Here is a 72,089-nt window from a genome sequence, read left to right on the forward strand (position 1 = left end):
AGCAAGAACAGCTTGTTGTAAGACGAAGCCTGGAGTAAGGCTAGTATATAGAATGCGTGGCATGGGGCCTTTGCTTGGATTGGGACTTTCTAGAAGCCAGTGCAAAAGGGTTTTATCATGACCTAGTCATCTCCATTCATCAAATAGAGGGTGATACTTTTTAAATTCTCTACACTGAAGTCAAATTCAGTTGCTTAGAAGACAGTGGTTCCTGAAATGTGGGATATGCGGAATACTTACACAGTGTGGGGTGCTGGGTGCTGTGTGTGCTTTCCTTACATGCTTGTGAGACTCGCAGGAGACCGGAGGCTGGAGACTTGCAGGAGCCTCTGCTGCTCTCTAGAGCCCTTTCTTGTCAGCTTTCTCAAACACTCTCTCCAGAGAACCCTGGAGCCTGAGCTCCTCCACCCCAAACTCTGTCTGCCCAATGCGAAGGGATCACCAGGCTCCACCCCATTCCCCCTCTGTGTGAGGAAACCTCTTCCCAGGCAATGAGCTGGCATTCACGGGCTCATGTTTTATGTTTCCCTTCTCTCAGGGATCCCCGTGGCTTACCGCCTGATTGTCCAATGTCCTGAAAACCTTTGTTGCATATATTTTGTCAGTGTCCTTAATTATTTCATGTGGAACGATAAATCTGGTCGCCAGTACTCCATCTTGACCTGGAGTCCTTTGCTTCTTGGCAACCCAACACTTCAGAGTCCTAGCCTGTATGCACCAACCTGTGATCAGAACTTTCAGGAGCAGGTCTTCTGAGCAATATTTATATAAAAAATCCTAATAGAACTTCCATGACATTTTATTTCCTCTAACTGCATTCAGGCGGGATGTCCTTAGATCCACAGGGAGTTGGGAAAGGAGATTTTAAAGATAACAACTTTAAAGATAACAACCAAATCCCTACGTTGTACACCTGAAACTAACGTAATGTTGCATGTCACTTATATATGAATTTTAAATAACAGATGATGCAAAAGCAATAGATGCTTGTCTATGGATAGGAAATTCACAGGAGAAATATGAACTTCTAGTGATGATAGATATATGCTGATATTTTTTTTTTTTTTTTTTTTTTTGACAGACAGAGATCACAAGTTGGCAGAGAGGCAGGCAGAGAGGAGGAAGCAGGCTCCCTGCTGAGCAGAGAGCCCGACATGGGGCACCATTCCAGGACTCTGGGTTTATGACCTGAGCTGAAGGCAGAGGCTTTAACCCACTGAGCCATCCAGGCACCCCGGAAATATGCTGATCTTGAAGCTAAAGTCAAGTCTCGGCTCCAGATCTGTTCTTCCCAACTCCACCTTGTGGTGCTAGGCGTCCAATCCCTTTGACTACGTTTCTCCTTTGTCAGCAGATTTTGTTTCCTTTTTATGTTACTTCATACCGATTATAGGAGATGGACTGGAAAGCTGGAGTAAATTTTCTGTTTTCCTGACTAGACAATGACTGATAAAACTACTACCCATTAAGAAAAGAACAACTTAATGGCTGCTACACAGGTGCTCTTTGTCACCTCTCAGATGGGCAAAAACAAGAAAGAATAAGATCCTGTGTTGGTCAGTGTATGAGAACATATGAATTTATACACTCTCGAATGTAGACTAATACAGCCATGATTTCTTTGGACAATTGGCAATACATGTTTGCGATGTGTATGTGTTTGGACCAATATATTTCACTTCATGGCAAAAAAAAAAAAAAATCATGTTATTAGCTGGTCATGTTATTAGCTGAACCCAACGCTTATTTTCTAGAATGTGGTTATTATTGTTGGTTATCATGTTATATTTGTTGGCAATGCCCATCATGTAAACATGTTTCATCCTATGTGGGTGTGTATGGATATATGTAGATTTACTGAGAATACCCAATTCCCCTGTTAATCCAGACAGAAGTAAACTATAATGAGGATAGAAAAAAGCAATGCACACTGGGAAAAAGTATCACCTAGAAATTCACAAAAAGCACCTGCCGGTTGGAAGGCATCTATTGTTCGGCACTACATGGGAACAGTAGACCCCAAGCTAGACCTACCCCACCCTGGAACTGCTGCTCCCTGGCCAACCAGAAATACAACAGTCAGGCAGTTGGATTTTTCAGCCCACAGCCCCCATGGAGAACAAAGCGGTGACCCGTAGTCTGGGTACAGCGGCCTGTGTGCTCAGAGATCCCATTCCAGTAAGCCACGTGAGACCACGGAGCTGGGTGAGGAAGGGCAGGAAGAGAGCAGGTGCTAGCACTGGACAGTGCATGGGCTCATCCTGAATTTCTAGGAAATGGGCTCAGCTAAGAAACTCTCTGGTTATTTTTCATTTCAGCTTATAGTCCCAAACTCTTTTATAGTATTTATATGTTGGGGTGGTGGTTGTGGAAGAGTCAACATGTTCCCAGGCGTAGAATTTAATTTTAGCTAGACCAAGCCTCAGGATTACACCATCCGACGACATCCCACGTGGGCAGCCGTCGTCATTCACTTCCAGGATTCCACTGCACTTGGGACTCAACTTATTTCTACTGCTCTTGCTACCACCAACTGTTGAACTCCATAGACCTTTCCTCCAGATACCCCAGGAGAGGGTCTGATGGGCCGGCTAGTCAGCATCCGTTCTCAAGGGGCGGGGCAGGCTGGGCCCCCTCTCTGGGCCAGCCCCTCCAAGACCATGGCCAACCTTCGAGTTAGAGGCCTTCCACTCAGTGCCAACCCCTGACATAGGGCAGCAGAGTCACAGGGGTAAGGCAAGATCTTCTGTGAGTACGGCAGGCACCTGGGAGATGACATCCAGAATACGAGGGGAAGATTTTACATAACTTTTCCAATGGTACATGCCAGTCCCTGAGCTGATCTCTGTGGGAGAGAAAGATGGGAGAACGACTTGCTTCTTGTCATTGAGAAACAGCGATGGAGGCTGCTCACATTTATGAATGAATGGGTGGAGGGAAAGGATGCAGCATTCCGTGGGTGCGTGATGTTGGCTACCTCTGAGCACACAGGTCAATGACAGTTCAGTAAGTGACAGCTGTTACTAGGGAACCAGCAGATGCAGCCCTATCCTGGAGCCTCCCAGGCATGTGCTTGTGTCCCACCCCATTCTGCTGGACCAGGAATGGCTGGGGAGCAGGCACAGCCAGTCTGCGGGGGTGCAGCTGCTTTTGCATGTGGGAAAGAACTCGACAGGGGCAGAGAGCACAGGGGTTGCCACTTTTATTCCAGAAAGCTCCTAACTCTTGCCTCAGGGCTGCCCTGAGGTGGGGTAACACTGGACAGGGCATATGGGAGATGCTCACCTGGGACTTGAGGAAGCTTCAAGTGCATACGGTTCTGTAGTCCCCACACCCTACCCCTGGCTTGTCAGCACGATAGCGGGCACCCTCCTTTTGTGGGCACGGCTCCGAGGTCTGTCTTGGAGTTTGTGTATTGGGATAAATTTCTGCCAGGTTTGTTGGGCCACATTTAACTTCCTCAAAGCCATAAACCACAGCAGCTGGATGGAGGTTCCTTCTGAACAGCAAGTGCCTGTGTCTCCCTGGGTGTCCCCTGTCCTTACAGAGCCAGCCCTGTGGTTCCCCACTGGCAGGGCGAAGGCTCACATGGGGGTTCCCATCTACTGCTTCACAGGCAGGGCGAGCTCTGGGTTTCAGATGCATGCTTCCCAGATTGGTGTGAGTTGAGTTGAATGAATAAGAAGGAACATTTTATGGAGCACGGCAGACACTGCTTGTAAAGTCCATTTGGTTCTTACATTTAAATTGGCCAAGTATTAATGCTTTCACCACAAAAACTCAAGATCACCACATAAGCACGACTTTTGAAAAATCGCCTTTGAAATATATTTCGGCAGGTTCTCAGCCTTTGGGAAGCACAGAAGCCAGCACTGTGGTCTCTGGCTGTGATGGAACTGGGAGGTTGGGGTGAGGGGGTGGGGAGGAGGGGAGGTGGGCTAGCAGCCGTCCAAAGTGACTGCCCCTGTAGGCAGTTCTTCAAGGGCCGTGAATATGAATTGTACCCCTATGACTAAATTTGGCCTAATTTCTAACTTGTGAGCCATGATTATTTGTTTTTTTAAATGGGGGGCAGGCAGTCTTTCCGGATGTTGCCAGGGGTTCAGATGAAGTCTCACAGGCTAGTTCAGGAACGGGGGTGGGGCTGGTGACCACCATGCTTCTCCTCTGGGAGCGGGCGTCTGCTCCTTCCTCATGGCTGCTCCTTCCCACGTGTCCCACCTCTCTACTCCACCTTATTCCTAAATCCTTGCCTTGCTAAATTCTTCCTAAGTCTCTCTCAGAGCAAGGAAGATGCCTGGAGAACGGGTATTCCCATAGAGCCCTCAAAGACAACCTAGTCCACAGAAAAGCTGACGGGGAGGGGTGGTAAGGAAACCTGGTTACCAAAGTAAGATTTTAAAATCCCTCAGAATGGGCTCCTTAGAAAATGCATCAGTCTGGAAGAGGCTGGAGATGCTACCCGAGACCCTTGGGGTTTGTACCTCCTTCTCCCGCCCCTGGGAAACCCCAAAGCAGGGAGACACACTGAACACACAGCTTAGAGTCCCTTGTATTTGAGTCACAATCTGTAATTCCTTCCTCCCTCTGTCATCCAAGATGGAAGTTATTTACTAATGGCTCTTTTCTTCTTCTCTCTTTTAGTTCCCTGGAGCACACTCCCCAACCTCTCGGTTTGGAGCATTCGGTCTCCTGAGCCAGGGAAAGGGCTGAGAGGAGGAAGGGGTCTCTGTCAGTCTGTCTTCCCTGCACAGAGGCCCGTAGAAGCCAGAGACCAGCCGTGCGCATCACTCTCTTCTTTAAGATACCGAACATGCCAGGCTTGGAGGGAGATGCCCCCCAAAACGTGGCCTCTGAATCGGGACTGCTCTGCACGGAGCAGGGCAGAGCACATCAAACTAGCAGCACCGCATGGTTGATACGACCGTGTGCGGATTCTGTCAGGTAGTGTGCTAAGTGCTTCCCGTGCCGCAGCTCCTTTCAGTCCTTAAAACAACACATGACAGAGGCACGATAATTGTCCTCTCACTCTCACTCCGATGAACAGTTGAGGCTTAGAGAAGGTGCCTGACTTCTACCAGGGCGCCCTACTGTTAACTGGTCAAGCCAGGGCTGGAGACCGGGAAGTCTGCCTTCCAATCGAGCCTCCTAACTACTCTGTGGCTTTCCCTGGCGATCTGTTGAGTGGCTAAACCACAGCCTTTGGCTTCCTTGCCTTAATCTCAGTTTGGCATCTCGGAGTTACTCAGCACTAACCCCAGGAGCTCCTCCTGCCATAAGCCCCTTCCTGTTCTGAGCAGTCTCCGTTCTCCCAGAGCCCTGCGGTCAACCTCACAGTGTAATGGAGGCCTAAAGAGAAGTGAGCTGCAGTAGACTCTTTTGTTCCCTGGGTAAATTCCATTTCCTTTTCTATTGTCTAAGGATTCTTGGTGATGTAACATTATACGCAGTGTATTCTGCTTTCAAAAAGAAACTTCCATGGAGGTTGGCAAATTACCACTCGCAGCTCTGTGAACGATAAAGGCGATGGGGGGAAGCAGTGCACCTGGTGTCAATAATTACAGGCTTAGACGGGGAGGAAAGAAGGGATGAGGGCAGCCCAAATACAGCTGGGTGTGCAGACGGCTCGGGAGGGTTTTGAGAGTGTTGGGGGCTGAGAAGCAGGCAGCCTGGGACGCTATATGCTCGCCCAGCCCAGCCTTGCCTCTCCACCTTTTCTTCTCACCTTGCCTTTCTTTTTTTGATCTGTGTTTTTCCCTCATCTCAGATCTCTTTGTCCATCTTCCCACACCAGCTCCAGATGGCCTGTGAGGACCAAAATACAAGCTCTTGAGGCATCTCATCTCAAACAATCTGTGTTTTGCGTCTTCCTTTGGGTTCTCTAATGTGTATTCTGTGTGAGAACCTGCCAGGAACACTCAAGGAATTTAATCCAGGGACAAAACTGGAGGGACTAGAAAACAGACATCACAATGTCCACTAGCCCTCAAATTGGATTTCTTCAGTGACTCCTTTTCCTTTTGACCTGGAAAATTATCTAATCTCTTAGACCTGAACTGTAGCTATTTAGGCTATAACATAAATTAATAAATATTAAATACAAGTTAAAAAAATCTGTCCTTCACTTGCACAGCCATACTTTAAGCACTCAGTAGCCATAAGTGGTCAGTGGCTGCCATATTGGACAGTGCGATATAAACATTTTCACTACAGCAGAAAGCTCTGCAGGACAGTCCTATCTTAGACACCAGTATTATTGTTCTAATGCTGATGACACTTCATTGGGGCAGAACTTCTGACAGAGGAGCTAAAAGATATTGCTAATAGTGAGAGTGGGCTGCCTGGAAGACACTTTTTGGGAACCATTCAGCACTTCTTGGAGACACCTTAAGACAATGATCCCATCTTCTATCTCTTTCTGTCCAAGGAGTAATCTGAGTTTTGAGGGTGAATTAGGAGCTCCAAGAATTATCCTGGCATTAAGGGTGACACATCCAAGACATGTAATATCCTCTATCCTTGATAGCATTTGGATATTGGCTCAGTCTCCAAGGATGCTTCAGTCCTGCTGGGGTCTCCAGCATATATGGTCCAGCTTCTTTATTGAAGGCATTCCCATGTCATAACTGAGAGACTTCATCCAGGCTAGCAGCCCTCTCAGTCACACCCAGCCCTTTTTAGGAGACACAGGAAACTTCTGGAAACTCGTATAGACCATTCAGTATTGAGGCTGACCCTAGACCCTTCATGGGATCACCTGTAGCCAAAAGTTTCTCTGCTGTCTGCTTCCAAATCTATCTATGGTTTTTATTTCCTACTCCCTCTTTTGGACTTTAGCTCAGGATGGTAGACTCTGTGCCCCGTCCACATGACCCAGAAATCTCTAAGCTCTAGTACCCATCCTTAAATTTCTTCTTCCTCCTGAAGGTCAAACCCTTATCTCTTTTGTGGAGGAGAAAATACCAACTCTTCTTATATTCTTCCTCCTTTCTATGGTTTATGCAGAGGTCAACAAACTTTCTGAAAAGGGCCAGATGGTAAGTAACGATTTTAGGCTTTGCATTCCAGTCTCTGTTGCAATTACTCAACTCTGCTGTTCTAGTGCAAAAGTAGCTATAGACAATTCATTAAGAAATGGGTGTGACTGTTTCAATAAAACTTTATTTATAAGAGCTTTACCCCTGCAGGCCATAGCTTGCTGACCCTTGCTTTATAGAATAAAGTCTAGACTCTAGGTATTCTTATCTTTGGCCCTTAACTTGGAAACAAAATTTTAGAATTAAAAAGACAAAAATCATTCAAGTGCCTGGATCTTACATTGGAAAGTCTGATATCTGCTATAAACTTAAAAAAAAAAAAATCTGCTTTTGAACTCAAATAGCAAGAATTTTCTTCTTTCTGCTAGGATATTAGTCCTATCCATAAAGAAAATCCCCATGGATGCTTGAATGATAAAACAAAGGATATGGGCAAAGGGTCAGAAAATAGTTAAAAGCATAGTATTTCTCAGCTCCATTACAAAATGGACTAGAATTCTTATCTGTGATTGTAATGATTATTTTATAAAACATGCCTCACGTTCCATAAATGCCCTTTCCTTTCCATTTCTAAATGTTTAGGTTTGACATTGTGATGTCATGTGGACAACAGCCAGAAGACCTGCTCTTTCCTTAAGGACCTGCACTCATCAGCTGATGGAGTTGAAATGCATTCTTTTTTCCATTCTTTTTTTTTTTTTTTTAAGATTTATTTATTTATTTTAGAAAGAGTGCAAGTGAGTCGGGGGGTGGGGTTGGCAGAGGCAAAAGACTCTCAAGCAGAACCCCTGCTGAGCGGGGAGCCCCAGTGTGGGGGCTCCATCTCACAACCCTGAGATCACGACCTGAGCCAAAATCAAGAGCTGGATGCCTAACTGACTGAGCCACCCAGGTGTTCCCTTTTTCCGTTCTTAAAGAAATTGCAGATTTTCCCCAAAGGAAGAATTTTGAAATTCTCAGCTTTTTCTTAAAACCATAGAAAGCTGATGGTCCGAGCCTCTGGGAAGGAGCCATCAGCCTGCTGGTTTTGAAAGGGGAGAAAACAGTGTCCCTTGCAGGAATGCACGGCGTGTCCACTTCTGAGGAGACGACCCTGGAAATGAAGTGTAGGTTTTCTAAATTCACGTTTCATGCTTCCTCTGTAGGAGTTAGGACTTCTCTTGGTGACACGTGTTAGAAACTTAACTAAACTAGGTTAGGCAAAGGGGGAATTTGTTACTCCACAATATCTACTGTTGAACGTAACTTATGACTGGTCAGGGCTGGATCTGGGCCTCAGGAGCCACTGGGACGGAGCATCTGAGTGCTCTCCCTACACTCTCCCTCACCTTTCTTACCTTCTGTGTCAGACCAATTTCCTCCTTGTGGGAAGCACAACAGCTGTGACCATCCCTCCTCTGCTGCCTGTGGGACGGTAAAGATTCCTTTTCTCACTTCTAGTTTTAAAAATCCCAAGACAGGGCTCCGATTTTTGCCAAGGGGCCCAGGAATGCACCCAGCCAATGCTGGCCGTAGCTGCCCCCATCCTAGCCTCATGGAGGAGGAAGAGAGCAGGCTTGTGGGTCAGCATGGACACAGACCCTCTCTGTCTCAGGACAGACCCCGCGCACCAATGCTTGGTTATGTTGTCACGTATAAAAGTTGTTAACATGTTGACTCAAAGCTGATAGATTTTTTTTGCTTTCCAGGCAAACTCCGCATTTTAGGTTGATATCTTAGAAATGCTGACTGTCCTTAGGAAAGTATTTATGAGCTGCGGGCCTTTGCTGTCTTGTGTTGTTGGTTAGGCTTTGCAGCAGAGGCGGGCCAACAAGTGTGTGATGAGCCTGCCCTCTCTGGCAGTATAATCCAGCCCCTGTCACGCTCTGTTTCTTCTTGCGGTCACTGAGTCGGCCTAACGCAGCCCCTCAGTGGCCAGCCTGGTGCTCCCTGGGGCTGAGGATCTAATGTCAGTAGGACACAATTCGATTCACGAATCGAGGATGGATATTAAGTCTTTTTACTCAGGGTCTTGTCAAGAAAAACAAATTGGCCTGCTATCAAAAGCGCAGAAAATGCCCCTTCCCATAACAGCAGTTGTCTGTGTTCACTGATACTGAAGGGCCTGTCTGTCCGCAGGCCTCTGAGGCGGTTTTGTCAAGGTCAATTCTGCTGATCTTTGTCAATGATAACCCAAAGAGGATTAAGTTAACATCTGACCTTTAAAGCGCTTTATCTTTGGGGATCCGGGCTAATTAAAAAATTAAAAGGCTGCTTTTTATAAAAATATTTGGACCACAGCCTAGGGAACACATGAACACATTGCCTATATTGGCAGAAATAGCCATAGAAAATTCCAAACGGCAAGCTAGATTTATCATTACGTAGATGAACGGAGTATGGGGACTCTGGAGTCAAACAAAAGTGGGGTCCAATCTGGATTCCGCTACCTGTTAGTTGTGTGACCTTGGACAAGCATCTCACCTTTCCCAAGCTCTGTTATCTTATTTGTACAATAGAGAGGGATAATAATAGTAATTACCTCAGAAGGTTGTTGAGAGGATTAAATGAAATAGTACACTTAAAGCCCAGTCATTTAGGCTAGCCGTTACTATCACTGTGGATATGTTTACATTTAAACATTTTGTTTAGTTACTCTCCCCATCATGTTGACAACTGAATGGACGGACTCTCATGACAAAGTGGCTGGTTCTCGGAGGCCAAGAACTCAGAGACATGAGTTTTTGAGATGATTCTGCTTGGAACCAGATGTTACTAGACCAGATGCAGCAGCACCAGCATCCCCACTGCCCCTGAACTTGACCAGATACCACTGGGATGGCTCTGCTACTAAAGCCATTCTGAGGAAAGAGTAACATGAGATTAGGGATGGTGATATTGTTCCCCAACGCCAGGAATAGTTCTGTCTTTTATTTTATTTTATTTTATTTTTTTAAAGATTTTATTTATTTATTTGACAGACAGAGATCACAAGTAGGCTGAGAGGCAGGCAGAGAGAGAGAGAGGAGGAAGCAGGCTCCCCACTGAGCAGAGAGCCCGATGCGGGACCCGATCCCAGGACTCTGAGATCATGACCTGAGCCAAAGGAAGCGGCTTAACCCACTGAGCCACTCAGGCGCCCTAGTTCTGTCTTTTAAATTCTGTGGATACTTTTCCTTTCAAGGAGATACAGATCATTGTCAAATATTTTCATCCCAAGCAAAGTTCTTGATGTTGCTCTTCTTCTCATTGGTTTATAAGATGCCCGAAGGGATCTCTTTCATATGTTGAGAAATGCCATATAGCCATAGGGACTCTGGGATAGCCGGAAAATAAGACCAAGGACTCTTCCCGGGAGGGAGATTTGTCTGTCGTCCGTTGTCCCTGGCCCCTTCCTCAGAGCCTGATGCACAGACCCGGAGCTTTCAACATATCATCAACACACATGACCGGAGGGGAGCCAAGGGCTCCTTAGAGCGAGCTGCGGGAGCTCTGACCCCGCCCTAGACCTGCTTCATCAGAATCTGCATTTCCCCCAACACCCCAGGTGGTGGTAACGCACACTGCAGGTGCTCTCATCTCATTTTTAGCTGCAAATCAGAATCATCTGGGGAGCTTTAAAAAACACAGATGCCTGGGTACGGTCCACAAAGATCTGGACTTCTTGGCTCGGAGTTTGAAAACCTCCCCAGGCGATTGTGATTGTGATGTGCAACTAAGATGGAGAACCTGCGCGCCAAAGACATTCCTTCCTCTCTCTCTCTCCTTATTCCTACAATACCTATTTCTCTGCAAGTGAAAATCTCTCAAGCTGCAGTGAAGGTTCATTTCATGCTGTTGATGTCAATGGATGGATGCCCACTTTCTAGATAATGCCATGCAATTTGAAGATTCACTTTGAATTTTAAAAATAACCTTTAGGAATTTCTTCTGAAACTTTGCCAAAACCTCCACATCCTTTTTTTTATTGTAAAGTCCAGAATGAGACACAGACTTCTAATATAGCCCTAAACAGCCCTGAGCATCAGCATAAAGGACTTTTGTGTTCCTCTGAATGAAAGGTACTGTTGTAAGTAAAGTCAGACCATTTGAATGAGGAGGGGGCCATTTTAATGGCCAAGCAAAAGATTTTCTCATGCCTACACTCAGCTTGGAAGTGAATAAACCAGTGATGCAGGGAGAAAGCCCACCTTCTCGGTTTTGAGCTTTCTAGTAGAGCAATAAATATGTTGTTGTAACCAGAAAATTCATAAGCTTTATTGCATTTGTAATTCATGGATGACCAAACAGATGAACTCACTTGCACCAAAAGACAGTTTTACTGATTCAAAACTTTGGCTGATGTCTTGAGCATAAAAGTCACCTGAACCTTAGACTTTTGTCACAGTGACCTCCACTGAGTGACCACTCAATGTATAAGAATCATGTAGGCTGCTTCCTCCACACATCTAGAAGTTTGGGCAAAAGGGTTCGTGACTTAAAAAAAAAAGCTAAATCATTTTCCCCCAAACTTTAACTGGAGGTCTTGTTAAAAATGTAGACTCTCAGGACCTACCTCCATAGTTCTGAGGTCCAGCCTGAGACTCTGCATTCTAACGACCTTGACAGTGATGGTGTGCAGTGGCTTCACAGACCACACTCTGAGTGGCAATGGCCTAGAAAATGCTAATCAGCCAGTCGGAGAACCAGAACTTTAGGCATTTCAGATGTTGCTTGAAATATGACAAAGCTCATTTCCACTCCAGTGTTCTCCAATAGCTTCTGGTGTATCAATGAGAGTAGGACATGGGCTGATGGAAAAGGTCAGTGGGCAAATTCAATTCCAATCGGTGTTGGAAACCTGGGTGAGAACGTTTAATTACATCCCTGCTTTGCCAATACAAGAAGAAAGTGGCATCTGAGTTCCTTAATTTCTTTAGGGACCTATTCTTTTGAGTTCATCGGCAAACACAAAGGCAGGAAGAACCGTTACTTTAAATTCATATTATTTTAGCTGATGTATCTGGAGCACGGTGATAAATTAATCATGACGTCCGGTCTGATTCACAATCATACTCTAGTCCAATTTACACTTCGCATTTGCAGAACTGAAATGCGATGCATTAAAATGGTGCACACATCACAGATTTTTCTCTCCACTGAACCCGCGGAGGGAGGTGCTCTCTCCGCCTTGGCAGTGAGGCACCTGCCCGGAGGCCCAGGCCAGCAGGGAAAGCGGCCTCCTGCACCGAGCCGAGTCGGCAGGCAGGGAGAAAGGAGGACTGGGCGCTGAAGACAGCCATAGCCGCTGCCTAATGGGCGAAACCCGCCTGCGAGAGGGAGTGGGAGTCGTTAAAAAAGAACTTCCCGGCTTAATGACCGAGGCAGGCTTATTCACCGGGAAGGGGGAGCGGCGTGGGGTTGTTACTAAACATAACAGATGGCAGCTGTCTGCCGCTATATAGGGCGCACTGACAAATCCCCGGGACGGCCCCTGGGCGCTCAGGGGGGCGCGAGGGGGGCTGCGGCCGTGGTGCAGCTGCTGCCCCGCTCACAGGGCGCTGCCTGCGGAGGACTCGGCAGGACGTTGCTCTCCTGCGAGGCCCCGAGAGTGGGCCGAGCGTGGCTCGCGACCTCGGGGCAGGACGGGTTTGGTCTAACTCCCGGGTCGGGGGCTGCGTCGGGCAGGGGAGGTCTCACCGTGGCTTCTTCTGCCCGGTGCACCTGCGGGCGTCCAGCCCCAGGCGGCGCTCGGGAGACTCCACCGCCCCGCCCCCCGGACGAGGTCACCTCCCGCCCAAGCTCCCGGGGAGGCGGGGGGGGGGGGGGGGATGTGAATGAATGATGCACTGATCCAGGCCTGCGGGCGCTGGGTGTGGGCGGATGAGCTAAGACGTGGTCTCCCTCGTGCAACCTTAAAAAGCCGGAGTGTGGCTGGTAAAGTGGCTGGCACGCACACACTAAGATGATACCGAACCACGTCTGAGAGTTCGTTTTGTGTGAAAGTGTCCTAGCCATAATTTCCCTGTGTAAACCTCTTTTCCAACCCCCAAATCAGTCATCCATATACTACCTTTTATATCTGTCAAATGACTTTTTTTTCCCGTGATTTGGATATTCAGATGGGGGAAAATCTTACAAAGCTAGGCTAGTTAAATTGCTTTTAGAAATACATTAAAAATTAATTGAAAATAGAATACACTGGACAACACTAGCTGTTGGGGATGACTCCTGAAACACTGGGCAGGAGAGTGAGGCTTCTCAGTGACCAAGGTGGGGGGGCGGGTCGCAAAAGGGAAGGGATTTAAGAGTTCTGAAGACTGACTAGCCATGCATCGTTGTGACTTTCAAGCTGCAGAGACCATTGAAGATTGAAGTCCAGACTAATTGTATACATCAGTTTATCTCTAAATCCATGGGAACTGTCCCCAGAGAGGGAGCAGAGGGACTTTCTCACTAGGGTTCTAAGTCCCTGCAAATGGCTTCAAGAATGACAAGGGGTCGTGGAGCATTTCATGTGTTTTACTCTGGTCTGCGTGACAGGGAAAAGCCTCCATCAACAAACATCAGGGACCAATCCTTATTTTCTTCCCAATCACTTTGCAGTGCTTTTCATTGAAGCTGGAAAAGTCCAAGTTTCATCCATTCATTCAGCAAATGTTTATTAAGTGCCTTCTGTGTATTCAACCCTGGTGCCCAGACTCTGAACAAAATAGGTGAGACTCTGTCAGCCTGGAGCTTGCAAGAAGCAAGATACATTGATAAAATCTGTGGACAATGTCAACCTGACAATGGTCTGGCACTAGTTTCCTATAAATAAAATCCTTCCTTTTGACTTGATGAGAATTTTGGCACACTGAGGGTCCTCCATACATGTGAAGCTCTCATTGTGGTTATTCCATAAGTTCAACAAAAGAGACATAGCTGGTGGAGGAACCCATATGTTTGCAAGAATAAAAAAGAGATCTAGGGGCACCTAGGTGGCTCAGTGGGTTAAAGCCTCTGCCTTTGGCTCAGGTCCTGATCCCAGGGTCCTGGGATGGAGCCCCACATCGGGCTCTCCGCTCAGCAGGGAGCCTGCTTCCTCCTCTCTCTCTGCCTGCTTCTCTGTGATCTCTGTCTGTCAAATAAATAAAATCTTTAAAAAAAAAAGAGAGAGATCTAATTCCTTCTTAAGAATTTGATGAAGTTGGTACTCAACTTCATTGGGACCACAATCTAACAACCTATTTTAACTCTCTCTCTCACTGGCCCTCCTCCTGCCTTCATTTCTCTCCTTCTTCACCTTCAATTCCCTGCCCACATGTTATATTTTTTCCCTTGTCTCGGCCACAGGATCTGTTTCAATGGCTTCCAAAGACTAAAAGAAACTGTCCACCCTACGTAAGCCAAAACAGAGTAACACACATGTCGAATTTCTTCACTTTTGGCTACAGCATTCATAATTCAATGTGGCAATACAGTTATCTATTAAGGAGTATTTGGAAGGTAATACCAGAATGCAACATGAGGCCACAAAGACTATTAGCTATAACTGCATGCACGCACACAAACACACACACTTGCACACTCACACATTCTAACTGGTGCTTAAGTCAACTTTATCATAAACTTCTATGTACTCATGTTATAAACATGGGTTGATTTATTCTCTTTTAATCCCCCTGTTTTCTATGTAGGATCTGGATTTTTAAAGCTCCTTTGTTTTATTGTTATAGGTTATGGTTATGGTTATAGTGACATTTACTGGAGGTGATTTAAGGTAATATATGGGTGAATGCTAAGAAATTTCATTAAGCATATATTTTAAGGTATATCTGAAAAATATAAATAGCTTATCAAAGTGTCATTTCACAGAAATTACTTGGGATGCAAACAAGTTTTTTTTTTTTACAAAGTGAGTTGCTAAAAAATATTCAGCTAAGTATAACACCTATGGTAATCAGATACAACAAGAATAATGTAAGCAGGAAGGATCACCTAAAATTTAAGTCATTAGATTTATATATGAGCCAGGAGGACCAAAAAAGGCAACTTCAGTTGGCCCTGAAGAAAGGGCCCTTAACAAGGTATGCTCCTGTCTGATTCTGCCAACATTCCCTTAGTCCTCACTAGTAGACAAATACAATCAGGTACCAATGGCTTAATCTTCTCGAATTGCAGGAAAAAAAAAAAACACGATTCGAGAAAATTCTACCATACCATTTGTCAACAGAACACTTTCTGGCTCATAGGACATCTGTGTTTAATGTGATCACGGCTTTTAGATCTTTAGAGCTCAGAGGCATTAGAAACATGCCAGAAATCCTCCAGTCACAGCAAAGCTGTTTCCTTTAGAAAATCACACAGTATTTAAAAGTCTGTTTGGAAAGCTCCATATAAATCATGAGCTATTTTTTCACTTCCCTTTAACATTTTAACTTTCAACTCTAAGAAGCCCATTTAACAGAGCTGCAAAACTTAAAATGGCTTTACTTCTGTTTTTATAGGAAGGAGCACCTGTATAACCTTGGAATCGCCCAGCGTTTTTCGATATGTTTAGCATCGATGGCTCCTGGGTGCTAAACGCTGGGAGTATCCCCTTGATTTTTTTTTTTTTCTTTTTTTTGACAATCAGAGTGGCCCCTGTCTCCATATGCACACATTCCAAGTGTCTTGTTGGGACCTGGGACGTACTGTCCTCACTTGAGAACACAACGGCCTAACTTACTGAAAAGAAATCTGAGACCCAGAAGGGAGAAGGCATTTGCCCAAAGACCTACACTGAAGTGGTATTGTGTTAGGTTGCCGGGCTGTAAAGAAGACAGATGGACTGCCTCAGATGCCAGGGAAGGACAGAAAGTGTACACAGGAGGTGAGGACATGGGGGAAACCTCTGGGGAACTGCCTCAGCGGGCCCCAGGGACAGGCAGAACACTGTGTTCCCACTCTGACAGACCAAGCAGACATGACTTCCCAAGGGAAGCTTGAGGGACTCGGCCGGCGTGTCCTCTCCAAGCATCTCGGAGTCCTGGGGCTCAGCTTTCTTCTGATAGCCTCACCTTCTGCCTCTGTCTTTCCACTGTGTTCTCCCTTTATTGCCTCTGGCCCTAGTACCCTCTTTCTGACCATCTCACATCCATACTTTTCTCAGGAAAATACAAATGGGCATCATTGGATATCACCAATATAAAGCATGCCTTTGGGGTCAGGTTTTCTTGTCTGGCCACCCTCCTGGCCACTGGTGCAGCCCAAAGCTGGCTGCTTGGGCTTAGGCCAATAGCCTGTTTCTCTGGCTGGGGGCAGCAGAGGTCCTATCGCTTCATGTGGATTTTGAAGACCCACCCCAAGGTTTGAAAGACAGTTCCATCCCATAGCCCCCGAGTAACTTCGGCTGTCTGTGCCTCGGTTTCTCATCAGTAAAGTGAAACATTAATAGTATAGACCTCAACAGATGTGTGTGCGTGGGGGGGGGGGCGTTAAATGAGATAAGGCATTAAAAGTACTTGGCATTTAGTAAGCATTTGCTGAACACCAGCCTGTTGCTACTATTGCTATTACTATTAGTGAAAAGAAAGTGGATTATTATTTTTATTAATTAGAAATTTAAAATCCATATCTCCAGACCACCACCCCACCCCTCTGCCCAGCAGTGCTTTTCAGTGCCTCTATGGGCCAAAGGCAGTGAAGATGAAGAGCCTGGGAGGACAGAGTTGAGGTGAGGTTCTATGTCCTAGTGCAAGCCTGAAATCACTTTGTTTTCTCTTTGTTTCATATTCTGTTTCATACATCACTTAGTATGGATAGATTCAGTGCGCTTTTTAATATGGTGTTTCTTAATACAGCCATGTTTCTTCTTTTTAAATATTTTATTTATTTATTTAAGACACAGAGAAAGGGGGTGGGGACAGAGCGCACATGTGCAGAGGTGAGTGGCAGAGGGAGAAGCAGACTCCCTGCTAAGCAAGGAGCCTGACGTGGGACTTGGTCCCTAGACCCTGGGATCATGACCTGAGCTGAAGGCAGACGCTTAACTACTGAGCCAGCCAGGCATCTCCAGTCATGCCTGTTTTCATAAAAACTGTCTTAAATTACTTACCAGTTCAAATGTTTAATGTTTGTCCAAAAACTCTTCAGAAAACTCAGTGTCCCAGCAAGTTTCACCATGTTTCTCTCCAAGCACATGCTTAGGGGTCGATGTGCCTTATTCTGTGTCACCATAATTCCCTTGTCTTCATGGTTACAGGTTTTCCTTCCAGAGAGATTCAACAGAAAAACATGCAGTCAGTCATGAGATTGCCAAATATTTATGAAATTTCATTATATGCAAGACGTGTAGTTAAGTGCCTCAAAAGATTCAACCACACACTCATTCTATGAAACTTCATCTTCAGCCATATTAGTGATGTCTCTGGGATGTGACCCACATCTCTCAGCCTTCTCCAGCTGGTGCGGAGGGATGTATACCCATCTATGCTCAAATTTCAGTGGCCTTAAGTCCCTTTCTTCCTTCTCAACCACAGAAAATGCCTTCTTTTACATCGTTCCCTCTTGCTAAAGTATCTCTAGGAACTCTCAAAGTCTTTATTTTATTTTATTTTTTGATATTTTCTATCAAATGGATACTTTATTCTTTTTAAAATTAACATATAATATATTATTTGTTTCAGGGGTACAGGTCTGTGATTCATCAGTCTTACACAATTCACAACACTCACCATAGCACACACCCTCCCCAATGTCCATCATTCAGCCACCCCATCCCTCCTACCTCCCTCCTCCTCCAGCAACCCTGTTTGTTTCCTGAGATTAAGAGTCTTATGGCTTGTCTCTCTCTCTGGATTCATTGGCAAGATTTCATTTTTGATGGCTATGTAATATTCCCTTGTATGTATCTTCTTTATCCATTCGTCTATTGATAGGCATCTGGGCTCTTACCACAGTTTGGCTATTGTGGACATTGCTGCTATAAACATTGGGGTGCAAGTATCCCTTCAGATCACTATATTTGTATCTTTGGGGTAAATACCCAGTCATGCAACAGCTAGGTCATAGGGTAGCTCTATTTTCAATTTTTTGAGGAACTTCCACACTGTTTTCCAGTGTGGCTATACCAGCTTACATTCCCAACAACAGTGTAGGAGGGTTAGAAACTCCCAAGGTCTTTACAGGAATCCATGAATTAGTCCCAGTCGTCCCTTGCTGCTGCTGCTGCTGCTGCTGCTGCTGGCCAAACCACAGCTCCATTTCGGGATCCAACAAATGCATGGAGGTTTCGCTTGCAGGCTGGCACCTCCCCTTGTCGCCATCGCCACCACCAGGGTGACAGGAGAGCTGAGAATGTGCAGTGCCCAGTACCAGGGGGCATCACTGTTCCCTTGAAGACAGGAGAATCTATTTTTACTTTTCCCATTTCCCAAAGCAAGCGGAGCTCCCAGATATTATGTATGGTGTGATCCTTCTTTCTTTTGCCCCCTGAGCCAGGACTCTGCTACCTCAGGCCGCTAGAGCTCCACAGAAGTCCTGCCCTAGTGCTTTTCTACCATCCCCATGGCATGGATGTGGACAGAGCAGAAAACATCTGTGGCTCAGTCCAAGCAGAACAGGACTGTGGTCTCCTTGAGACTAGGAGAACTTGCATGTGGGCCTGCACTGCAAGGCCAGAGATCCAAGTTATCGCTCAGGAGAAGTGGGAAGAGCGCACCTTCTAGCTTGTAGGCAGTGTGTGGGTAGAGGGGAAGGTGTTCCACTCAAGTCTGCTTCCAGCCTTTCCTGTGCATACATAGAACCCCACCTCTCATGACATGGGGTGAAAACAGAGCTGACTCTCACCTCATTTTCTGCAAGCATTTCCCACAATTTGGTTTTGATTATGGCTATGTATTTCCAAACCCCAGCTGGACACGGATAAAATCTTTTTTTGCAGGAGGTTCCTTGGCCCTTATGTAAATCGGTAAACACATAACAGTTCTGGGAACCCCTTCCAGTGCCATGATGATGCCATATTCCCTCTGAATTCCCAGCCTTCACCATACTAATCCCTCTCTCTGTCTTCCCTTTTCCTCTCTCCTTCCTCAGGCCATTTGTTCTGAGTAATTCCTATTCTCCCTTCAGATCTGACATCTTTCCTCTGAGAAAGCTTCACTAATCCCAGCCCCCCAGTTCTGAATTGGGTGCTCTTCCACTGTTCCCACATAACCCTCTCAGCTTTCCCTTCTCGTTGTCACACTGCATTGTACTGGCTTGTTTGAGGGTCTCTGTCCCCTGGAAGATTTAAACCTGTGAAGGGGGTGGGATTATAATTATGAAAAGCCAGCACTTGCCCAATAATCACTAGAGACACCCCCGGCATAATAATCAATAATCACTAGAGACACCCCCTGGCTTAGCTCCTCTCTCCAGGCTCCTTCTGTGTCTAAGGTGAAGAGGAAAGAAATAGCTACGTGGGCAGGATATTTTCTCTCAGTCTAAGTCACAAACGAGCAATATGGCCACAGTGTGGTAGAGCCAACCTGAACCAATGTAGCAAACGATTTCCTTCCATCTTGCCACCAGTCATACCGATGACAGAGAAACTGGTTGATGACACAGTCCTGTTCAGCAATACAGAAGGTCTGTCTGTGAGAACTAATGCTTCACACAGAGGGACTTGAACTTAGGAAGCCCTTTTATTGCAACCAAATAGTAAGGCTCCCCTTCCAGCAGCTTTGCTGATAGTAAAACTGTTGGGATGACTGCAAATAAAATCGTCACAGTTGTAAAGAGCAGAGCAAAGCGTGGCAGAGAGGAGAGCAGGAGATGGGGCCCCACCCCTCCACTCACTTTTTTTGTCTCATCTCTCTGGAAAGGGGAGCAGGCTGGAAGGAGCTCTTCTGGTTCCGCCAACGTTGATGTCGGGTTTCCACTGTAGGCCAACGCCCACCCCAGGCGGGCACTGGCCAATGACCGAGGCTACCACACCTGAGCTTTCTGGGGTGTGGGGCTGCCCGGTGGTTAGGAGATGCGGTCTCAAGGAAGCAAAGCTGGGTTTGATCCCGAGTGAGCCTCTTAATTACTGTGTGACCTTGGACGTTTCTCTTTCACAAGCCTCAGTTTCCTCATCTGTAAAATGAAGATCATAACAGAACCAGCTTTATCAGGTTGTTATGATGAACTGAGCCAAGTTCTCATGCATCAAGTACTCTGAACAGTGCCAGGGGCGCTCTCAGTAAATGCTCCCTATGCTTCTTAACTGACTACATGGTTTGTAACACATTTTTATTCTGGTAATGTGTGTCTGCTTTTTGTTTGTTCGTTTGTTTGTTTCAGTAGGCTCCACGCCCAGCACGGAACCTTATGGGGAGCCTGAACTCAGGACCCTCAGACCTGAGCCGAGATCGGGTGGGACACTCAACCGACTGAGCCACCCAGACACACCCCCGATGTGTCTGTTTTTTAAAGTTAGAGCAACAAATAGGGCTTCTGCCATTAGTAAGAGAGGCTTCCTCACAGTGCAGCGTGTTTCTGTTCCCATATTGTCCATGTCCCTGGGAGGCTCCCGCTTCTCAGACACACGTGGCAGTTGTTATCTATGGCAGTGGGAATCCTCCCTCAGGAGGAAATACGATCAGCTCCCATTATTTCCATTTCAAGGGAGCATATGTGGAAGTCAGGTGACCACACAGTACTCTGAACGCGCTCATAAGCTGCAGTTGTTGATGGTGAAAATTGAAATACTTATAAATTATTTCTTTTAATGAAAGGAAACCAGGGTGGTGATTATTATTATTATTATTATATTTAGAGCATTACTGTGTATTGTAAATGTAAGAACTCCTTTTGAAGCTCATTTTTAAAAAGGGTTATTCTTTGTCAGTGAAGCTATACACCTTATGTTATCGCAGACTTCCTGGCAGGTTTTCTAGCATTTGCTGATGAGCTACAAATAATCCTTTGTACATTCTCTGGGTAACACCTCTGAAATGGAAATAAGTAAGATCTGTACTTAGCAAAATCCAGTCTTTCAGATTTTCAAAACAAACTTATAGTGGAGTAAAATAAATAGCTTAAAAAAAAAGTAGTCCGCCGGAATAAAATGCAAGAAAAGCATTGGCTTTCTTGTGGAGAGATTTACTCTCTTATGATGAATTTATAAGTAGGTTATGTCATAATGAATAATTCAACTCATTTTCTAAGTTTGTTGATTTGTAAATTCAGTGAGTGAGGCTTAAGCATAATCTTGAGAATTGTTGGGAGGGAAAGTCAGGCATTCAGAGAAGGGGAGTTTTTTTTACTCCTTAGTTATGAAAAAGACAACCCTCCATCATCATTGCCTGTGTTCACAGCATGAAGAATCTGCCACCCATCATGTCGATACTCTAGGGCTCTTCATGTCATTTGCCAGGAAATCACAAAGGGAACAGAGTTCATGGTATTTCTTTCTAATTACTTTATCTTTCTTTTTATTTTTGGCAGGGTCACAAAGTGACTCAAAGTCCCAGAGTAAAGTCCATGTGATGGAGGAAGATCCTTTCCCTACTTCTTTGACTGATAAGGCTGAGAAGAACTTTCAGGGGTTTTCTAGTCTAGGATGGATACCAAAGTGGATTGGGTGAATTTCAGAGTTTTCAAAGATATTGCAAGGACTATGAAGCATTTAACTGACTCTTTAAGGCAATTTGCCTATGTTTTTGTTAGAAGATAGCCATCATTTGTCACATGATAACTATCTGCCATGATAATTTAAAAATAAAGCTAATTATCAGTTCAAAGCAGCATCTCAAGCCCTTGTTTCCAACCTCTCCCAATCCCCTGCCTACCTCCCAGAATAGAGATGAGAGTCAGTGGCAGATTTGCCACTGAGAGAACAGAGTTACTCTCACAGTGTCCTTGGTAATGAAAATCTTTCTTATGTTTGTATTGTAGAGTTGTAGCAATAAAAATGATTATCAGCATTATTGGAAATTTTGGAAATTGTAATAGAATTAAGTTTAAGCTATAGCGTAAATATCTATTTTGTTTATTTACTGTTTTGTTTCCACAGAAGCAAAATAAAAACTTAATATTATTACAAGTTTCAACTGTTAATGACATTATTTTTTTTTGAGATTTTATTTATTTGTTTGACAGAGAGAGATCACAAGTAGGCAGAGAGGCAGGCAGAGAGAGGAGGAAGCAGGCTCCCCGCTGAGCAGAGAGCCCGATGAGGGGGCTCGATCCCAGGATCCTGAGATCATGACCTGAGCCAAAGACAGAGGTTTAACCCACTGAGCCACCCAGGCGCCCCTATGGCATTATTACTTTGTACTAGAGCTGAAACAGAACAATTTTCTGATGGTTTTGATCAGTTTCCCTGCTTCTACCGTCTCCACAGGGCCTTCTTAGAAACAAGAATGGTCTTGGTGGTCACCTTGCCCAATGCCCTTTCCCACAGGATTAAGCACAAACTTCTCAGATGCAGCGTCTTTCTCTACAGCAGATCCAAACCACCCTCTACCTGGACTCCTCTTGCCTCAACATTGTACTCCAGCAAATCGGACTGTTCACAGGATCATCTCTATCTGTGAAAATCCTAGCCATCTTCCTTGGTATTAGCCACTGTTTTTCCATGCTTACTATGTGCCAGGCAATGTTCTCAGCACCCCACAGGGCACCGTCTGGTGTAACCCCCACCACAACCCAGGAAGTGAGTAATAACACTATACCTGAATCGAAAACATAGAAAAGTAAAACGACACGTTTTAGTCACACCGCTAGTGCGTGGGATGGAGCCGGGAGCAGAAGACAGGTCTGTGAGTTCCACGCTCAAACCACTTCACCACCTGGTGCTTTACAACTTTCTCAAGAGCAGCCTCAGCTGTAGAGAAAGCCTTGCCTAATTTCCCACGCGGTTTTGATAGCTCACTCTTTAGAACTGGACCTGGGGACTATTTTATGTTCCATCTGTGCCCCCTGCAGCATGTCCCACAGACTGGACCACGTAAAGGGGTTCCCTATGTATCTGTGAAATCAAGTTTTTGTTTTTTGTTTTTTGTTTTTTAAGATTTTATTTATTTATTTGACAGAGATCACAAGTAGGCAGAGAGGCAGGCAGAGAGAGAGGGGAAGCAGGCTCCCCGCTGAGCAGAGAGCCCAATGTGGGGTTGGATCCCAAAACCCTGGGATCATGACCTGAGCTGAAGGCAGAGGCTTTAACCCACTGAGCCACCCAGATGCCCCCGTGAAATCAAGTTTACCTGGAGAACAACTTGTCACAAAATGTAACGGTCCTGATAGTAAATCCAGTGGAAGTTCAGAGGAGGGAGGTTGAACTGTTGCAAATGGCTTCCTGCGGGGTGGCGCTCTTTGAAAACCTGGGGTGTTTTGGTGGACTCTGGAGGTGGTGATAATGTAAGTGAAATCAAGGGAGGACAAAGAATCATGGAGTACATGAGGAACTAGGAAAGAAGCAGTGCCTCATGGAGTCAATGACTTAATGTGCTTTGGGGAAGGACATGAGATTGGATAGATTAAATGGGCTTTATGGATTATGGAATGATATGAGTGCCAGGCAGAGGAATGTGTTAAAAAGCTTCCTGCTGCTTTCATATTCTTCTGTGACACTATGCCCCTGATTTTCATCTATGTTGTTGTGTGTCGCATTAGTTAATTCATTTTCAACTTTGTATAATATTCTATTGTATGACTAATTACATAATTTATCTATCTATTCTAACATGGGTGAACATTTGGGTTATTTCAAGTTTTCTACTATTATGAATTTTGCAGCTTTGAATGTTCTTATGTGCTTCCTGGGGCATATATCTAATGGCTGGGTCTATGGCATGTACATCCTCAACTTTTTTAGATAAGGCTGAATTGCTTTCCCAAGCGGTTGTAACAATCTACACTCCCACCAGCAGTTTATGTAAGAGTTTATCATCCTCCACATTCTTGCTAACACTTGATTTGGCCATACTTTAGAACTTTTGCCAATTTGGGGAGTGTGAAATGTTATCTCAAATCTCTTTATGTTATTCTGACATTTTTTATTATTGCACTTTTCCTCCACAGTTTGTGCTTCTAGTGTCTTGTTTAGGAAATAGCTCCCCATCATCATGCCACAAAGATATTAATCTTCTAAAAGCTTTATAGTTTTGCCTTTCACATTCAAGCCTCTAATCCACCTGGAATTTCCATTTAGATGTGTGTTTGGGAGTGTTCTTTTTTTTTTTTTTTTTTTTTCTTATGCTCCTTCCCACTTTTAAACTGTTAAAAGTGAAGGAGTCTGGTGTTTAATCTTTACGGCATTTTTAAATGACTAAATTCCATTTCTTAAATGGTTATAGAACTATTTGGGTTTTCTATTTTTTCTTGAGTCAGTTTTATTATATATATATACATATATATGTATATATATATATTTTAGAGTTTGTCCATTTTTTTTAAAGATTTATTTATTTATTTGACAGACAGAAATCACAAGGAGGCAGAGAGGCAGGCAGAGAGAGAGGAGGAAGCAGGATCCCCGCTGAGCAGAGAGCCCGATGCGGGGCTCGATCCCAGGACCCTGGAATCATGACCTGAGCCGAAGGCAGCGGCTTAACCCACTGAGCCACCCAGGCGCCCCATTTCTTCGAAGTTTTCAAGTATATTTGCAACAGTTCACAATATCCTCATAATTTAAAAAGATCTGCAACATCAGTAGTGGTTACTTTTCATTCCTGACTTTGTTTATATATGTATGTCCTCTAATTTTTAATTGATTGATCTTTATGGAAATTTGTAATTTATGCCCTTTCAAATAGCCAATTTAGGACTTTGTTGATTCTCTTTATTTTCTAATTGTTTTCTCTTTCATGAATTTATTCTTTATTATTTTTCTCTCTTTTTTTTAATTTATCCTGTTTTTTTTTGTAACTTTAGCCTTTCTTCTTTTCTAACAAGTATTAGAAACTGAATTTATCTATAACTATCAATTTAGATTTATCCCACAAGTTTTGATATGTTGTATTATTTTTTAAAGATTTTATTTATTTATTTATTTGACAGAGAGAGATCACAAGTAGGCAGAGAGGCAGGCAGAGAGAGAGAGAGGAGGAAGCAGACTCCCTGCTGAGCAGAGAGCCCGATGCGGGACTTGATCCCAGGACCCTGAGATCATGACCTGAGCCGAAGGCAGAGGCTGAACCCACAGAGCCACCCAGGCGCCCCATGTTGTATTTTTTAAAAAAGATTTTATTTATTTATTTTTGCAAGCGAGAGAGAGAGAGGAAGAGCACGCGCGAGCATGCGTAGGGAGGTGTAGAAGGAAAACCAGACTCCTGGCTGAACAGGGAGCCCAATGCTGTGACTCTATCCTAGGACCTGGGAATCATGACTTGAGCAGAAGGCAGATACTTAGCCAACTGAAACACCCAAGCACCCAATATGTAGTATTTTGTTATCATTCCATTCCCAATATTTTCTCATTTTCATTATAATTTCTTTAATGATCTATGAATTAGGTACATTTCTTTCTTTGTCTTATTCTTTGACTAATAGTCAACTGGTTTAAATTTAAAGGATCAAATTCCCCTAATTTTTATAACATTTACATAATTATTCAAACTCCCTTAGATATCTTAAAGTATGATTGTAAATTCAGCATATCTGATTCTCTCAAATGCTTTGAATATCCAAAATGCAGACTTAAACATCAAAATCAAGAATTTTCTAAGCATGTGAGATAGTCTTATCCATTGTGTAGTTCATATTCTCTTAACTGGTTCACATGTCTGAAAAACATGCGCCAAACCACACTATGATAGCAGAACTCATTGATACAAAAAAGTGTAATTGTTATTTTTTAAAAATGCCTTCCCTAAAGTTGTAAATTTATTCATAAAAAATGGAATAGAATGCCTTTCTTAAATGAGCAGAATTTATTCTATTTCCTTGCTACTCAAAAGTAGGATCAACAGACCAGCAGCATCAACGTTATCTAAGAACTAGCTAGAAATGCAGACTCTCCAACTCACCTGAAACCTCACACATCAGAACATTTAACAAGATCTCCTTTTAGGGAACCTGGGTGGCTCAGTGGGTTAAAGCCTCTACCTCTAGCTCAGGTCATGATCCCAGGGTCCTGGGATGGAGCCCCACATCAGGCTCTCTGCTCAGTGGGGAGCCTGCTTCCCCCTCTCTCTCTGCCGGCCTCTCTGCCCACTTGTGATCTCTTTCTCTGTCAAATAAATAAATAAAATCTTAAAAAAAATTTCCTTTTAATATGTCTCACTGACCTCCATTCTTCAAGGAGGCTGGGAAATGAGAGGCAGAGCCAGGCCTAATGGAAGGCTATGTCTGGGATCAGGAAGCGGAGAGAAGTTTCCGGTAGTTCTCAATGGGGAATCTCACCGTTTCCTATTTCCACACCTCCACATCCTGAAAACACACAAGCGAAAATGGGCAGGCAGAAAGGAAAGCGGAAGCAAGAACCAAGGCCCCCTTGTCTGAAGCTAGAACATTGACTTGCCAGACTCAGCCTGTGTTGACACCTGATTTCCTGTGCCAAGTGAGCTTGCATTGGCGGCTGCCTGATGAGAACCATTAAGTCAGTAACAGACTGTATTTCCATTTAGGGGCCTTTTCACCAATACACAAGAAGTCAGTCACACTGCAAGGTCATTAAATTGTTGGCCTAATTGATTGGTCTAATTATCCTCACCTAAGGAAGAAAAATTCATTGCTGGGGATAAAAAGGCACTGGCTGCGAGGCTGCATTTCTGGATTATAATCTTGCACCAGACGCTGACCCTGCTGTGAAAGCTTGACAAAATCTCCCTTAATTTCTCTGGACCCCAGATTACTTATTGAGCAGGGGGATTAGTTCTAAAATAATTGGTTTTCCAAGATTTCCTGATTTCAGGCTACCCACACTATCCTGGAGTCTTGTGTTTTTCTAGAATCTTCCCATATCATTTATTAAATAATACTGTGTGTGACCAGGGCTGTTCTCACAACTTGGTTTGGCAACAAAACCCACTGAGCTTTTTCCTCAGCCCCTGAAAGTTCTAACCTCTAAATTACCTCTACTGGCCTCAAGAATCAAGAAGAAAATTTCCCGGAGAATGGTTCAGTGTCAGGAGACCTACCAGCTACTGACTTCCAGTGAATTCATGATATGAAGAGGAGTCGCAGACTCTGGACCTTCAACCACTTACTATCTGGTTTTGGTTAAGTTACTCTCCTTATGCTTCAGCTTCTGTACCTGTAAAATGATGTGAATAATAGGAAATACCTCACGGGGTTGGTGTGAGGGTTAAATGAGACAACACATATAAAAGAATGTTTGGTATGTGGTAAGCACTCTATTATAAGCTGTGCTTAGGAGAACATTCAAGCTGAATGTAAAATATCCACATCAAATGCTCATTTTGGTACATAAGTTATCTCAACACATTTTTAAAAGCAGATTTTTTTCATGCACTCTAGGGAAAACAGAATTACTTCTTGGTTACTTAATTGTAGTGGCTATGTCACACAACATGGAGAATTCCAGAATCATTGATCTGGGTTTTCGTTACCTGAAGTCATTGCTCTGAGAAGAAAACAACGACATTATGGCTGGCAATTGACTCTGACTTTTTCTTTTAACAACAGAAGGGCTTTTAATCCTTGCATTCAGAGCAATACCTGCCAATCACCTTTTTTCCTAATTAAATTTACCTGGAGTTCATTTTAAAGAAAATAATTTGTTCAGCCAAAAGTGGTTGCATATTTATGCTACAATTAGTGAAAAACTCCACAAACGAACCCTTCCCCCTGAGTCTCAGTAAAGAAAGGAGAATGCAGTTGTGAGCCTACAAGATTTCAGAGCAATTAAGACTAGAAATGCAGGTGTTGGAAACACCTGTTTCCCCCTCCCTCCCATGCTGACTGCCCGGGCCACCCCTCATCAGTAGGTTAAAATAATTAACTTACCCTATTGGCAGAAAAGCCCCAGAACTGCTAAGGGCAACAAGTCTCCTTTTCTCCTCTTTCTCAGATTAAAAGAGAAAAATAAAAAGATTCATGGGTGGTCTGCAAACAGGAGGGGGAAAAAAAACTTCCCTCTTCTTAAAAAAAAAAAAAAAAAAAGGACAAAATCAAGCGACAAGAAAGACATTGTCTCCCTCAAGCTGACTAGCTGGCTTGCTTAGGTTCAGAATTCTATGTTTGTTTTGTGAGAGTGATTGCAGGGCTGTTCAGGAGCATGAAAAAGTCTATTTTAAGGATATTTATGTGAAGAAATAAAGTAATTGGGGAGGATGTGATTTTGCCTGACCTGCCTTTTGTGAATACCTGCAGATTTATATTAAATCTCAACAACAGAGCTCCTCACAAAGATAAATTGTGGAAATTTTATTAGGGCTTTAAAAAATGGATCGTCCATAGTGAGGAAACCAAGAAATTGTTGGCGGTGAGGGGAAGAAAGTTCATTTTGGCAATTTGAATCCAATTTTGGCCTTTCTGCTTTGTGTGTATCTTGGTTCTGTTTCCCTGCGTTCCACTAAGATCACCTTTGAATATTATTTGCCATAACTAGAAAAGCTTGTGAAGGTAATTTTGTGTTTATGATTACTGGTACTGTCTCTTTGGAAGCACACATTTTGGAAACGTTCAGCATTTTAATTGGAATAGGTATTTTTGCAAGATGGAAGGGATGGTATACGTAAGGGATCTGCTGAGGTTGGAAACTGGTTCCGTATACATGCAAATATGCATAGGCATTTATATTTTCCATCATCCTAAAGATGACTGAAGGTGACTTCAGTTAGATTTTGGACTTGAAAAGTTTTCTCACAGTGTCCACAGGAAATACAGATTACAGGGGCGCCTGGCTGGCTCACCTGGTAAAGCATGCAACTCTCCATCTCCAGTCAGGAGTTCCAGGCCCATACTGGGTGGGGAGCCTACTTTCAAAATAAATAAATAAATAAATAAATAAATAAAATAAAATATTTTTTTAAAAAAGAAATAAAGATTATAGGAACCCAAGGAACTGCATATAGTTAATTTAACCTCTACTTCTGACCAATACGTTTATTTATATAATGTCTTACAGTGTTAAAAGCATTTTTCCATTTGAGGTGTATAAGCCAGGTCTCAGGACACCTATCCCGGCGAGGAGGAAATTAAAAGTGATGGGTACAGAGGTCAGTGGAGAGGGAAGGAGAGTGGCTCTCCTTATGCAGGGAGCCTTAGACAACTGGCCATGGAATAAGTGACAAAACTGAGCCTCCCGCACTACCGCCGATCCCCTTCACCCTAGGGCGATTTCTATTGCCCCCCACCCACGGCTAGGTGAAGTCTCCCCAGTAGCACAGCATTTTCACAAACCAGATTTAGTCTCCTTTTCATGTGGCAAATTCCTGAGAGTAGCAGTACTTGCAAATGACCAGCAGGTGGCGGAGTAAACCCTCTTCCCAATTCTATTTCAGGGATGTTTAGGTTACCTGAAAACTAAAGGATTAAAAAATTCACTATCAGCTCAAATAAATTTAGCATTCAAGGTTCCATTAAAATAACAGCAATAATAATATTTAACATAAAGACTTAAGTCCACTGTCAAGCTAAATGCTGACTACAAGGCACAATGGCATTGTTTTTTCTTAGCATTGTAACGTATTGCAAAGTCATTTTTTTAAAAATTACAATTCTTTTCTTTCCTTTCACTGAACTACTGAGTTGGAAAGAAATGATGGCTTCTTACTCATCTGAGTTTATCTTCTCTGTAAGAAATCTCTGTAATGGCTATCTGAGTGTGACATGAACCCACCAAACACTGCAGCTCTGTCTGAGTTTAGGGATGTCTTAATTAAGTGTTCCTGTTAGCCACTAGTTTCCCCGTTCCTCCTACCTTGGCACTAGGGGAGGCTACATTACATTCCTGTCTGCATCCTGAGCTGCTCCACAGGCAGGTGAACTGAAAAGGCCTCTCTCCTCACCAGAGCCTTCCTCTCCTCCACAGTGACTTACTTCACAGTGCTATGACTCTAGGGTTTGTAAACCTTGAGACCACACATTGTCCCCAAACTCTTTTGTCAAAAAGTTTCTTCAGCTGTTTTCATATATTCTTGGAAAACACCAATAATGATTAAAAGGGGTTTTCATCCAAACATATTTAGCAACTTTTACTTAAAACACAATCATATAAAAGTATTGTACCCATACAACATTCTCATTTCCACACATACATGATTTGGCATTTCATACAGGTGTAGGTATTTGCATAACTTTGTATAACTGTCACATCTCATTACAGTGAATTTCACTGAATTATCCAACTCCCCATATTGTGTTGGAATTTTATGACTCAAGTATGTTTTAACTAAATGAGAGGAACTAGGGTATAAGTGATAGGAACTAAGTGATACCGCCTACATCTTATCATGTATAACTTAGGGACATGAAGATATTTTATCAGCAGTTTATTTACTTATTTATTTATTTATAAATATTTTATTTTTTAAAGTAATCTCTACACCCAAATGTGGGGCTTGAACTCACAAACCCAAGATCCAGAGTCACACGCTCCACCGACTGAACCAGCCAAGCGCTCCTCTGCAGTTTGTTTTTTTATATGAACTTTGACATATGTACATAAACATCCACAAGTGAATTCATTAAAGAAAACGCATGTTGAAAATAGACATGATAATATTTGTTTACATACATTTTGTCTTTTTTCAGAAAAGATATCTAAATGATTTATAGAGTTACATGAGAGTTCCTATAGAGTCACTAGGGACTTCAGAGATTTTATTTGAAGGATGAAAAGCCCAGAATGGTTAAGGCTTTTGTTCAAAGGCATAGCGCTAACTAGAGATTGAAGAAGGACTGGAATAGGAGGTGTTCATTGAAAGTTTGTGAATTAAATAAGATGGAAAAATAATTCAGGGAGACTTTAAAAGATGCATTGGTGAATATGTGAGCAGCTATTATAGAAATCAAGAGAGTAGGAAGGCTTATGAGAAGAGGTAGAAATGTGTGTGTTTGCGGCTTTCTACAGCTGGCGGAGGGGCAGGCGTAGGTACTGATGGTGGTGCGTTACTGGATATTTACAACAAGGCGTTCTCTTTGGAAACTTGAGAGCAATGCCTTCCTCCCAATTCCAGAGCATTTTGGAGAATGAAAGAGTTCAATGAGAGCTGGGAAAAGAACCCAGGAATCCTTGCATTTCATTTCCTTTGTGTATCAAGGAGTCCGTTCTAGCTGAGGACAAAAATCCAATAACTATTTCATTTATGTTATAAATATTTTATTGCATTTATCTGCTAAGATTTATTAAAATTTATTAATGATGGACCCTCCTATAATTACATAATATCTTCTGTGTGAGTATGTATTTAAACTGATCAAATAAACGTAAATGTTAATAGTTGAGCCTTAGTCGTCTCCTTGTGCTCCAAGTCACCTTAGTTACCAGTTGAAGAATGGGGCTTATTTAGTATACTTTAAATCCTGTTATTTTTAAATGAATTCAAGAGAATCAAACAGTACAAAAGAAGCCACCAGGAGTGGAAAACAAGTGTGTTGATGGTGACTTCAGAAGTCATTTTGCCTTTCCCTGAAATAGAAAATTCTATTTCATAACCATGTTAAACTCCTTCTGTGCCCAATTCCCCCATTGACAAGTACATCACACACACGTGCGTGCACACACACACACACACACACACACACATATTTTACAGTAACCCTGAACTCTCGTCTCCAGGGTTATTTTTTATTTTGGAACAACACTAAACCTATATAAAATCTGCTTTAAGAATGTACACATTTTGTTTGCTTTTCCAATATTATGTGTTTCTTTATTTTACAGATTGGGTTGAGAGCTGGGAGATTTTTTTTCCTATTTCATCTTAAAAGCCTAAGGATCAATGCCAATTGCATACTTAGATATCAAGGCAACTTTTCCAGCTGTGCCCCAACTGTTTTCTATTGTGCTCACTACTACGTTCTTGTTGCCATTTTTCTGATTTGAGTGAAACCTATGCAAGACATTAATTGTGTCTCATTACTGGTCCTTGCTCTTCTTTTCAATCCTGGTATATGTGAATGCTCCAAGAGAAATACAACTGATAAACAAAACAGCAGTGTATTCTTCTGTACATTGTTCATGAAGCAAAGAGTAAGTGAGAAATTCACATTTGCCAGTTTATTTCAGGCTATTTTGTGCGACTCTTTTAAAAAAGTCTGTTGCTCTATTTCTACCACAATACCACTTCAGATCTAAATGTTGGAGTCTTTTTGCCAAAAGGGTAATAATTATTAATTCTTTTGATTAAAATATTGCAGAATTCTATAGATTATTATCCAATACTAACAGAATAAAATATGCTACTATTACAAAACTGGGGGAAATGCAAAAATAGAAAAATGCAGATGTCATTAAAATAGTTTCTGATAATTTATTACCCAAACAATATTTTGGCCTGTGTCATCCACAATTTGGATTCAAAGCAGTCAAAGGAGTAAGCTAGTAGAACCCACATTTCAAGTCACGTTTAAAGCATTTTCTAAATCTACGGCATAAAAATGCTAATTTCAATTTGAAATTTGATAAATGCTGCTTTAATATGGAGGTCATAGAGGACAATTACTAAATGATGGAAAAATCATTTATTCAGAGAACGCTTATAATCTCCAGAGGTACATCATGAATATCAAGACCAAAACCTTCCACCGTTATGTAGCACTACCTTAAAAGTAACTTTCTCTTTTGTTCAGCCAGAGGATACCAGAGATTATAAGAAATGTAGAAGTCCATCAGCTATTAACTTCAGACCTGATTAAATAAGAGCTAATATAATTGGAGTACTTTTATCACCGAGCAATTTCTGGAATAAAATACACATCATATATCAAAGTTTTAAGAATTACAGAGAACATTAATTCAAAGCAATGAAATTTTTGGATTCTAACAGAACTTCAAAATTTACATATATTTCCATATGTCCTAATGATCAATAATCTCACATTGTTGGGTGTGCGGTGGCAGAGTACAGTGTTTGACTTGTTGTGCATCAACATGAACTTATTTTTACCCTAAGTTTTTTGTAGGTTTCAGTGTGTTTCCTGCAGCTTTATTCATGGAGAAAACAGAATACTTGGAGTGGAAATACAAATTCATCCTCAGAGATAACATCATTAAGGGGAAAAAATACCTTGATAATTACTAATTGATTTTTGTAACACAGTCATTGTATAAGAGTATTTTAGAGGGCCAATGGCCTGAAATTATACTTTCTTACATTGAAAAAGGTTAATTAGGAATTGAGCTCAAAGTTGATTTTCTGAAGGTCAGCTGCTATGCAGTTGGGTCCTGTGACCCTGTCTCCAGTAATCACAGCATTAACATACAAGTTATAGCTTTCCTTTCACTTGATGACATAATCTCTTTAATTGGTGTCGGGAAGCCTGCGTGTGAAAGAACCATGGAAAACACCTAGAGACTATAATTTTACTCTCTCCATTCACAGGGCAAATGAAACAAGCCTTAAGAATGTACGAGACTCATTACGATCCCTTGGTTGTCAACACAAAGCCCTCACATTTCAACCAAGAGTTTTAGGAATGATCCATTCTGTTTAGTTCTAACTTTGGCTAGTGAACTATTAACCTTTTCAGAAAAACCGTTGAATGCTAAATGTCAGATAATCTTCTACGAGAAAGCTAAGAGGGTAGATAATGTGGTTTAACTGATTAGACATAAATGTGAGAAGGTAATATTTGCAAAGTTATTAAGCATGCTCTCTGAAAGAAACTATTGGAGTGAGACTCCCTAACCCTTACATTTCGACAGCCTTTGAAATCATTCTCATGAATCCCCTGCACCTTACCATGCAGACTTAATATGGCCCATTTTCATTTGAGAGTTTAAATTCACCTTTTACAGAGAACTGATCAACATTGTTGTGATCCTCTTTTCTCAACAGATTCTGCTTAGTAATGAAGAAAGCTACTGTGAAGTAACCCTTGAAATACCACTAGGAAACTTCTGCAAGGATAGGCTTTGGGAGAAGGAAGAAAGGAATGCTAAAGTTTGCTAAGCCTCTCAGCATCATTTTAACAAGTGCTCGCTGCAAAATGGAAGGGCCCTGGGTTTGTTGTTATTGGAGTTCCTGTCCTTATAACACTATTTCAGTTTTGTCACCTTTCATGATCCTTTGACCTTCTGAGTTCTGAGATGACTTTTTAAAAAATTAGATTAACCATCCAACCAAGAACTACTATGCCTGGACTGCTTTGTGCTAAGGCCATCAGCAGTCTGTCAAATATGGGGATACACTACCTAGGAGAGATACAAAGTCATCATTTGGAACTGGTTTATGTTTGGTTCTGATATAAATACCAGACTCTGCCTTTTGTGCCCTGTCTAGAAAAAACTATACCCTGAAGGTATGGGAAGAGAAAAGGTGGGTAGAAAGGACAGACAGGTGTTCGTGATTGCAGATAACACTGTACTGCCTTCCTATGACAAATATCAGACAATCGCTATGCTATGTATTGACACGTCTTTAATCATGTCTCAGTGTAGATAATACACTGGTCTTATGGGATCTGTTTTGTGTTTCATATAATCTTCCATTTTTCTGCCCAGATGCATAGTACACACACTCCAGGCTAGAAAGCCAGAAAATGAGCTTTTTGCTCCATTATTCTAATTTAGTCACTACCACAATTTTATTAATCAGCCACATAATGATGCACAAATGCCTTGATTATAATTTGCTTTGTTTCACTCTATGCCAGTTTGGTGTAGCCTCAGTAATATCAAGGGCTCACAGCTTCATTATGCCCTGAAAATTGAATTATTTTTTTCACCTTCAACCACTCAATAAAACCAACAATCCTCTTTTCCCATCAAGAGTTTTCAGCAAAATCTGAACTCAATCATCTAATTCAAATTGTAACTTACAATGGGGAATTTGCATTCTTTCATTACCTGGGAGCTAGCTGCAGAAAGAGGAAATAAAAATCACCTGTTAATGTCCCTGCAGATCTAATGTCATTGCATCCTAAGATCTATCAGTATTTGCTCACTCCCTTCAAAGAAAGCCCTGAGAGTGATGTCACTGAGACAGCAACATAGGTCATTCCTGACTGAACTCCCCCTCACAAGAACCAACACCTATTTAAGAACAAAGACACCTCTGAGGGAATCCTAGAACATGGGGCTGAGGCTGAGATACACCCTGCACCACAGAGACCAAGACAGACTGTATTAAAAGGGTAAGAGAAGTGACTAAATAAATGTACCCCACATTGCCCCTCCCATAGGGCAACACAGTACTAACAGAGAGGTTTCCCCTGAGCCACTACTTTCTCCAGTGGGAAAAGAGAACTAGGGATACAACTAGCCTCCCCCTGCATGATGGGTCACTTTTTGGGAGCTCCTACTCCGATCCCAAGCCCTGGAGATTACAGGGAAATCTGTGGGGCCAACCTGTTGGGCATCTGACTGTGATAGAGAAGGCAGGAAGGGGTTTGCAGTGAACATCATATGGATCCTGGGAGACTGAGTTCATACCTGCAGTGCCCAAGCAGCAAACCCAGCAGCAGCTTTGCTCATCTGCAGAACCAAGTGAGGAGCAGACTCTGACTAGGGAACTCAGTGGGATGCAGATATGCATGATTCAGATCCTCAAACATTGAGTTTTGCCTCGTGTTTGCCCACCCTCAGGCAAGGGGCTGAGTCACAAACCCACCCACTGTTAAGAGTCCCTTCTAGGGGCATCTGGGTGGCTCAGTTAGATAAGTGTCTGACTCTTAATTTTGGCTCACGTCATGATCTCACCGTCATGAGATCAAGCCCCACATCAGCCTCTGAGCTGGATGTGGAGTCTGCCTGGGATTCTCTCTCCCCTCCCTCCCCTCAAAATAAAAGCTCCTTTTATTCCTATCTAACCAGAAAGGCAGTGACAAATCTTGGAAGCTGTGTAGCCCAGTGGTGCTTGACCCGAGTGGTGGGTGGGCAGAACTGACCACCCCCAGAACAAAGATAATACTGGACATGAAGACTTCCAATGCTATGCTCAGGCAGGTGATTAATTCTTAGCCAAGGCTGAGGGTAGTTCTAATCCCTTCAAAATGGAGAGTCTATTTGGGAAATTGAGAGCCTAAGATAGTCCCCCTCCATCCTGCCCAGGAAAGGGGGCTGAGACATAGTTCCATTCACTGTGGAGTATATTCTGATCTTATCTAACTAGAGGATTGGTGACAACTCTTGGGAACTATGTGGCCTAGTGGCGCTTCTGTTAAGAGAAGTACAGACAGAGGTGATAGTTTGCAGAGCAAACTTCAGACAGTGGCTCTGTTTGGCCAGGAAACTTGGGGTGTGAGTCAGCTTGAGTTAAAACAACGAAGAGCTTTAGAGCTTCTTTCCTGCTGCATCTGAGCAGGGGATCTAATTTGTAGCCCTGCTCATTGCTGAATATAGCTGTAGCCTGTCTGACCGGGGAGCCCAACCAGAGCACACAGGAAGCTGTGTGGCTCATTCAAAAGCCCTCTACATAATAGCACTTAGACAGAAAGCACAGCCTGTGGCTTCCCCTATCTGCAGAGCAAAACCTTACCAGAACAGGAAATTCAGTGCACAATCAGTCCTGATTCAGGATCCTAAACAATGAGCTCTCTAGGACCTGAGACCTGGCCTGCTGTCCTGCCAGGGCAGGGAAGATAATTTATAGCCTGGCTTACTACTGAATATTGTACCCAGTCCCAACCATCTAGTAAGCCTGACCAGAGAATTCAGGCAAATGTGGAGCCCATCTTACAGCCTCATTTGACTAGTAGGAAACAAACCTGCAGTTTGTTCCAGCTGTTCTCAGCCAGTGGCACATCCCTGTCCTCAAAGCTCAAACAGTTGCCACACTCAAAAGTATACTATAATACTGGGCCTTACCTGCCCAAAGATTACCAGTAGACATAACCAGAAACCAAATTGACCTGACCAGTGAAGAACTGTCTCTGCCCAAGCAAACCTGTAAATTGTGGGAGAGGAGCCACATTATCCAAATGTCAGATAACAATGTAAGGAATCAAGGATCACAAAACTCAATTAAAATTGACATTATCAAAGGAAATTAATAAAGCTAATCATAATGGACCCTAAAGAAATGAAGATCTGTGAACTGTCAGACAAAGAATTCAGAATAATCCTCTTAAGGAAGTTTAGTGAACTACAAGTAAACAGACAATGAAATGAAATTAGGAAAAAAATAGATGAATAAATCAAGAGGCTTAATCATGAGAGACTGTGGACTCCAAGAAACAAACTGAGGGTTTTAGAGGGGAGGGGACTGGGAGGTGGGTGAGCCTGGTGGTGGGTATTAAGTTGGGCATGTATTGCATGGAGCACTGGGTGTTATACATAAACAATGAATCTTGGAACACTACATCAAAAACTAATGATGTATTGTATGGTGACTAACATAGCACAATTAAAAAAAAAAAGTTAGCACTCTTTTAAAAAAAATCAAGAAGTTTGACAAAGAAATAACCATTGAAAACAAAAACAAACAAACAAAACCCCCAGAAATCCTAGAGTTGAAGAATATAATAACAAAACTGAAGAATTCAAAAGAGAATTTCAAAAGTAGACTTGACTATGCAGAAGAAAGAATCAGTGATCTGGAGGATGGACATTAGAAATTACACAGTCAGTGGATTAAAAAGAAAAAAAATATAAAAAGAGAAAAGAAATTCTATAGGAATTATAGGACACAATAACAAGAAACAATATTTACATTATAAAAATTCCAGAAAAGGGAGAGAAAGAGAAAATGAGAGAGAGTATATTTAAAGCAGTTATGACTGAAAACTTCCTAAGCCTGGGAAAAGAAACAAATACCCAGATCCATGAGGCCCTAAGAATCCCAAATAGGCCTTAAGAATTCCCAAACCTGATCAGAGCCATACCAAGGCACATTAAATTAGTCAAAAGTCATAGACAGGGGCACCTGAGTCACTCAGTTCGTTGAACCTCCCACTCTTGGTTTCTGCTCAGGTCATGATCTCAGGGTCCTGGGATTGAGCCCTGCCTCAGGATCAGTGATTAGTGGGGAGTCTTCTTCTCTGCTTCTCTCTTCCTCTCCTTCTGCCCCTCCCCCCACTCATACATGTCTCTCTCTCTCTAAAATAAATAAATAAAATTTTTTAAAAAGTTGAAGACAAAGAATTTTTTTAAAAGATTTTATTTATTTATTTGACAGAGATCACAAGTAAGCAGAGAAGGCAGAGAGAGGAGGAGGAAGCAGGCTCCCTGCCGAGCAGAGAGCCTAATGCGGGGCTCAATCCCAGGACCCTGGGATCATGACCTGAGGCAAAGGCAGAAGCTTAACCCACTGAGCCACCCAGGCACCCCAAAGAATTTTTTTAATATTCTTTTTTTTTTTAATTAAGACATAATGTATTATTTGTTTCAGGGACACAGGTCTGTGATTCATCAGTCTTATATAATACCCAGTGCTCATTACAAACACATACCATCCCCAATGTCCATCACCCAGTTACCTCATCCCTGCAAGGATTTTAAGAGCAGCCAGAGAAAAAAAGAGAAGTTACATACAAGAGAAACCCATGAGACTACAAGTAGACTTCAACAGAAACTTTTCACGCCAATAAAGAATGGCATGACATTCAAGATACTGAAAGAAAATAACTGTCAGTCCAGAATTCTATACCTGGCAAAGCTGCCCTTCAGAAATGAAGGAGGGATAAAGACTTTCCTGAACAAGCAAAAGCTGAGGAAGTTTATTACCACCAGACCTGCCTCACAAGAAATGCTAAAGAGAGTTCTCTTGGTGCAAGTAAAAGAATGTTAATTATCATGGTAAAAAAAAAAAAAAAAGAAAAACAAAAAGAGTAAATCTCACTGGTAATGGTAAATATATAGTCATATTTAGATTCTGCAATATGGTAATAGGGGTGCTGAACTCATAATTCTAATTTAAAAGTTAAAAAAAAAAGAATATAGCAAAAATAACCATAAGTAAGATAACCTGTTATTAGTTACACGATTAAGAAAACATGTAAATTGTAACAGAAATAATCTAAAATGTGAGTAGGAGAAGTAAGAGTTATATATATAAATTCTATTGAAGTTAAGTTGTTATCAGTTTAAAATAGAATGTTGTAAGTTTAAAATATTTTATGCAAATTTGGTGGTAACCACACTGGAAAATCTTGTAGTAATTACACAAAAGAACAAAATAAAGAAGTCAAAGCATAGCGATACCAAAATACATCAAAACACAGAAAAGACAGCTGGATAAGAAACAAGGAACAATACATATACAAAACAGAAAACAACAAAATGATGATAGTAAGTCCTTATAATTACGTTAAGCATAAACAGATTAAATTCTCCACTCAAAAGACACAGAATGGCTGAATGGATAAAAAACCAAGATCCAACAATATGCTGTTTACAAGAGACTCATATTAGCCTTTAAAACACACAATATAATGAGAGTAAAGGGGGGAAATACACATTTCAAGCAAATGATAACAAAAACAAACAAACAAAAACAGGAGTAGTTGTACTTAGATAAAACAGACTTTAAACTAAAAATGTTAAAGCAGGGTGCCTGGGTGGCTCAGTCAGTTAAGCTTGATTTAAGCTCAGGTCATGGTCTCAGGGTTGTGGGATCAAGCCCTATGTCAGGTGTATAGTGTGGAGTCTGCTTGGGATTTTCTCTCCCTCAGCCCCTCCTTTTTTTCCTCTCTCTCTCTCTCTCTATTTTTCTCTCTCTCTCCCCCTCTCTCTAAAAAAAATGGTAAAAAGAGATAAAGAATATCATTAAATAATAATAAAGGGGTCAATACATTAAGCTGATATAATAATTGTAAATATTTATGTGCTCAATATTAGAGCACCTAAAATACAGAAATAAAAACAGAGCTAAAAGGAGAAATATATTTAACACAATGATAATTTGGGACTTTAATACCCTTCTTTCAGCAATGGACAGATCACCCAAACAGAGAGTCAATAAGGAAACAGTGGATTTGAACAACACAAGAGATTAAATGGATCTAATAGACATATACAGAACAAAAGAATACACATTTTTCTCAAGTGCATACAAAACATTTTCTAGGATAGACCCTGGTTAACCCACAAAATAAGCATCAACAAATTCAAGAAGATTGACATTATACCAAATATATTCTCTGACCACAATGCATACAGCTAGAAATCAATAACAAAAGGAAAACTGGAAAATTTATGAACACATGGAAATTAAACAACATTCTCTTATACAACCAATGGATCAAAAAGAAATTAAAAGGAAATAAAGTTTCTTGAAACAAATGGAAATGGAAATGGAACATACCAGAACTTATGGGATATAGCAAAAGCAGGTTTTTTTTTTTTTAAGATTTATTTATTTATTTGTCAGAGAGAGCACAAGCAGGGGGAGTGGCAGTCAGAAGAAGAAGACTCCCTGCTGAGCAATGAGCCTGACTCATTGCTCCTGGGACTCAATCCCAGGACCCTGGGATCATGACCTGAGCCAAAGACAGAAGGTTAATGACTGTGCCACCCAGGTATCCCTCAAAAGCAGTTGTAAGAGGGAAGTTCATAGCAATAAATACATACGTTAAGAAGAAGGAAAGAGCCCAAATAATTAACGTGACTCCATGTCTTAAGGAACTAGAAAATGAAGAACAAATTGAGATTAAGATTTGCAGAAAAAAGGAAATACCAAAGATTAGAGCAGAAATAAATGAAATAGACAACAAAAAGGCAACAGAAAAGATTAATCAAACTAAGACTTGGTTCTTTGAAAAGATAAACAAAATTGACAAATCCTTAACTAGATTAACCAAGGAAAAAGAGAAAGGATCCAAATCAACAAAATTATAAATGAAAAAAAGACATTAAAATTGATGCCACAGAAACTCAAGGAGTCATAGAGATTATTATGAACAACCTATATACCAACAACTGACTTCTGGACTATTTGGAAGAAATGAAAAAAATTCTTAGAAACCTATAACTTGGGGCACCCAGGTGGCTCAGTTGGTTAAGTGTCTGCCTTCAGCTCAGGTCATGATCTCAGAGTCCTGGAATTAAGCCCCAAGTTGGGCTCCCTGCTCATTGTGGAGTCTGGTTCTCCCTCCCCCTCTCCCACTGCCCCTCTACCCCCCACTCATGCACATGCTCTCTCTCTCTCTCATAAATAAAATCTTAAAAAAAAAAAAAAAAGAAAAGAAAAGAAAAAAGAAAGAAAGCTACAACTTACCAAGACTGAATCAGGAGGAAAAGGAAAATCTGAAAAGAACAATTGCTAGTAAGAAAATTGAATCAGTAATAAAAAAAAAAAAAGAATCTCCCCAAAAGGAAAAGCCTCGGACCAGATGGCTTCAAACATTTTCAAAGAAAGTTTAACACCAAGCCTTCTCAAACTCTTCCCCCAAAATTGAAGAGGGCCAAAAAAATTATAGAGAAATATTATTTAGCCATAAAAAATGAAGAAATCTTATAATTTGCAATAACATAGATGGACCATTATGCTAAGTGAAATATGTCAGAGAAAGACAAATACTGTATGATGTCATTATATGTGGAGTCTAAAGAAACAAGAAAAAACTCAGAAGAAATCAGATTTGTAGTTATCAGGCAGGGAGTGTAGGTTGGTTAGAAGAAGGTGGTTAAAAGTTATACAAACTTCCAGTTATAAGATAAATAAGCACAAGGAAATTAATATACAACATGATTATTTTTAACACTGCAGTATGATATCTACAAAAGCTGTTAAGAGGGTAAATCCTAAGAGTTCTTTTCCTTTATTCTTTTCTTCTTTCTTTCTTTTTTTTTTTTATATCTATATGGGAAGATGGGTGTTAGCTAAACCTATTGTGGTAATCATTTCACAACATATGTAATCAAATAATTGTGATGTATGCCTCAAACTTATACAGAAATGAGTATCAATTATTTCTCAGTAAAACAAAAAAACAACAAACAAATAAAGTGCTTAGCCCAGCATACAAATCTATGTATGACCTGGTCCTCCAATACATCTCCACCTCCAGCCTCCCACCATATTGAACTTCTCTCAGTTACTCAAAGCACCATGATCTTTCTCTTTTTAGAATCTTTGTACAATGTTCTCTTTGCCAGAACTTCTCTTTCACTTGGACAATCTCTAGCCAGATTAGGGTTTAGCTCTGGTGTCATTCTCCCAGAATATCTAACCAGTATGGACAACATTCCCTTACATTCCCCTACACCCTGAGTCATCTAACACTCAAGGCATTCCCTTAAATGCCCAACTCAATCTCAACCTCCTCCACACTGGGGTTTAGTTGTATGATACTCCTCAGGTTCTCTTAAGGGCTAGGAGTCTGTATTTTCCATGTCTGAAACCTCAGCATCTAAAACAGTGCCTGGCATAGGAGGTGTTTCATAAAAGTTGTTGAAACTTTTGCATGTTTTGGTAAGAGCATTTTGTTAGCGTGTGGGAAATCATTTATGTTTTGTAAAGATCATATATACTGTATGATAAAAAAATCTGACCTGGGAGCCCAGACAGATACATTGTTTGCTAATCCATTTTAAAATAGTTTCAGTATTATTTCAAAATTAATTTAATGTTCTTGTTTTAAAACAACTGTGACTATGTTGGGTCAGTCCTTTCAAAGATCCCAACATACTCTTTTATAGGAAATCAACCCAAGCCTTAAACAGTCACTTTAATGGTGTCCTCTAGATTAAGAAGATGAGCTATTCTGCTCTCTGCTTATCTCTGCTCCTGTCTCTGAGTAAAGTTAAAATTTTAATGTGTTTGCAATGGTGAATGAGTTTTGACCAGCAATTTATGGTCTCTTCACAGAGGGCACAATCAAGAAATCAAAATTCTCTATACTATTTTTGTCCAGTTGTTTTGCAAATGAATGAGCTTGCATTGCCTGTGTGCCTTCAGCAAAGCAAGCATTTGTGTGAGCAACTCTGAATGGAAGTTTTCCTGTTTACCTTCTTATCACTTGTTTAAGTTCTAAGGAGAGAGACCTGGCCATTTCGTTATAGAATGGGTATTTTCAATGCAAAGAAAAGAAAAAAAAAATCACAGTTTTGAGTTTTTACAATGTTTGCCCCTTTTCCCAGCAGGGATGTGTTTTGAGTGCCAGGAGACAAAAGTGTGGCCTCAACAAGCAGAATTTTAAAAAGAACATCATTTTCATTATGTAGTCAATCTCAATTACAAGCAAATGTTTTCTCTGTGGAGACTCTTCTCCTTTCAGGGCATTATGTGAACCTCTTTTGTGGATTGAGAGAAAGGATCAGTGGTCAATAGGGAGCAGAGTGCTGTGTACAGTGGATTTTTGTATCCCTCCGTCTCCTACATAATGCGTTTTGTCAGGAGAACAGCCTGCCATCCTGAGCAGATTTGCTGAATTAAAGAGCACAGCGGGGATAGGAAACTTGTTGCTAGGTGACTGACCGCTGCTGCTTGGCGGGTCTGGGCCGAAGGTGACTCTCTGCTTTTCTTCCACTACTTAATCTTGCCTTTTAATCTGCATCTATAATTAACTCTGTTAATGCCACACATCCATTTGTTTCTTTTTTACTGCACTTCAGGCAACCAATTTATCATTATTTAGTCTTTACACTCAAACAACAAACTATTTTTTCTCCATTAGCGGCATATGAGGTGAAACATTCTACAGGCAAAAAAGATGTAGACTCAGTAGATATTGCCTGTGATTACTCATTTCCTCTGAGGATTTTTCAGATACTTTTTGCTAATCTAAATGGAAAATACATTCTTGAGAAAACACTCCCGTTTTCCATTATCTCTACAGGTTGATTGTGTCTAATTAATGGAAATGTTCTTGGTGACTTTAAGTTCCTCTCAGTGGTGACACATGTCAACAATTAAAAATTGCTTTCTTTCTCAAAGGTTTACATAATTGTTTCACCTGAAACAATGTGTTGCCTCTAATGTCTTTGCAGGACGTATTCTCTGTGGTCATTATCAGCCATAGGGGTTGCACTTGAAGGTAGGACCTAGGAATACAAAGAAGTGGGGACTTGGGGCAGAATCAATTCTGGTGAAGGGATGGCCATGCCCACTGTCTGGGGGAGGCTGTAGTAGATTTTGGCAGCAGAATCCAGAATTCAGCTTGGCTGACGTTAGTTGTTGAACTGCGATGCTTTGTGAAGAGGGAAAACTAAGGTAGTTTCAAGGAACCAGGTCTATGGCATGATTTTCAACACTGTTTCGGATGAGGTGGCCTCACACCTGGCTCTCTGACCCCGCTTGTCACACTCTGAGTTAAGATATCCTGCATGACACCATAGGCCTTGACTTGCATTTCTACACCCCTGTAGGCATTCTGATATAATCGTTAAAAGAGCTGACCTAGGGACAGACTGACTGCCTGGGTTCCAATATCAGGTCTACCATTTACATGGTGTGTGGCCCGAGATAATTTAACCTCTCTATGCTTTGGTTATCTCATCTCTAAAATAGTGATAATAATAGTATTTTCTGATTAGGGTTGTTATAGGATTAAATGAGCTAACCCTTGTAAGGTGATTAGTGCTTACTAGCTATTATTATTATATGGATCATGTGATAAAACAATTATCTAATTTTACATATCTTATTAAGACAAAACTGCATGTCCATAGTGAATAGAAATATTAAGACATGGAGATTAAACAATACCTTTTAAGGTTTTCGTAGCAGTTTACTCACATGATCTCAATCCTTAAACTCCTCTAGTTTCACAAATTCTGTCTGCGTAGAGACAGGTTACCATAGCAAAGATAGTTTAAATGCACATTTCCCTTAAGAATGTATATTTTGTGTGTACTATAGGGTTTACTATAGTTCAGGCTTTTAAAAGTGCTCGATCTGACCTTTCTAAATTAAGAAAAGGCAGGTTATGCAGGCTTTTATGCCAGACATATCTGGAGAGCATTAGGCTGTAATTAGACTAACTGGGGCTAGTTGGAGGTTGTGAGGGCTCCACTTCAGTGGTGTATAAAAGCATCTTATGCACAGAGAATTAGGAAGCCAGAATAAGGACCATTAGGATGTCATTTACTACATTTTCATTTAATCAATTTATACTCTTTAATGTGATGGCCTAGTTTGCATCCTTTATGCAGGTGTTAATTCTCCGCCTTTGACTCTCTTTTATACATGTCTATGAAATGTGGCTGCCTGTAAGTTCTATGCATCTGTGATGATGGAAATGAGATCACACTGTTGGGGAAAGTGGGTCCCAACCAGCACTCCTGATCATCACCAAACACAATGGGACAGCTAGAAAACTTATATTTCTGATATTCTGAGAGTGAGCTAAACCCCCCAGTCTCTTTTGAAGGGTACCTGAATCTCCACAACACAACGAACTTGACTTTATTTCAGGATATTGCTTCCTTATTTTTCCTTTTGACCATCAATGATAAAGTAATTTATAATAACCGTTTAAAGTAGTGGCTCTTCTGAGCACTCATATATGATCTCACTGATCTTAAAAATCTTCAGAGATAATTCTATTTTATAAGTGAGAAAATGAAAGCCCAGTTGACTTAGGTTCCCAAGATGATTCAGTGATTCTATAGCAGGAACACGTGAAGCATAGATATGTTTTCCTTTCGGCCACACTCCATGCTGCTTCTCTGCTAGTTTTTGCTGATTCAAATATGGTGTAAACAGAACAATAAGTTTTTCCTCTTCTTGTCTTTCAGAAAGACTAGGTAATGACCTCAATTGAACTTACACGATTGTTTCACATTTTGACACCTTTATAAGACTTTCCCTCCCAAAACAAAATACTTCTTAAAACTGCAGTCAATTTGTGAGGCTCCATAGCATATTTCTTAATTCTCAGATAAAGCATCTCTGGAAGCTGAAGCTCCATGAGGGCAGAGACCTTGTCTTCTGGGTTCACTACTATATCCCTAGCATTTAGCACAGTTCTCAGTACATAGTAGGTATTTGCATCATGTCTGTTGAACAGTAAGTTGGTAAACAAATGAATTACTAAATTAATATACTTAAAAGGAGAACCTGGTGTCTACCATTAGTTCCCTAGAATCTATTTTTTCCAGTAGTTTTCTTTTTAAAAAAATTTTTATTTATTTTTTTAATTTCTTTTCAGTGTTGCTTTTTCAAAAAGTATTTTATTTATTGATCTGAGAGAGAAAAAGAGAGAGCATGAGATGGGGTGGGGGCATCAGGAGAAGGACAAGCAGACTCTCTACTGAGCAGGGATTATGACCCTGAGATCACAACCGGAACCAAAGGCAGATGCTTAACCCACTGAGCAACCCAGGTGCCCCTTCAGGAGTTTTCTTAAAGTGATGAAAATTTAGCACTTTAAAATGAATTTCAAGAATTATTTTAACTTTTTTTGAAGAATTACTTTAATCTTGACTTAATTTTCTCATTTTGATTCATATTCTCCTCATTTATTTATTTATTTATTTATTTATTTGGGTGGGGGCAGGAACAGAGAGAGAGAATCTTAAGCTGGCTCCATGCCCAGCATGGAGTTCAACTTGGGGTTTAGTCTCACAACCCTAAGATCATGACCTGAACCAAAGTCAAGAGTCTGATGCTCAACTGACTAAACCACCCAGGTGCCCCTGTTCTCCACCATTTAATAAATTCTTGGCATTTCAGGGGGCTGTGCAGAGACTTGGTCATTGGTTTAAAATCATGGAGTAAAATGAGTTCAGTAATGGTATATCATTTTAATGTCTCCATATCCACAAAAAGATGGGAAAAATTAAAAAGTTTAGAGACTTTTTATCCTTTGCCTTTTCCTGAGAAGTGACTAAAATTTTTAATTTAAAATGGATAAAAAGCTCAAATTTAAAATTTGAATTTGAAAGTATGGAAAATATTTATCTTTTCCTTTTTAGCATAATGAATTTTTAAAGAAATTTTCTCTTTAAATTTTCTCTATAAATAGTTATATATAGGTACCAGGAACCATTATTAAATTACTTTGTCATCCTAATATAATTAGAGAAATTTATCATCAAATAAAGTTCATTAATTTAAACTTTGATGTTTGGTCGCTGATTATCTCTGATTTTGCAGCACAGTCTGTTTTTCATTGAGTGCTAAAAACTCACCTTTAGGTTAATAAGTTATGTTAAATGACATAAGTATGCATAATGAAAGCTATACACTAATAGGTTCACATTACTGTCCCTTTTGCATCTGCTAAAAACTTAGTACCAATTATTAATTATTTTTCTGTAAAAATCCTTTACAGTTTTTTCAGAAATTTATGGATATTTGTTTGGAACAAGCTTTCTATTTTGCTATTTTCCCCATATTTTGTGTCTGTTTTGTATTAACTTAACTACATTTATATGATTCTCTAATAGGCCAGGATTATTTAAATACAAAAGCTGCAATCAACAGGAAAGACGTTTTATAATGGTCTTCATTTAAAAAAGGAATATATCTGGGCGCCTGGGTGGCTCAGTGGGTTAAAGCCTCTGCCTTCGGCTCAGGTCATGATCCCAGGGTCCTGAGATCAAGCCCCGCATCGGGTTCTCTGCTCCGAGGGGAGCCTGTTTCCTCTCTCTCTCTGCCTGCCTCTCTGCCTACTTGTGATCTCTGTCAAATAAATAAATAAAATTTTTTAATAAAAAAAAAAGGAATATATCCTATAATTAGATCAGTCTCATGGTATGAACTTTAATCACTAGGATTTGGTGAAAATCAATATAATTTTAAAAGTACTTGGGGGGCGCCTGGGTGGCTCAATGGGTTAAGCTTCTGCCTTCAGCTCAGGTCATGATCTTAGGGTCCTGGGATCGAGCCTCGCATTGGGCTCTCTGCTCAGCAGGGCGCCTGCTTCTCCCACCCCATGCCTGCCTCTCTGCCTACTTGTGATCTCTGTCAAATAAATAAATAAAATCTTAAAAAAAAAAAAAAAGTACTTGGAAACCACCAAACAAGTTAGATTAAGCAAGTGGTATTTCAACTCAAAAGAATATCTACAGCATTAAGGGACCTCATGTAGCTTCATTACAAATAGAATGATATGCAGACTTGTCCTATAGTCTTTAGTACATAATGCTGGCATCTAATCAAATCAAAAGTTCAACTGCCTTTGCTAAATATTTCTTTTGGAAAGTTGTTTTATTTATTTATTTATTTTTTTAAAGATTTTGTTTTTTGTTTGAGAGAGAGACAGGGAGCAAGAGCATGAGAAGGAAGGAGAGGGAGAAGCAGGCTCCCTGAAAGCAAGGAGCCCGATGCAGGACTCAATCCCAGGATGTTGGGATCATGACCTGAGCCAAAGGCAGAAGCTCAACCAACTGAGCCACCCATGTGCCCCTGGAAAGTTATTTTTAAGAGGTATAGTTCTGTTTGTTTTTCTTCTGTTTGTGTGCTAAGACTTTACTTACTTCTCAAAAATTCTAATTCTTAGAAAATCTTGCATGTTCATCAATAGATTCAAATAAATAAAATAGCTTTTAAATTTAATTTCTTCTTTGTTTACTACTCAAAGTGCCGTGTTAAGAATGTTAGACAAAGTGTAGTGATAATGAGGCATCTATTGTGATGGAAAACAGATTGTAGTCCTGCACAGATAGTACAACTCATTTATTCTGTACCTTCCCCGCTCACAAGTATTTATTTGTGCCAGATGTGTTAAATTCCAAGGTTTCTCTATATATAGAAAAGCAGCCTCTTCATATTTTTTCCTGAGCATCTTTAAAAAATAAATGTACTGTTTTCACATTTCTTCCAAAACATTAAAAACACTTTAAAAATGATAATTCCATTTTGAACACAATGCATGTGATAATGAAATTCCTTAGCAAAGCATCAATTTTCGAAACAATTTTTAAGTGAGAAAGTGAATATTTATTTAGAATGAGGAAGTATATAACAATAAAGTACAGATATCTACTGCAAACATCATGAAATCTAGAAAACATAATTTTTATAATTTATTTATTCTTTAAAGATTTTATCTATTTATTTGACAGAGAAAGACACAGTGAGAGAGGAAACACAAGGAAGGGTATGGGAGAGGGAGAAGCAGACTTCCCACTGAGCAGGGAGCCGGATGCAGGGCTCAATCCCAGGACCCTGGGATCATGACCTGAGTGGAAGGCAGACGCTTAATGACTGAGCCACCCATGCACCCCAGAAAACACAATTTTTTAATTAGTTGCCTGAAAAACCTCTATGATACATTTTCCCCAGTATTTTTATAGAAAAAAAAATTGAAAATTCCTGTCAAATTTCTTTCCAATACCAGCTATAAAAGATGTATTTGCTGTTTGTATGTTTCTTTTAGGCTTGTGGTTACAAGCCTATGGAATCTGATAAATTCTATTCCACATGATTACCACAAAAAAATGTTCCTTTCTATGCATGCCTCTACATTGAGTATCTCACAACATGGCAGCTGAGTTGATGCAAGAGGAAGTACATTCAGGCAAGAGGGCAAGAGAAAAACGTGGCAAGAGAAAACAAGCTAGCAAGAAGCCAGTCTTCTGGTAACCTAATCACAGAAGTGACATCCCTTCACTATTCAGTTGGAAGGAATCCCTAGGCCCCACCAACACTCAAGGGAAAGTAATTACACAGGGTGTGAATATCAGGAAGCGTCATTCTATGAGCTGCCTGTCACAGTACCATAGGACGGTGGACTTCGTATGGTACTGTGGACTATGGGCTTGTACCTTCCTGTCATGCTGCTGGCTAAACAGGCTCAGTGGGCCATGGGAGCATATTGAAAGCCATTCCAACACTCTTCTGACATCTAACAATGCCTTAAATAAACATGCAAGTAACTGCAAGCTACCTAAATACACCTCATCAAACTCAAAAAAGATATACTCCAATTCATTTGCCCCTCATCTGAATCCCAAAAATCCCACTGGCTACTCCATCAACACCTCACACAAGTGGCCTTAACTGATTACAATTTAAAATACCTTGGTCTTACAAATTTTACAAAGCATATGTGCCTACATCTGAAGGGGTCAAAGAATTGCTTAAGCTTTAGCACTTTCTCCATAAATCTGCCTCTGAATGGAAGCCATCATTACTGACTAGGTAGACACAGAAAAATGACACACAGTAATGAGTTCCTGAGTTTTCTTGTTGCCTCCCACGCACCCTGGACAAGGAACTGCAGAAGCCTCCAAACTGAAACCATGAACAGGCACAGGCAGTATCTACCCCATTCCAGCCAAACATCAATGGAAAAACTTCACTCCTAAAAATGTTCAAATAGCTCACAGGAAGGTAAGAAAAGACAAACAGAAGAAACAAACCGAAAACAATAAAATGACTGACTAAAGCCTTAACATATCAGTTACTCCCTTAAATGTAAATAATTTAGACACAATTAAAAGACAGGTTGGCAGACTGGCTGAGAAAACATCATCCAAAAATATGCTGTATATAATAAATTCACTTCAAATACAATGACATGAGTAGGTTTCAAGCAAAATAGAGATCCAGTGACATCAAGATGACAAAAATAGGAAGTCCCAGCCCTCATTCCCACTTCCCCACCAACACAGGTTTAAACAACATAAATTACAAAATACCTTTATGAGAAGTCCAGGATTCAGTTAAGAAGTTACAGTACCCCAGGTAAATGAAAACAGCTGTACTAAAACAGGTGAGAAGAGCAATTTCAGTTTTTTTGCATCAGTCCCCCAAAACTGGCACAACTCATCACAGAGAGAGATTGTGACTTCTCCCTGGGGTGGGGTGGGGGGAAGAAAAGAGAGTGATGAGAACATCCAACACCCCCAGCCTTTCAGTGCTGCAAATCAATTAACGTGATATACCACATTAATAAAATGAAGAATAAAAATCACATGATCATCTCAACAGATGCAGAAAAAGTGTTTGACAAAATTCAATACCCTTTCATGATAAAAACTCTCAACATGGTATGTATAGAAGCAATTTATCTCAACCCAATAAAGCCTATATATGACAAGCTCATAATGATTTTGAAAGTTTTATTTTGATTTTTTCAGGTTTTTTTAAGGAATTTTCTTGTTATTTAGTATTGAAATATAGTACCTTTGAGGTTACATTTGTTGAAGTTTTACAAGGAAAGACTCTACATAAGCCTGAAAAATATAGAAAATCATTAATGGTCCTTACTTGTGATTAATATTTTATATTAAAATAACTTTTACAGGAATTGTATCTAATTATGTGTTCTGCAAAACCCCTATAATTTTATGCCCTTTTTTACTCTGATTTAATATATTTGTATTTGACTAGACAAGTCAAGTAAATTGAACATGAACAAAATTCTTCACTAAGAAAATAAATGGTTTCAATGTTTTTTAATAAACTAATTTGTAGAAAAATAAAGTAAAACAATAGAAAGAGACATGACAGGGATGCCTGGGTGGTTCATTTGGTTAAGCATCTGCCTTACGCTATATATATATATATATATATATATATATATATATATATATATACACACACACACACACACACACATATCTACATTGAGACATATTTTATATATATATATATTATATGTTATATATATATATCAAATGTTAAGTATGTGATATATGATATATATATATCAAATGTTAAGTATGTGTAATCTGGTATAGGAAGGACTATTAAAAATTAGGTTATTAATTTTAAAAAGTATGTAAACTCAGGTACATACATACATATATTCAGAAACACGTAGGAGTTTTTGTCATTATTTTCTTTTACTAAAAGGGTATTATATTAACCACATTTTTCTTTACTTTGTTTTCTTACTCAACTTTGTGTGAGAATTCTTTCAGATCAACTGATATAGCTCTAATTTATTTTTAATAGATGCATAATATTATATATCATAATTATTCTATCACTACTAAATTCATGGGTAGTCACTTCTTTCTGGGTTTTGCCACTAAGAAAAAATTCAGTAAGTTCTTATATATTTTTATAACTTGATGGATTTATTTCTATGGAACAAATTCTTGGGCCTGAAATTAATGACAATTAATCCCATTATGAGAGATATTGGCTTATAGTTTTTGGTGTTTTTTTTGTTTTGTTTTGTTTTGTGCTTTCTCTGACTTTGGTGTAATAGCAGCCTAAAAAATGAGTTGGGAGGTGTTTCCTCCTCTTACATTTTCTAGAACAGATTGTGTACAATGGGTGTTAATTATTTTATTTTTTATTTTTTAAAAGATTTTATTTATTTGACACAGAGAGAGAGAGCACGCACGTGTGTGTGCCCCTCACACAAGCAGGGGGAGTGGCAGGCAGAGGGAGCGAAAGGGTACTAGGTTCCCCGATGAGCAGGGAGCCTCATGTTGGGGCTCAATCCCAGGACTCTGGGATCTTGACCCAAGCCAAAGGCAGACGCTTAATCAACTGAGCTACCCAGGCACCCCTGGGTGTTAATTCTTTAAATGTTTTGTAGAATTCTCCAGTGAGTCTACCTGGATCTAATGATTTCTTTGGGGGGAGCTTTTTAATTATGAGCTTAGTTTCCTTTATCATTGTAGGACTTACTGTGTTTCCACTTCATCTTGGTTGAATTCTGACAGTTTGTGATTTTTTAAGGAATTGGTTCATTTCTTTTATGTTTTTAAATTTATGAGAATGAAGTTGTTCATAGTTGTGATGGTTAATTTTATGTGTCAACTTGGCTGGGCCACAGTATCTAGGTATTTGTCCAGACATTATTCTGGATGTTTCTGTGAGGGTGTTTTTGAATGAGATTAACATTTAAATTGGTAGATTTTGAGTAAAGCAGATTGCCCTCCATAACGTGAGTGGCTCTCATCCAATCAGTTAAGACCTGAATAGTACAGAGACTCATCTCTCCTGACCAAGGAGACATACTGCATCAGATAGCTTTTGGACTTGGACTACAACATTAGCTCTTCCTGGGTCCCTACCCTAACTTCATTCACACTTGAACTGCAACATTGGCTCTTTTCTGGCTTTTCAACTTGCCAATTTTAGAATTGAGCTAAAATTGAGCTGCAGCACCAGCTTTTCTGTGGGTTACCATACAGATTTTGGACTGCCAGCTGTCATAACACATGAGCCGATTTCTTAAAATAATCTCGTTCTATACATACACATCTTATCAGTTCTGTTTCTCTGGAGAATCTGAGTAATAATTATTTCCTCCTACGGCTGCAAGATCTTAGTAATATTCTCTATTTAATACTAGTATTGGTGATGTGGGTCTTCACTCTTCTTATCTTTGTTGGTATCATTAGAGATTCATCAATTTATTGATTTTTTAAAAACCCAGCTTTTTGTTCTATTGATTTTTCTCTATTGTTTCCAATTACATTAATTTCTGCTCTTCATATTCTTTCATCTTGCTTTAGATTTATTTTTGTCTTCTTTTTCTAGTTTCTTGAGAAAGGAACTTAGATTATTTAAGGTCTTTTTTTATTCCTCTAATATTAGCATTTAATACTCAGCACTGTTTTAGCTGCATCCCACATATTTTCATATGTTGTATTTTCACTTTCAGTTCTATGTATTTTTAAATTTTTCTTTGAGAATTCCTCTTTGATTTATGGATTATTTAGAAGTGTGTTATTTTATTTCCAAGTTTTGAAGAGTTTCCTTGTTGTTTTTCTATTATTGATTTCTACTTTGACTCCATTATGATTACAGAATATATTCTGTGGGATTTCAGTTCTTTTAAGCATGTTGATATATTTTCTGTGGTCCGGATATGGTCTATCCTGGTGAATGTTTCATGGGCACTAGGAAAAAAAAAATGTGTATCTTGGGGCGCCTGGGTGGCTCAGTGGGTTAAAGCCTCTGCCTTCAGCTCAGGTCATAATCCCAGGGTCCTGGGATCGAGCCCCGCATCGGGTTCTCTGCTCAGCGGGGAGCCTGCTTCCTCCTCTCTCTCTCTGCCTGCCTCTCAGCCTACTTGTGATCTCTGTCTGTCAAATAAATAAATAAAATCTTTAAAAAAAAAATGTGTATCTTGCTGCTGTTAGGTAGAGTGTTCTGCATATTTCAGTTAGATTCAGTTGGTTGATTGTGTTGTTTAGATCTTATAGTTTGCCATCTAGTAGCTGTTTAGTAGTAATTGCTAAGAATGGGATATTTAAGTCCCCAGTGTATAATTGTAGGTTTGTCTATTTCTCCTATCAGTTTTTGTTTCCTAGTTTTGGGGCTCTGTTGTTTGGTGTATACACATTGAAGATTAAGTCTTCGTAATGGGTTGATCCTTTCATCATGTTTGTAATGTGCTTCCTCGTCTCTTGTAATTTTTATTGTTTTCAAGTCTATCGTATCTGCTGTTAATATAGCCATTCCTGTTTTTTAAAAAAAAATGTTTGTATGGTATGTTCCTCTCTTTCTCCCTCTCTTTTTTTTTTTTTTTTTCAGATTAAGAGAGAGCACAAACAGGGGGAGTGGTGGAGGGAGAGGGAGAAGCAGGTTCCTTGCTGAGCAGGGAGCCTGATGCCAGGTTAATCCCAGGACCCTGGTATCATGACTTGAGCCAAAGGTAGAAGCTTAACTGACTGAGCCACTCAGGCACCCCCAGAAATACTTTTAAAAGTACTTTAAATACTTTAAAATACTTTTAAAAGTATTTCTGGGGAGTGCCTGAATTGCCTGAGTTATCTGTTTTTGATGGTTTGATAGTAATAACCATTAAAACCTTTTATTTTATAGAGGCTACTTTTAATAAACTCTTCAACTTGTTACATGATTGTTTTTCTTTTTGAGTCAATTTTGATAATTATTTTTTTAGAAACTCATTCATTCCATCAAAATAATCTTGTCAGATCTTCCCATTTTTCAAGAGAAGCTAGAAATTAAGTCTTATTAATACTCCTTTTATTAAAAATGATGTTAAACTTATAATTCATGTTAATATTTTAGATAACCACAGTACAGTTATTAAAACCAGAAAATTACCATTGATAAACAGTATTAACTAATGTGCAGACCTTCAAATTTCACCAGTTGTCCCCCAATATCCTTTTTTTTTTTTTTAAGATTTTACTTATTTATTTGGCAGACAGAAATCACAAGTAGGCAGAGAGGCAGGCAGAGAGAGAAAGAGGAGGAAGCAGGCTCCCCACTAAGCAGAGAGCCCAATGTGGGGCTCAATCACCTGGATACTGGGATCAGGACCTGAGGTGAAGACAGAAGCTTTAACACACTGAGCCACCCAGGTGCCCCGTGTCCTTTTTTTCTGAAACAAGATCCAGTTCAGATCCCATGTTGTATTTAGTCGTTTCTCCTTTGTTGTGATCTTTTTAATGTTAGCAATTTCTTATAACACTGTGCAAGATTAACAAGACCTCAGACCTCCAGTTTGCTAGTTCTGGACAAACAAGGCGTGGTTGAAGCTATGTCTTATGTGTTATCACCAACAGCTGCTATGGAATTCAAGTCAAAGTGGGACTGAAGGAGAGTTGATGGTATGGAGGAGTGAGTGTTCATTACATTTCTTCCCTTAGATTGCCAAGTGGATCTTTTTTGTACTTCTTGTATCATATGGAAACCAATTTTTTATTTGCTTATTCTGGGATTTCCTACATCTTGCATGGCCTACCATAGAGTACATGTTGAATACTTGTTAAATAAATGAGTGAATTCTGACAAGTACAAAATGCTTGTTGTTCATTTGGGAAAAGTTTCTACTAGCAAGAAAGTATATGTGCTATATCGTCATGGGTATGTGATGTTTTTGTTTATCCATAATCTAGTTTCCCTTCTTTCAGATTAGGAATCTAATTTTCATTTTAGAAATTATTTCCCCTGACTCCATGCAGTCTTGGTGGAACCATCAATAAAGATACCAGGGTGTAACCATATAATTTAGGGTTAGGCCAATCAGGCTTTCCTGGAAATGCTGAGCAGGGAGCCCATCATGGGGCTCAATCCCACGACCCTGAGATCATGACCTGACCTGAAATCAAGAGTTGGAGGCCCAGCCGACTGAGCCACTCAGGTGCCCTATATCTTAATAAAACAGTGAGATGAAATAAAGCAAAGAATACGGTATTATTTTTTTCATGGAAAAAACTGGTTCATTTTAAGAAACAATGGTTAGGCATTTTTCAAGTTACCAGATTAACATTTACTAAATTTAATATCACTTTCTTAAATAGATAGTATGTTATCCTGAAAATACCCATTCTAAAAATTTTACTTCTAATTCCTTGGTAATAACTGACCCACTGTTTTTTTTTTTTTTAAGATTTTATTTATTTATTTGAGAGAGAGACAGTGAGAGAGAACATGAGCAAAGAGAAGGTCAGAGAGAGAAGCAGACTCCCCCGTGGAGCTGGGAGCCCGTTACGGGACTCGATCCCGGGACTCTGGGATCATGACCTGAGCCAAAGGCAGGCCTCCAACCAACTGAGCCACCTAGGCGTCCCTGACCCACTATTTTTTATAATAACCCACCCTATAGCAGTTCTTGTAACTGACTTATAAAGAAAAAATAAAAATAATGACATATTTAAACCACCTGCTTGTAAGAGTAAATCTGGACACATTTTGTGTTATTTTTCTTATGAGTTTACGATATAGAATTTGGAGGCATTACAATACGAAAGGATTCTTTTTTTTTTAAGATTTTATTTATTTATTTAACACAGAGAGAGAGTAGGCAGAGGATACACAGAGAGCGAGAGGGGGAAGCAGGCTCCCTGCTGAGCAGAGAGCCCAATGCGGGGCTCAATCCCAGGACCCTGAGATCATGACCTGAGCTGAAGGCAGAGGGAGGCTTAACCCACAGAGCCACCCAGGGGGACTTGATCCCAGGACCCTGAGATCATGACCTGAGTCAAAAGCAGAGGCTTAACCCACTGAGCCACCCAGACACCCCAATACGAAAGGATTCTTATTAGTAGTTTATAAATCCATGCTTATTAACATTATAATAAAAATACATGTATTTTCATCCAATTTCATTTCTTAAATTACAAAGATGTGGTAAGCATTGACCATCAAATGTCATCTCTCATATATTGATAGCCGAGAGAAAAGGTAACTATATCTGAAGTCCAAAAAAAAAATTGTTAAGCCTTCAGCATTCCCTTGTCAAAGTGATTTTCATAACTAACAAGGAGCAATAAATGACAAAAACCAGGAATACAAATAGTTTTACATTATGTCAGTTAATCCACCCATCATGCTTAGTCTCTGACGATCTTAATTCTGAAGTATCATTTCCTTGAAGAACCAAAGGAAAATACATATAAGGTCCCATGAAATTCAAAAAGTTATTTTAGATTGGTCTTGATTTTACAAAGAGGAAGAAACAGATCATAAAATATGTTAAATTGTGTAAATAAAAGAATTATTCCTCTTATACAGCATTTTGGTATTCTTCCTTGTTATCTAAACCAAAAAATATGCAGCTGTGGTATGGATAGGTGAAAATTCTTAGAAGTAAAATGGCAGTGGTACACCTCAAGAGAGCTAACCCATCAGTGTATTTCCTATAATCCTTGTTCTGTTTTAGGTCACCTGTACCCTCTAGAAAGGACTAATTTTTCTCCTACTATAGAAGACTCACTGCATAGTTACAACTTTTCTTTTTATATGGGATAGAAGAGACTGCTTCATTATTCAATAAAAAATTTAATGACAGTTTCTGAGCCATATTGCCCTAGGTTTTACTGCCTATAAATTCCAGTAGTCTTCAAAAAGAATTTTAATTATTTATTTGACAAAAATTTATATAGCATTTTTTTAAAGATTTTATTTATTTATTTGTCAGAGAGAGAGAGAGAGAGAGAGAGCGAGAGTGAGCACAAGCAGATAGAGTGGCAGGCAGAGGCAGAGGGAGAAGCAGGCTCCCTGCCGAGCAAGGAGCCCGATGTGGGACTCGATCCCAGGACTCTAGGATCATGACCTGAGCTGAAGGCAGCCGCTTAACCAACTGAGCCACCCAGGTGTCCCTATATAGCATTTTTATGTGAAAAATCCTGTATTAGGTGTTTTAGAGACAGAAGTGAATATGACAGACTTCATCTCTCTCCTTCTGGAACTTTCAGGCTAGTGGCAGACACAACATTAAAGTACATACATAATTCCCTATATATTTAAAGTTGTAATGTTATATGAAGGAGGTATGCAGAATGTTATGAAAGATAGCCTAACAGTTACGGGTGGAAGGGAAGGCTTCTTTGAGAAACTGACATGAATCAGTGAGTATACTGGTATAACAAAGCCTATGCTTCTAATCAGACCTGAAGCCAAACCTATAATTTCTTTTGTGCTTAAGCTTGTATGAGTTGGGTGTCTGTTGCTTACATCTGAGGAGTCTAACTCATGCCATTTAATGTCAAATAAGATGTAAAGTAACTTTTGTTTAAGTTATTTAAAGAAAAGGCTATTCTTAGATTTTAGGTTGCTATCTGAAGTTAATTTCAGACTGCAAAATAACACTACTATTTCCCCTTTCTTCTCTCCTTCTCATTAACTATGCTCTGGCCATACTGACTTCCACCTCCTAGAAATGCCAGGTTCCTGCCTCAGGACCTCTGCTCATTTTGTGCTCATTAGTGAGAACGTTTTAAGTGTTAATGCAAGTTTTATGTACCAACTATCATTCCGACTTGGTAGACCTTAACAAGTATTTCTTATTTATTTATTTGTTTGTTCGTTTATTTGTTTATTTATTTAATACAGAGAGAGAGATCACAAGTAGGCAGAAAGGCAGGCACAGAGAGAGGGGTAAGCAGGCTCCCCGATAAGCAGAGAGCCCGATGTGGGACTCAATCTCAGGACCCTGAGATCATGACCTGAGCCGAAGGCAAAGGCTTAACCCACTGAGCCACCTAGGCACCCCTCTTTAATTAATTATTATTAGGTTAGCCACATTATTAACTTTTGAGATCCTTTTATTTTTCTACCCATTAGGTGTGGAGAGTAAGAAAGAGACTAATTCAACAGACACAGAATATTACTAGTTATCGAAAACCTCAATGCATAATTCAAATATTTTTATGTCAACAGAAGTCATCAATTAATCATAAGGTTGGGCAAAAGAATAAAAATGAGATTAAGGGTAAATATTTTAATGTTACTCCTTCATGATATATTAGAAGACAAAATTATTTCTTGCTTGGCTAGAAAAAACATGCATAACTTCTGCAAGTAGTTATTTTTCAGGCTCATTTGGACCATAGTATAACTGAATTAGTAGAAATATCTTCTTACTGAATACTTGTTTTATCATTGGACAGATTCTAAAAATTACTTTAAAATATCTTTTGTATCTATCATTTGATGTATTTAGCATTTCCTTATAATTTTTTTAAAAATCTGAACATCAAATTCTTATGTTTTGCATGAAAATCTCTATCATCTGCCTCTAAAACAAATTAGATCACCAAGCACTAACCATGAGCTAAGTCACTTTAATACTCCCAGTAATCCTCTTTGATAGGTAGGATGATCAACCCCATTTTTAAAATGAGGAAACTGAAGGAAAGAGGATAAATAATTAGCCCAGAGTCACACTTCAGCATGAATCTTTCAGTGTTTAAACCTGGACAGTAATACCAGGGCCCACATTCTTCACCACTGTTCAATACTCTATCCATCATCCCTCTGCTCTCCTCTCTTGTAAGTACCAATCTGGAGCTACAAATCCTTCATGAAGGGATGCCTGGTTGGCTCAGTCAGTGGAGCACGTGACTCTTGGTCTCAGGGTTGTAAGTTCAAGACCCCACAGTGGGTGTAGAGATTACGTAGAAGTAAAAAATCTTCAAAAAAAAAAAAGCTCCTTCATGAAAAAAAAAAACCTTCCTAAATCATGCCAAAACGAAAGAAAGAAAGAAAAAGTGAGCAGATATTTTGGGAAAATTACCCTCTAAGTAGGGGAAAGTTCTAAAAAGAGTATCCTATTCATCTCAAATTTAAAAAACTAATGTTTAAGAGAGAAATTCTCAGCAAGAGGTCAACATCAGAATACAAAATGATGTATTTAGAAGCAGAACTGTTGCATTGTAAACAACCGGGGTGTGAGTCAGAGAATATTAGGACAGGCCTGTCCACCAGGGATATAGATTTGATGTGACTTGTGTCAGCTTAGGAGAAATCAAGAGCAAACTATAAAAGCAAGGCAATGGGAATGGTTCTAAATGAGCCATTCAGCCTCTAAGGCAAGTTATATGGAGCAAATTGAAATTCAAAGGGAAAGCATCAACATGCCAACCAGGTTTATACATTGCTTGTTCATTCCTTCAAAAGATCAGAAAAACTTTATTTTAAAAATTGTAATTTTTCTTCACTTCAAAATTACTAACATTCTCTGGTCAGCTAGCAGTGATTAAAGCCCTAGTCTGTCACCTATTTAGGCCCCTGAAATTCTCAGTCATGATAAATAAAAAAGTAATATTTACATGCTCATTGCTCAAAAAGGATTTACAACCCTGAAATCAGCAAAGCAGTAGAAAGCTTAAAGCTGTGTGTGCGTGCGTGTGTGTGTGTGTTTTGTTCAAATTTTTCCAGTATTGATTTTTCTAATAGACTTTATTTTTTAGAGCAGTTTTAGGTTCACAGAAAAATTGAGCAAAAGGTAGAGATTTCCCATAAGCTCCCTACCCCTACACATGCATAGCCTCCCTCATTATCAATATCTACCACCAGAGTGGTACATTTGTACAATCAATGAACGTACATTGACACATCATTATCACTCAAAGTCCATAACTTACAATAGGGTTCACTCTTTGTGTTGTACATTCTATGGGTTTGGACAAACTTGTAATAACATGTATCCATTATTACAGCATGATACAGAGTATTTTCACTATCCTAAAAATCCTCTGCTCTACCTATTCACTCCTCCCTCCCTCTTAACCCTTCACAACCACTGACCTTTTAACTGTCTTCATAGTTTTGCCTTTTCCAGAACCTCAAATAGTTAGAATCATATAATATGTAGTTTTTGCAGATTTCTTTCATTTATTAATATTTATTTAAGTTATAGCCAAGCCCTTTCATAGCTTGGTAACATATTTTTTTTTTATTTGACAGAGAGAGAAGGATCTCAAGTAGGCAGAGAGGCAGGCAGAGAGAGAGGAAGAAGCAGGCTCCCTGCCAAGCAGAGAGCCTGATGTAGGGCTTGATCCCAGGACCCTGAGATCATGACCTGAGCCGAAGGCACTGAGCCACCCAGGCGCCCCAACATATTTCTTTTTTTTTTTTTTTTTCATATTTCTTTTTAACACTGAGTAATAGTTCGTTGTCTGGGTGTACCACAGTTTACTTACCCACTCACCTACTGAAGAATATCTTGGTTGCTTCCAGGTTTTGATAATTATGAATAAAGCTGCTATAGACATCTGTATGCAGGTTTCTGTGTAGATATATGTTTTCATCTCCTGTGGGTAAATATGAGACCACCACCGCTAGATCATATGGTAATAGTATGCTTAGTTTCTTAAGAAAATGCCAAATTGATAAATAAAATCTTAAAAACAAACAAACAAACAAAAGGGCACGTGGGTGGCTCAGTTGGTTGAGCGACTGCCTTTGGCTTGGGTCATGATGCTGGAGTCCTGGGATCCAGTCCCGTGTGGGGCTCCCGGCTCCACAGGGAGTCTGCTTCTCTCTCTGACTTTCTCCCCTCTCATGCTCTCTCTCACTGTCTCTCTCTCAAATAAATAAATAAAATCTTGAAAACAAAAACAAAAAAATGCCAAACTGTCTTCCAAAATAGCTCTATCATTTTGTATTCCCACCAGTAATGAGTGAGAGTTCTTGTTACTTCACATCCTTGGTAGCATTTTGTGTTGTCAATGTTCTTGATTTTGGCCATTCTGATAGATGTATAGTGGTATCTCATTGTTGTTTTAACTTGCATTTCTCTGATGACATAAGATATAGAGCATTGTTTGATATGCTTATTTGTCATCTGTATATCTTCTTTGGTGAGGTGTCTGTTCAGATCTGTGGCCCATTCTTAAATTGAGTGATTTTTTTTGTTGTTGTTGAGGCTTTTTTTTTTTCTTATTGCTGAGTTTTAAGAGTCTTTGTATGTTATGGATAACAATCTCTTATCAGACGTGTCTTTTGCAAATATTTTCTTCCAATCTGTGGCTTCTCTTTTTATTCTCTTGACCTGTCTTTTGCAGAGCAGAAAATTTCAATTTTAATGAAATTCAGCTTATCAGTTATTTCTTTCATAGATTGTACCTTTAATATTATGTAGAAAAAGTCATGGGGGCACCTGGGTGGCTCAGGTTAAGTGTCCAGTTCTTGATTTCAGTTCAGGTCATGATCTTGGCGTCCTGGGATCAAGCCCCATTTTGGGCTCCCCACTCTGCAGGGAGTCTGCTTGTTTCCCTTTCTCTCTCCATCTGCTCCATCCCCACTCCATACTCTCCCTTTCAAATAAATAAATAAATCTTTTAAGAAATAAATAGAAAGAAAGAAGGAAAGAAAGAAAGAAAGAAAGAAAGAAAGAAAGAAAGAAAGAAAGAAAGAAGTCATCACCAAACCCTAGGTCATCTAGATTATCTTCTATGTAATCTAGGAATTTCATAGCTTTATATTTTATATTTACATTTATGTGACCCATTTTATTTTTGTGAAGAGTATAGGGTCTGTGTCTAGAATCATTTTTTTTTGGATGTGGATGTCCTGTTGTTCCAGCACCATTTGTTGAAAAGACTATCTTTACTCCATTGTATTGCCTTTGTTCCTTTGTCAAAGATCAACTGAATGAATTTGTGTAGGTCTTTTTCTGAGTTCTGTATTCCGTTCTATTGACCTACTTGTTCTGTCATCAATATCACACTGTCTTGATTACTGGAGCTTTATAGTAAGTCATCCAACTTTGTACCTCTCCTTCCTTATTTTGTTGGCTATTCCGGGTCTTTTGCCTCTCCATACAAACTTTAGAATCATTTTTTTGATAGCCACAGAATAATTTGTTGGGATTAACTGCATTTGAATTGGATCTATAGCTCAAGTTAAAAAGAACTGATCTTGACAATATTGAATCTTTCTATCCATGAACATGGCCTATCTATTTATTAAGTTCTTCTTGAGCTTCCTATCTTTTCTGCTTTTTTTAAAAAAAATATTTTATTTTTATTTATTTATTTGAGAGACAGAGATCACAAGTAGGCAGAGAGAGAGGAAGGGAAGCAGGCTCCCCGCTGATCAGAGAGCCCGACGTGGGGCTCGATTCCAGGACACTGGGATCATGACCTGAGCTGAAGGCAGAGGCTCTAACCCACTGAGCCACCCAGCCACCCCTCTTTTCTGCTTTTTATACTATAAATCTACACATTCCAATATGTTCTAGTCAGCAGTATTTGTATCTTATTCCCTAACTATGTTAAAGTACAATAATGCCACAATATACAAGTAGAAAGTTGTTTCATTCCTCTGAGCTTTAAATTTGATCTAAGTTTCACTCTTAAAAATCTAATGAAACACTGAGAAAGAAGAAGGTCAGTTAAATGGTGGGTTCCCTTAATGTTTACACTGAATCAAACACTAAATAACCAAGTCAAATGATTTTTAAATAGTGATGGTATGGTTTCAGTACAGTTAAGAAAGTCAATCCAACTTAAATAAATTTTCTTTTAGTCCAGAATCTCAAAATGCTGCCTAAATTCCATTGCCACAGATAAATATTTCCTGTTTTGTAATGCTTCTTGCTAAACTCACCCGCTTCACATTTTTAAATTTTTGTTGTGTTTCCTTTATAATTTGTATTTAACCTGAGTCAACAAGTCAATACTGAGAATTATGGGATTACTTCTTTTGGGGGGGTAAAAAAGAGGCAAATATGCCCAAACTAATTTCCAAGTACTTTATACTGTAAGTCTAAAAAAAAGGTGAATGGGTAATCAGACTGCTAAGTTGTAAGAAAATAATAGTTAGCAAGTGGGACACCAGGGAAATTAAATGGAGAACATATAATATAAAATTATGCTAGATTTTTTATGGATTTTCTAACACCATATACACACACAAAAAAATCTCAAAGTAGATTAAAGACCTAAATGTGAGATTGAAACCATAAACATCCCAGAAGAGAGCACAGGCAGTAATTTCTCTGATGTCAACTATAGCAACCTTTTTCTACATATTTCTCCTAAGGCAGGAAACAAAAGCAAAAACAAACTATTAGGACAACATCAAATAAAAAGCTTTTGCATAGTGAAAGAAAGAAACCATCAACAACAACAACAAAAAAACTACTTACTGAATGGGAGAAGATATTTGCAGATAACCCAATAAGGGTTAATATCTGAAATATAAAAAGAACTTACACAAATCAACACACACAAAAACAAACAATCTGACAAAAAATGGACAGAGGACCTGAATAGACATTTTTCCAAAGAAGACATACAGATGGCCAATACACATGAAAAGATGCTCAACATCCCTAATCATCAAGGAAATGCAAATTAAAAGCACAACAGGGTATCACCTTACACCAGTTCAAGTGGTTAAAGTCAAAATGACAAGAAGTAACAAATGTTGGCAAGAATGTGGAGAAAAAGGAACCCTTGTGCTCTGTTGGTGGGAATGTAATGGGATGCATATGGCTCTTCTTTTCACTACATCTGTATCTTTGGGGCAAATACCCAGTAGTGCAATTGCCCGGTCATAGGGTAGCTCTTAAAAATAGAGCTACCCTGTTATTCTACTTTAATGATTGGTTAAAGTCCTGGACTGGAGGAAGATTCTGGACAACCATCAAATGTCTTTTTACTTGACTTCTTTTCCTTATAATTATATACATAATATATGTATATTATATATATAATAAATATATATTTAAATAAATACTTTATATATATATATAAATCTCACAATCTCACATCCCTGAGATCATGACCTGAGCCAAAATCAAGAGTCAGGCACTTAACCAAATGAGTCACCCAGGCACCCCTTTCTCAAAATATTTACTTTATTTTGTTGTCTTTTCCAGTGTCTCTCCACCTGGTGCTGAGACTCCTTCACTGTCATAACTTTAAGCCAACAGATGATCCTTTCTACTCAAGAAGATTCGTATATGTTGTATACCTTAGATTTGGTGGCCTCTGCCTTTCGTAACTCCTATGTGTAAGTTCCCCAACAGATCAATGTTGACCCATAGGTAGGGACATCTCTATGCCCCTATTCAGCAGGAAGAAGTTATAGAAGATAAGACCTTCCACCCTCAGCAACCTTGAAGATTTAAAGGTCAAAATTGTTCAGGGGGTAAAATATAACAAAGGCAAGAGAAATGTAGATAAAATTAAATTTCCTTATAATTTACAGCCCTTTGATAAATACCTGAGACAAGCAGAGTGTGACATTCTTCAAGGGACTCACAGATGCCTTAATGTTAATGCTTTGCTAGAGACTAAAAGCAACCTTAGCTTGATAAGAGCCAGACCTCCAGGATCTTATAAGTTTTCTCTAAAAAATATCCCTTTAGATAATTCCCTTATCTCCATCCCACCCCCAACCAAAAACAAATCATCAGCCACACCTCACAATTACCTGTTTCTACCCACGGGTCCTGTCCCCCTCCTGTAATAAAGCACTTTTGCGCCATAAGAAGAAGGAAGGAAGGAAGGAAGGAAGGAAGGAGAATGGGAGAAGGGAAGGAGAGAGGGAGTAGAGGAGCGAGGGAGGAAGGAAGGAAAGAAAGAAAGAAGGAAAGAAAAAAAGAAAAAGAAATCATACCAAGTATTTCTTGGGCCATAATGAAGTTAAACTAGAAATCAATGACAGAAAGGTACTTAAAATTCCCTAAATGTGTGGAAATTAGGGGCGCCTGGGTGGCTCAGTTGGCTGGGCATCTGCCTTTGACTCAGGTCAAGATCCCAGGGTCCTGGGATCGAGCCGGCACCGGGCACATTGCTGAATGGGGAGCCTACTTTCTCCCTCTTCCTCTGCCTGCCATTCTCCTTGCTTGTGCTCTCTCTCTCTATCAAATCTTTTAAAGAAAAGGTATGGAAATTAAACAAACTTTTAAATACCCATGGGTCGGGGCGCCTGGGTGGCTCAGTGGGTTAAAGCCTCTGCCTTCGGCTCGGGTCATGATCCCAGGGTCCTGGGATAGAGCCCCGAGTTGGGCTCTCTGCTCGGCAGGGAGCCTGCTTCCCTTCCTCTCTCTCTGCCTGCCTCTCTGCCTACTTGTGATCTCTGTCAAAAAAAAAAAAAAAAAAAAATCTTAAATACCCATGGGTCAAGGAGAAAGTCCCATAGGAAATATCAACCGAAGTAAAATTTTACCTAAGTAAAAATAAAATAAAATATATTAAAATTTGATGAATATAGCTAAAGCAGGGTTTACAGGAAATGTTATAGCATTAAGTACTAATGAGAAAAGACAAATGGTTTCAAATCAGTAATATAATCTTCCACTTTAAGAAACTAAAGGAAAGAAAATTAAAGCCATAGCAAACAGAAGGAAGGGAATAGTAAAAAGTATAAACCAATAAAACTAAAAACAGAAAAATCAATGAAACCAAAAAGTGGTTTTAGAGGGAAAAAATCAGTAATATGGATAATCCTCTAGCCAGACTGACAGAGACAGACAGACTACAAATTATCAATATCGAGAATTAAAGAGAAGTGATCACTAATGACTACATAGACAATAAAAGATTCATGGGGAATATTACACACAACCCTATGACTATTAATTTGAAAACCTAGATGACATGGACTAATTCTTTGAGATACAATCAATCAAAACTCATTCATGAAGAAATAGTATATTCCTCTAACTATTTAAGAAATTGAATCACAGTTTAAAACCATCTAACATAGGAAACTCCAGGATGAGATGGTTTCACTGGTAAGTTTCCCCAAACTTTTACAAAGAAAAAAAAAGACAATTCTATACAATCTCTTCCAGAAAACAGAAGAGGTAAGAACACTTCCTAACTCATTTTATGAGGCCATCATTGCCCTAATACCAACAGACAACAGAAAAAAACTACAAATCAAAATTTCTCATGAACATAAATTGTAAAAGTCCTCAAAAGAAAATTATCAAATTGAAATCAGAATATATTAAAAAGGATAATCCCAGAAAATCATGGCTGGTTCAACATTTAAAAAGCAACCAATGTAATTTACTGTATTAATAGGCTGAAAAAAATACAATATGATAATATCAATTGTTGCAGAAAAAGAATTTGACAAAATTCAATAGCCATTCATACTAAAAATTCACAGCAGACTATGAATAGAATGGAATGTTCTTAACCTGATAAAAGCAACTATATAATAACCTACAGCTATCATACTAAAGAGTGAAAGACTGAATGCTTTCCCTCTAAGATTAGGTAAAAAGTGAGGATGTCCTCTCTTCCCACCCCCTATTCAACATCTTACTGGAAGTCCTATCCAGTGAAATAATATAAGCAAAAGAAATAAAAAGCATTTATACTGAGGGAAAAAAGAATTAAAATTGCCTCTATTTGCAGACAACATTACTTACATAGAAAATCCCAAAGAATATATAAATATGCTACAAAATCTATTAAGTGAGTTTAGCAAGATTACAGGATGTAAGGTTAATACACAAAAATCAATTTTATTTCTCCATACTAGCAATAAATAATTGGCATTCAAAATAAAAAGTAGAAAAAATATACATTTACAATAGTACCAAATGGAGAAAAAGAAGAAAAATAAATATAAGTACAACAAAATATGTGCAGGACTATGAAAATGACAAAATACTAATGAAAGAAATCAAAGAGATGAAAGCAAATAGAGAGATACACCATGTTCATGATTAGAAGACACAAAATTGTTAACATGCTTAATCTATACGTCACCTGGGTGATCTATAGCACCTGGGTGGCTCAGTTGGTGAAACCTCTGACTCTTGATTTCAGCTCATGATTTTAGGGTTGTGAGATTGAACCCATATTGGGTTCTGGGTATAGAGTCTGCTTAAGATTCTCCCTCTCTCTCTCTCTCTCTGACCACCCCCTCCAAAATGCTGAATCTATAGGGCTAATGCAATTCCAGTTACAATCCCACAGACATTTACAAAAGTAAACAAGCTCGTTCTAAAATACATATGGAAGGCAAAACTACTAGAAGAGCTAAAGTAATATTTACAAAGAACAAAGCTGGAGGACTTGCATCACCCAATTTCAAGATGCATTATAATTCATGGTAATCAAGATAATGTGCTATAGATGAAAGTATAGACACCCAAATCAATGGAAAATAATACAGAGCCCCCAAGTAGACCTATATAGGGGTACCTGGGTGGCTCCATTGGTTAAGCATCTGACTCTTGATTTTGCCTCAGGTCATGATCTCAGGATTGTGAGTTCAAGCTCCACATTGTGCTCCATGCTTGGAGTGGAGCCTACTTAAAAAAAAAAAAAAAAAAAGTAACTTACATGAACATTTTGATTGATTACTGCCAAAGATACAAAAGTCACTCAATGGAGAAAGGCCAATCTTTCCAACAAATGATGCCCCCCCCCCAAATTATATCTTGATACATACCTCACATTTTATACAAAAATTAACTTGAATAGGGGCGCCTGGGTGGCTCAGTGGGTTAAAGCCTCTGCCTTTGGCTCAGGTCATGATCCCAGGGTCCTGGGATCGAGCCCCACATCGGGCTCTCTGCTCAGTGGGGAACCTGCTTCCCCCCTCTCTCTGCCTGTCTCTCTGCCTACTTGTGATCTCTGTCAAATGAATAAATAAAATCTTTTTAAAAAATTAACTTAAATATATCACAGACCCAAAATTAAATATACGACTCTAATGGTTTTTTGTTTTAAGATTTCATTTATTTATTTGAGAGAGAGAGAGGGAGCATGAGCAGAGAAAGAGGGAGAAGCAGACTCCCTGCTGAGCAGGAAGCCTGTAGGGCTAGATCCCAGGACTCTGGGATCATGAACTGAGCTGAAAGCAGATTTTTAAAAATTTTTTATTTTGTATTAACATATAATGTATTATTAGCCCCAGGGGTAACAGGTCTGTGACTCATCAGGCTTACACACTTCACAGCACTCGCCATAGCACATAGCCTGCCCAATGTCTGTAACCCAACCACCCTCTCCCGCCGCCCCCCAGCAACCCTCAGTTTGTTTTGTGAGATTAAGAGTCTCTTATGATTTTTCTCCCTCCTTATCACATAATGTTTCATTTTTCCCTTCTCTACCCCCTACCCCCCCCCCACTTTGCCTCTCAACTTCTTCATATCAGGGAGATCATATGATAATTGTCTTTCTCTGATTGACTTATTTCACTCAGCATAATACCCTCTAGCTCCATCCATGTCATCACAAATGGCAAGATTTCATTTCTTTTGACAGCTGCATAGTATTCCATTGTGTATATACACCACATCTTCTTTATCCATTTATCTGTTGATGGATATCTAGGTTCTTTCCATAGTTTGGCTATTGTGGACATTGCTGCTATAAACATTTGGGTGCATGTGCCCCTTCAGATCACTACATTTGTATCTTTAGGGTAAATACCCAGTAGTGCGATTGCTGGGTCATAGGGTAGTTCTATTTTCAACTTTTTGAGGAACCTTCATGCTGTTTTCCAGAGTGGCTCCACCAGTTTGCATTCCTACCAACAGTGTAGGAGGGTGCCTCTTTTTCCGCATCTTTGCCAGCATCTGTCATTTCCTGACTTGTTAGTTTTAGCCATTCTGACTGGTGTGAGGTGGTATCTCATTGTGGTTTTGATTTGTATTTCCCTGACGCTGAGTGATATGGAGCACATTTTCATGTGTCTGTGGGCCATCTGCATGTCTTCTTTGCAGAAATGTCTGTTCATGTCCTCTGCCCATTTCTTGAGTGGGTTATTTGTTCTTTGGGTGTCGAGTTTGGTAAGTTCTTTATAAATTTTGGATACTAGCCCTTTATCTGATATGTCATTTGCAAATATCTTCTCCCATTCTGTCAGTTGTCTTTTGGTTTTGTTGACTGTTTCTTTTGCTGTGCAAAAGCTTTTGATCTTGATGAAGTCCCAATAGTTCATTTTTGCCCTTGCTTCCCTTGCCTTTGGCGATGTTTTAAGGAAGAAGTTGCTGCGACTGAGGTCGAAGAGGTTGCTGCCTGTGTTCTCCTCAAGGATTTTGATGGATTCCTTTCTCACATTGAGGTCCTTCATCCATTTTGAGTCTATTTTTGTGTGTGATGTAAGGAAATGGTCCAGTTTCATTTTTCTACAAGTGGCTGTCCAATTTTCCCAACACCATTTGTTGAAGAGACTGTCTTTTTTTTTCCTTTGGACATTCTTTCCTGCTTTGTCAAAGATTAGTCGACCATAGAGTTAAGGGTCTATTTCTGGGCTCTGTATTCTGTTCCATTGATCTATGTGTCTGTTTTTGTGCCAGTACCATACAGTCTTGATGATGACAGCTTTGTAATAGACCTTGAAGTCTGGAATTGTGATGCCATCAACTTCGGCTGTCTTTTTCAACATTCCTCTGGCTATTCAAGGTCTTTTCTGGTTCCATATAAATTTTAGGATTATTTGTTCCATTTCTTTGAAAAGAATGGATGGTATTTTGATAGAGATTGCATTCAATGTGTAGATTGCTTTAGGTAGCATAGACATTTTCACAATATTTGTTCTTCTGATCCATGAGCATGGAACATTTTTCCATTTCTTTGTGTCTTCCTCAATTTTGAAGGCAGATGTTTAACTGACTGAGTCACCCAGGCACCGCAACTCTAAAATTTTTTAAAAATCTATTTATTTATTTATTCATCTAAGTAATTTCTAATCCAGTGTGGGGCTCAAACTCACAATCCTGAGATCAAGAGTCACATGCCCCTCCAACAGAGCCAGCCAACCATCCCCAAAACTCCAAAATTTTTAAAAGAAAACACAGAAGGAAAATTTATGACTTTGGGTTTGGCAAAGAGCCTTTTTATCTAACAAATAACCAAAAGCACAAATCAATGATAGATTGGACTTTACCAAAATTTTAAAACATTTTTCTCTGTGAGAGACACTGTTAAAAAAATAAAAAGATAAGCCACAGATGGGGAGAAAATATCTGCAAATTGTGTATCTAATAAAGGGTTTGTATACCAAGTATGTAAAGAACTTGCATAACTCAACAGTAGGAAAACAAACAACCCTATTTTTTTTTTAACAAACCCAGATATTCAGATGGCAAATAAGCATATGAAACCATGCTCAACATCAGTTAGGGAAATACAAATTAAAACTACAATGATATACCACTTTATACCTATGAGAATGGCTAAAATCTTAAAAACTGATAATACCAAGTATTCACAAAGATGTGAATGGGGACACAAAATGGTACAGTCACTTTGTAAAACAGTTTGGCAGTTTCTTATAAAGTTAAAGATATACTTATTGTGCAACCCAAGAATCCCATTCCTAGGTATTTACTCCAATGAAATAAAAACTTATTTCACACATAAAATTCCATACATGGGTGTTTTTGCTTTACTCAAAATCCACTTACATGCCTATCAACAGGCAAAAGAATAAACAAGGTATACCACATCCATACACTGGAATACTTGCAATAAAAAGAAATAACTTTTGATTCATGCAAGGACCAGGATGAAGCTTAAATAAATTTTGCTAAGTGGAAGAGGCCAGACCCCAAAGCCTACATATATTATGTTTCCATTTATATGACATTCTGGAAAAGACAAAACTAAAGTGACAGAAAACAGACCCATGGTTTCCAGGCTTTGGAAGGGAGGGGGTTGATTACAAAGGGTCACTAGGGAATTTGGGAGGTGTCGGAACTATTCTATATGGTACTGTTGTGGTGGATACATAACTCTATTTTTCAAAACCAATAGAACAACAGATCACAAAGAGGGATTTTTACCATACAAAAAATTTTGGGGTGCCTGGCTGGCTCAGTCAGTTAAGCATCTTGATTTCAGCATAGGTCATGATCCTAGGGTTGTAAGATCAAGCCTGCTTCAGGCTCTACACCCAGTGGAGAGTCTGCTTGAGATTCTCTCTCTCTCTCCTCTGCCCCTCCCCTAGTTTACATGTGCTCCCTCGCTCTCTCAAGTAAATAAACTTTTAAAAAAAATTTTAAGGATCAAAAGGAATTCAGATAAATTCAAGATGAAATGCATAAATGAATGTTAACAATATTATGAGTGATATAATCATAATTAGGGAGTAGGGAAGACAGGAGTTATCC

This window comes from Enhydra lutris, unplaced genomic scaffold (genome assembly GCF_002288905.1).
Source record: "Enhydra lutris kenyoni isolate GAN:26980312 unplaced genomic scaffold, ASM228890v2 scaffoldscaffold4, whole genome shotgun sequence".
Taxonomy (NCBI): domain Eukaryota; kingdom Metazoa; phylum Chordata; class Mammalia; order Carnivora; family Mustelidae; genus Enhydra; species Enhydra lutris.